The following is a 70,347-nucleotide window of genomic DNA, read 5'->3' on the forward strand; positions in this document are numbered from 1 at the left end:
CCCCCACCCCCCCCCCCCCCCACCCCCCCCCCCCCCCACCCCCCCCCCCCCCCACCCCCCCCCCCCCCCACCCCCCCCCCCCCCCACCCCCCCCCCCCCCCACCCCCCCCCCCCCCCACCCCCCCCCCCCCCCACCCCCCCCCCCCCCCACCCCCCCCCCCCCCCACCCCCCCCCCCCCCCACCCCCCCCCCCCCCCACCCCCCCCCCCCCCCACCCCCCCCCCCCCCCACCCCCCCCCCCCCCCACCCCCCCCCCCCCCCACCCCCCCCCCCCCCCACCCCCCCCCCCCCCCACCCCCCCCCCCCCCCACCCCCCCCCCCCCCCACCCCCCCCCCCCCCCACCCCCCCCCCCCCCCACCCCCCCCCCCCCCCACCCCCCCCCCCCCCCACCCCCCCCCCCCCCCACCCCCCCCCCCCCCCACCCCCCCCCCCCCCCACCCCCCCCCCCCCCCACCCCCCCCCCCCCCCACCCCCCCCCCCCCCCACCCCCCCCCCCCCCCACCCCCCCCCCCCCCCACCCCCCCCCCCCCCCACCCCCCCCCCCCCCCACCCCCCCCCCCCCCCACCCCCCCCCCCCCCCACCCCCCCCCCCCCCCACCCCCCCCCCCCCCCACCCCCCCCCCCCCCCACCCCCCCCCCCCCCCACCCCCCCCCCCCCCCACCCCCCCCCCCCCCCACCCCCCCCCCCCCCCACCCCCCCCCCCCCCCACCCCCCCCCCCCCCCACCCCCCCCCCCCCCCACCCCCCCCCCCCCCCACCCCCCCCCCCCCCCACCCCCCCCCCCCCCCACCCCCCCCCCCCCCCACCCCCCCCCCCCCCCACCCCCCCCCCCCCCCACCCCCCCCCCCCCCCACCCCCCCCCCCCCCCACCCCCCCCCCCCCCCACCCCCCCCCCCCCCCACCCCCCCCCCCCCCCACCCCCCCCCCCCCCCACCCCCCCCCCCCCCCACCCCCCCCCCCCCCCACCCCCCCCCCCCCCCACCCCCCCCCCCCCCCACCCCCCCCCCCCCCCACCCCCCCCCCCCCCCACCCCCCCCCCCCCCCACCCCCCCCCCCCCCCACCCCCCCCCCCCCCCACCCCCCCCCCCCCCCACCCCCCCCCCCCCCCACCCCCCCCCCCCCCCACCCCCCCCCCCCCCCACCCCCCCCCCCCCCCACCCCCCCCCCCCCCCACCCCCCCCCCCCCCCACCCCCCCCCCCCCCCACCCCCCCCCCCCCCCACCCCCCCCCCCCCCCACCCCCCCCCCCCCCCACCCCCCCCCCCCCCCACCCCCCCCCCCCCCCACCCCCCCCCCCCCCCACCCCCCCCCCCCCCCACCCCCCCCCCCCCCCACCCCCCCCCCCCCCCACCCCCCCCCCCCCCCACCCCCCCCCCCCCCCACCCCCCCCCCCCCCCACCCCCCCCCCCCCCCACCCCCCCCCCCCCCCACCCCCCCCCCCCCCCACCCCCCCCCCCCCCCACCCCCCCCCCCCCCCACCCCCCCCCCCCCCCACCCCCCCCCCCCCCCACCCCCCCCCCCCCCCACCCCCCCCCCCCCCCACCCCCCCCCCCCCCCACCCCCCCCCCCCCCCACCCCCCCCCCCCCCCACCCCCCCCCCCCCCCACCCCCCCCCCCCCCCACCCCCCCCCCCCCCCACCCCCCCCCCCCCCCACCCCCCCCCCCCCCCACCCCCCCCCCCCCCCACCCCCCCCCCCCCCCACCCCCCCCCCCCCCCACCCCCCCCCCCCCCCACCCCCCCCCCCCCCCACCCCCCCCCCCCCCCACCCCCCCCCCCCCCCACCCCCCCCCCCCCCCACCCCCCCCCCCCCCCACCCCCCCCCCCCCCCACCCCCCCCCCCCCCCACCCCCCCCCCCCCCCACCCCCCCCCCCCCCCACCCCCCCCCCCCCCCACCCCCCCCCCCCCCCACCCCCCCCCCCCCCCACCCCCCCCCCCCCCCACCCCCCCCCCCCCCCACCCCCCCCCCCCCCCACCCCCCCCCCCCCCCACCCCCCCCCCCCCCCACCCCCCCCCCCCCCCACCCCCCCCCCCCCCCACCCCCCCCCCCCCCCACCCCCCCCCCCCCCCACCCCCCCCCCCCCCCACCCCCCCCCCCCCCCACCCCCCCCCCCCCCCACCCCCCCCCCCCCCCACCCCCCCCCCCCCCCACCCCCCCCCCCCCCCACCCCCCCCCCCCCCCACCCCCCCCCCCCCCCACCCCCCCCCCCCCCCACCCCCCCCCCCCCCCACCCCCCCCCCCCCCCACCCCCCCCCCCCCCCACCCCCCCCCCCCCCCACCCCCCCCCCCCCCCACCCCCCCCCCCCCCCACCCCCCCCCCCCCCCACCCCCCCCCCCCCCCACCCCCCCCCCCCCCCACCCCCCCCCCCCCCCACCCCCCCCCCCCCCCACCCCCCCCCCCCCCCACCCCCCCCCCCCCCCACCCCCCCCCCCCCCCACCCCCCCCCCCCCCCACCCCCCCCCCCCCCCACCCCCCCCCCCCCCCACCCCCCCCCCCCCCCACCCCCCCCCCCCCCCACCCCCCCCCCCCCCCACCCCCCCCCCCCCCCACCCCCCCCCCCCCCCACCCCCCCCCCCCCCCACCCCCCCCCCCCCCCACCCCCCCCCCCCCCCACCCCCCCCCCCCCCCACCCCCCCCCCCCCCCACCCCCCCCCCCCCCCACCCCCCCCCCCCCCCACCCCCCCCCCCCCCCACCCCCCCCCCCCCCCACCCCCCCCCCCCCCCACCCCCCCCCCCCCCCACCCCCCCCCCCCCCCACCCCCCCCCCCCCCCACCCCCCCCCCCCCCCACCCCCCCCCCCCCCCACCCCCCCCCCCCCCCACCCCCCCCCCCCCCCACCCCCCCCCCCCCCCACCCCCCCCCCCCCCCACCCCCCCCCCCCCCCACCCCCCCCCCCCCCCACCCCCCCCCCCCCCCACCCCCCCCCCCCCCCACCCCCCCCCCCCCCCACCCCCCCCCCCCCCCACCCCCCCCCCCCCCCACCCCCCCCCCCCCCCACCCCCCCCCCCCCCCACCCCCCCCCCCCCCCACCCCCCCCCCCCCCCACCCCCCCCCCCCCCCACCCCCCCCCCCCCCCACCCCCCCCCCCCCCCACCCCCCCCCCCCCCCACCCCCCCCCCCCCCCACCCCCCCCCCCCCCCACCCCCCCCCCCCCCCACCCCCCCCCCCCCCCACCCCCCCCCCCCCCCACCCCCCCCCCCCCCCACCCCCCCCCCCCCCCACCCCCCCCCCCCCCCACCCCCCCCCCCCCCCACCCCCCCCCCCCCCCACCCCCCCCCCCCCCCACCCCCCCCCCCCCCCACCCCCCCCCCCCCCCACCCCCCCCCCCCCCCACCCCCCCCCCCCCCCACCCCCCCCCCCCCCCACCCCCCCCCCCCCCCACCCCCCCCCCCCCCCACCCCCCCCCCCCCCCACCCCCCCCCCCCCCCACCCCCCCCCCCCCCCACCCCCCCCCCCCCCCACCCCCCCCCCCCCCCACCCCCCCCCCCCCCCACCCCCCCCCCCCCCCACCCCCCCCCCCCCCCACCCCCCCCCCCCCCCACCCCCCCCCCCCCCCACCCCCCCCCCCCCCCACCCCCCCCCCCCCCCACCCCCCCCCCCCCCCACCCCCCCCCCCCCCCACCCCCCCCCCCCCCCACCCCCCCCCCCCCCCACCCCCCCCCCCCCCCACCCCCCCCCCCCCCCACCCCCCCCCCCCCCCACCCCCCCCCCCCCCCACCCCCCCCCCCCCCCACCCCCCCCCCCCCCCACCCCCCCCCCCCCCCACCCCCCCCCCCCCCCACCCCCCCCCCCCCCCACCCCCCCCCCCCCCCACCCCCCCCCCCCCCCACCCCCCCCCCCCCCCACCCCCCCCCCCCCCCACCCCCCCCCCCCCCCACCCCCCCCCCCCCCCACCCCCCCCCCCCCCCACCCCCCCCCCCCCCCACCCCCCCCCCCCCCCACCCCCCCCCCCCCCCACCCCCCCCCCCCCCCACCCCCCCCCCCCCCCACCCCCCCCCCCCCCCACCCCCCCCCCCCCCCACCCCCCCCCCCCCCCACCCCCCCCCCCCCCCACCCCCCCCCCCCCCCACCCCCCCCCCCCCCCACCCCCCCCCCCCCCCACCCCCCCCCCCCCCCACCCCCCCCCCCCCCCACCCCCCCCCCCCCCCACCCCCCCCCCCCCCCACCCCCCCCCCCCCCCACCCCCCCCCCCCCCCACCCCCCCCCCCCCCCACCCCCCCCCCCCCCCACCCCCCCCCCCCCCCACCCCCCCCCCCCCCCACCCCCCCCCCCCCCCACCCCCCCCCCCCCCCACCCCCCCCCCCCCCCACCCCCCCCCCCCCCCACCCCCCCCCCCCCCCACCCCCCCCCCCCCCCACCCCCCCCCCCCCCCACCCCCCCCCCCCCCCACCCCCCCCCCCCCCCACCCCCCCCCCCCCCCACCCCCCCCCCCCCCCACCCCCCCCCCCCCCCACCCCCCCCCCCCCCCACCCCCCCCCCCCCCCACCCCCCCCCCCCCCCACCCCCCCCCCCCCCCACCCCCCCCCCCCCCCACCCCCCCCCCCCCCCACCCCCCCCCCCCCCCACCCCCCCCCCCCCCCACCCCCCCCCCCCCCCACCCCCCCCCCCCCCCACCCCCCCCCCCCCCCACCCCCCCCCCCCCCCACCCCCCCCCCCCCCCACCCCCCCCCCCCCCCACCCCCCCCCCCCCCCACCCCCCCCCCCCCCCACCCCCCCCCCCCCCCACCCCCCCCCCCCCCCACCCCCCCCCCCCCCCACCCCCCCCCCCCCCCACCCCCCCCCCCCCCCACCCCCCCCCCCCCCCACCCCCCCCCCCCCCCACCCCCCCCCCCCCCCACCCCCCCCCCCCCCCACCCCCCCCCCCCCCCACCCCCCCCCCCCCCCACCCCCCCCCCCCCCCACCCCCCCCCCCCCCCACCCCCCCCCCCCCCCACCCCCCCCCCCCCCCACCCCCCCCCCCCCCCACCCCCCCCCCCCCCCACCCCCCCCCCCCCCCACCCCCCCCCCCCCCCACCCCCCCCCCCCCCCACCCCCCCCCCCCCCCACCCCCCCCCCCCCCCACCCCCCCCCCCCCCCACCCCCCCCCCCCCCCACCCCCCCCCCCCCCCACCCCCCCCCCCCCCCACCCCCCCCCCCCCCCACCCCCCCCCCCCCCCACCCCCCCCCCCCCCCACCCCCCCCCCCCCCCACCCCCCCCCCCCCCCACCCCCCCCCCCCCCCACCCCCCCCCCCCCCCACCCCCCCCCCCCCCCACCCCCCCCCCCCCCCACCCCCCCCCCCCCCCACCCCCCCCCCCCCCCACCCCCCCCCCCCCCCACCCCCCCCCCCCCCCACCCCCCCCCCCCCCCACCCCCCCCCCCCCCCACCCCCCCCCCCCCCCACCCCCCCCCCCCCCCACCCCCCCCCCCCCCCACCCCCCCCCCCCCCCACCCCCCCCCCCCCCCACCCCCCCCCCCCCCCACCCCCCCCCCCCCCCACCCCCCCCCCCCCCCACCCCCCCCCCCCCCCACCCCCCCCCCCCCCCACCCCCCCCCCCCCCCACCCCCCCCCCCCCCCACCCCCCCCCCCCCCCACCCCCCCCCCCCCCCACCCCCCCCCCCCCCCACCCCCCCCCCCCCCCACCCCCCCCCCCCCCCACCCCCCCCCCCCCCCACCCCCCCCCCCCCCCACCCCCCCCCCCCCCCACCCCCCCCCCCCCCCACCCCCCCCCCCCCCCACCCCCCCCCCCCCCCACCCCCCCCCCCCCCCACCCCCCCCCCCCCCCACCCCCCCCCCCCCCCACCCCCCCCCCCCCCCACCCCCCCCCCCCCCCACCCCCCCCCCCCCCCACCCCCCCCCCCCCCCACCCCCCCCCCCCCCCACCCCCCCCCCCCCCCACCCCCCCCCCCCCCCACCCCCCCCCCCCCCCACCCCCCCCCCCCCCCACCCCCCCCCCCCCCCACCCCCCCCCCCCCCCACCCCCCCCCCCCCCCACCCCCCCCCCCCCCCACCCCCCCCCCCCCCCACCCCCCCCCCCCCCCACCCCCCCCCCCCCCCACCCCCCCCCCCCCCCACCCCCCCCCCCCCCCACCCCCCCCCCCCCCCACCCCCCCCCCCCCCCACCCCCCCCCCCCCCCACCCCCCCCCCCCCCCACCCCCCCCCCCCCCCACCCCCCCCCCCCCCCACCCCCCCCCCCCCCCACCCCCCCCCCCCCCCACCCCCCCCCCCCCCCACCCCCCCCCCCCCCCACCCCCCCCCCCCCCCACCCCCCCCCCCCCCCACCCCCCCCCCCCCCCACCCCCCCCCCCCCCCACCCCCCCCCCCCCCCACCCCCCCCCCCCCCCACCCCCCCCCCCCCCCACCCCCCCCCCCCCCCACCCCCCCCCCCCCCCACCCCCCCCCCCCCCCACCCCCCCCCCCCCCCACCCCCCCCCCCCCCCACCCCCCCCCCCCCCCACCCCCCCCCCCCCCCACCCCCCCCCCCCCCCACCCCCCCCCCCCCCCACCCCCCCCCCCCCCCACCCCCCCCCCCCCCCACCCCCCCCCCCCCCCACCCCCCCCCCCCCCCACCCCCCCCCCCCCCCACCCCCCCCCCCCCCCACCCCCCCCCCCCCCCACCCCCCCCCCCCCCCACCCCCCCCCCCCCCCACCCCCCCCCCCCCCCACCCCCCCCCCCCCCCACCCCCCCCCCCCCCCACCCCCCCCCCCCCCCACCCCCCCCCCCCCCCACCCCCCCCCCCCCCCACCCCCCCCCCCCCCCACCCCCCCCCCCCCCCACCCCCCCCCCCCCCCACCCCCCCCCCCCCCCACCCCCCCCCCCCCCCACCCCCCCCCCCCCCCACCCCCCCCCCCCCCCACCCCCCCCCCCCCCCACCCCCCCCCCCCCCCACCCCCCCCCCCCCCCACCCCCCCCCCCCCCCACCCCCCCCCCCCCCCACCCCCCCCCCCCCCCACCCCCCCCCCCCCCCACCCCCCCCCCCCCCCACCCCCCCCCCCCCCCACCCCCCCCCCCCCCCACCCCCCCCCCCCCCCACCCCCCCCCCCCCCCACCCCCCCCCCCCCCCACCCCCCCCCCCCCCCACCCCCCCCCCCCCCCACCCCCCCCCCCCCCCACCCCCCCCCCCCCCCACCCCCCCCCCCCCCCACCCCCCCCCCCCCCCACCCCCCCCCCCCCCCACCCCCCCCCCCCCCCACCCCCCCCCCCCCCCACCCCCCCCCCCCCCCACCCCCCCCCCCCCCCACCCCCCCCCCCCCCCACCCCCCCCCCCCCCCACCCCCCCCCCCCCCCACCCCCCCCCCCCCCCACCCCCCCCCCCCCCCACCCCCCCCCCCCCCCACCCCCCCCCCCCCCCACCCCCCCCCCCCCCCACCCCCCCCCCCCCCCACCCCCCCCCCCCCCCACCCCCCCCCCCCCCCACCCCCCCCCCCCCCCACCCCCCCCCCCCCCCACCCCCCCCCCCCCCCACCCCCCCCCCCCCCCACCCCCCCCCCCCCCCACCCCCCCCCCCCCCCACCCCCCCCCCCCCCCACCCCCCCCCCCCCCCACCCCCCCCCCCCCCCACCCCCCCCCCCCCCCACCCCCCCCCCCCCCCACCCCCCCCCCCCCCCACCCCCCCCCCCCCCCACCCCCCCCCCCCCCCACCCCCCCCCCCCCCCACCCCCCCCCCCCCCCACCCCCCCCCCCCCCCACCCCCCCCCCCCCCCACCCCCCCCCCCCCCCACCCCCCCCCCCCCCCACCCCCCCCCCCCCCCACCCCCCCCCCCCCCCACCCCCCCCCCCCCCCACCCCCCCCCCCCCCCACCCCCCCCCCCCCCCACCCCCCCCCCCCCCCACCCCCCCCCCCCCCCACCCCCCCCCCCCCCCACCCCCCCCCCCCCCCACCCCCCCCCCCCCCCACCCCCCCCCCCCCCCACCCCCCCCCCCCCCCACCCCCCCCCCCCCCCACCCCCCCCCCCCCCCACCCCCCCCCCCCCCCACCCCCCCCCCCCCCCACCCCCCCCCCCCCCCACCCCCCCCCCCCCCCACCCCCCCCCCCCCCCACCCCCCCCCCCCCCCACCCCCCCCCCCCCCCACCCCCCCCCCCCCCCACCCCCCCCCCCCCCCACCCCCCCCCCCCCCCACCCCCCCCCCCCCCCACCCCCCCCCCCCCCCACCCCCCCCCCCCCCCACCCCCCCCCCCCCCCACCCCCCCCCCCCCCCACCCCCCCCCCCCCCCACCCCCCCCCCCCCCCACCCCCCCCCCCCCCCACCCCCCCCCCCCCCCACCCCCCCCCCCCCCCACCCCCCCCCCCCCCCACCCCCCCCCCCCCCCACCCCCCCCCCCCCCCACCCCCCCCCCCCCCCACCCCCCCCCCCCCCCACCCCCCCCCCCCCCCACCCCCCCCCCCCCCCACCCCCCCCCCCCCCCACCCCCCCCCCCCCCCACCCCCCCCCCCCCCCACCCCCCCCCCCCCCCACCCCCCCCCCCCCCCACCCCCCCCCCCCCCCACCCCCCCCCCCCCCCACCCCCCCCCCCCCCCACCCCCCCCCCCCCCCACCCCCCCCCCCCCCCACCCCCCCCCCCCCCCACCCCCCCCCCCCCCCACCCCCCCCCCCCCCCACCCCCCCCCCCCCCCACCCCCCCCCCCCCCCACCCCCCCCCCCCCCCACCCCCCCCCCCCCCCACCCCCCCCCCCCCCCACCCCCCCCCCCCCCCACCCCCCCCCCCCCCCACCCCCCCCCCCCCCCACCCCCCCCCCCCCCCACCCCCCCCCCCCCCCACCCCCCCCCCCCCCCACCCCCCCCCCCCCCCACCCCCCCCCCCCCCCACCCCCCCCCCCCCCCACCCCCCCCCCCCCCCACCCCCCCCCCCCCCCACCCCCCCCCCCCCCCACCCCCCCCCCCCCCCACCCCCCCCCCCCCCCACCCCCCCCCCCCCCCACCCCCCCCCCCCCCCACCCCCCCCCCCCCCCACCCCCCCCCCCCCCCACCCCCCCCCCCCCCCACCCCCCCCCCCCCCCACCCCCCCCCCCCCCCACCCCCCCCCCCCCCCACCCCCCCCCCCCCCCACCCCCCCCCCCCCCCACCCCCCCCCCCCCCCACCCCCCCCCCCCCCCACCCCCCCCCCCCCCCACCCCCCCCCCCCCCCACCCCCCCCCCCCCCCACCCCCCCCCCCCCCCACCCCCCCCCCCCCCCACCCCCCCCCCCCCCCACCCCCCCCCCCCCCCACCCCCCCCCCCCCCCACCCCCCCCCCCCCCCACCCCCCCCCCCCCCCACCCCCCCCCCCCCCCACCCCCCCCCCCCCCCACCCCCCCCCCCCCCCACCCCCCCCCCCCCCCACCCCCCCCCCCCCCCACCCCCCCCCCCCCCCACCCCCCCCCCCCCCCACCCCCCCCCCCCCCCACCCCCCCCCCCCCCCACCCCCCCCCCCCCCCACCCCCCCCCCCCCCCACCCCCCCCCCCCCCCACCCCCCCCCCCCCCCACCCCCCCCCCCCCCCACCCCCCCCCCCCCCCACCCCCCCCCCCCCCCACCCCCCCCCCCCCCCACCCCCCCCCCCCCCCACCCCCCCCCCCCCCCACCCCCCCCCCCCCCCACCCCCCCCCCCCCCCACCCCCCCCCCCCCCCACCCCCCCCCCCCCCCACCCCCCCCCCCCCCCACCCCCCCCCCCCCCCACCCCCCCCCCCCCCCACCCCCCCCCCCCCCCACCCCCCCCCCCCCCCACCCCCCCCCCCCCCCACCCCCCCCCCCCCCCACCCCCCCCCCCCCCCACCCCCCCCCCCCCCCACCCCCCCCCCCCCCCACCCCCCCCCCCCCCCACCCCCCCCCCCCCCCACCCCCCCCCCCCCCCACCCCCCCCCCCCCCCACCCCCCCCCCCCCCCACCCCCCCCCCCCCCCACCCCCCCCCCCCCCCACCCCCCCCCCCCCCCACCCCCCCCCCCCCCCACCCCCCCCCCCCCCCACCCCCCCCCCCCCCCACCCCCCCCCCCCCCCACCCCCCCCCCCCCCCACCCCCCCCCCCCCCCACCCCCCCCCCCCCCCACCCCCCCCCCCCCCCACCCCCCCCCCCCCCCACCCCCCCCCCCCCCCACCCCCCCCCCCCCCCACCCCCCCCCCCCCCCACCCCCCCCCCCCCCCACCCCCCCCCCCCCCCACCCCCCCCCCCCCCCACCCCCCCCCCCCCCCACCCCCCCCCCCCCCCACCCCCCCCCCCCCCCACCCCCCCCCCCCCCCACCCCCCCCCCCCCCCACCCCCCCCCCCCCCCACCCCCCCCCCCCCCCACCCCCCCCCCCCCCCACCCCCCCCCCCCCCCACCCCCCCCCCCCCCCACCCCCCCCCCCCCCCACCCCCCCCCCCCCCCACCCCCCCCCCCCCCCACCCCCCCCCCCCCCCACCCCCCCCCCCCCCCACCCCCCCCCCCCCCCACCCCCCCCCCCCCCCACCCCCCCCCCCCCCCACCCCCCCCCCCCCCCACCCCCCCCCCCCCCCACCCCCCCCCCCCCCCACCCCCCCCCCCCCCCACCCCCCCCCCCCCCCACCCCCCCCCCCCCCCACCCCCCCCCCCCCCCACCCCCCCCCCCCCCCACCCCCCCCCCCCCCCACCCCCCCCCCCCCCCACCCCCCCCCCCCCCCACCCCCCCCCCCCCCCACCCCCCCCCCCCCCCACCCCCCCCCCCCCCCACCCCCCCCCCCCCCCACCCCCCCCCCCCCCCACCCCCCCCCCCCCCCACCCCCCCCCCCCCCCACCCCCCCCCCCCCCCACCCCCCCCCCCCCCCACCCCCCCCCCCCCCCACCCCCCCCCCCCCCCACCCCCCCCCCCCCCCACCCCCCCCCCCCCCCACCCCCCCCCCCCCCCACCCCCCCCCCCCCCCACCCCCCCCCCCCCCCACCCCCCCCCCCCCCCACCCCCCCCCCCCCCCACCCCCCCCCCCCCCCACCCCCCCCCCCCCCCACCCCCCCCCCCCCCCACCCCCCCCCCCCCCCACCCCCCCCCCCCCCCACCCCCCCCCCCCCCCACCCCCCCCCCCCCCCACCCCCCCCCCCCCCCACCCCCCCCCCCCCCCACCCCCCCCCCCCCCCACCCCCCCCCCCCCCCACCCCCCCCCCCCCCCACCCCCCCCCCCCCCCACCCCCCCCCCCCCCCACCCCCCCCCCCCCCCACCCCCCCCCCCCCCCACCCCCCCCCCCCCCCACCCCCCCCCCCCCCCACCCCCCCCCCCCCCCACCCCCCCCCCCCCCCACCCCCCCCCCCCCCCACCCCCCCCCCCCCCCACCCCCCCCCCCCCCCACCCCCCCCCCCCCCCACCCCCCCCCCCCCCCACCCCCCCCCCCCCCCACCCCCCCCCCCCCCCACCCCCCCCCCCCCCCACCCCCCCCCCCCCCCACCCCCCCCCCCCCCCACCCCCCCCCCCCCCCACCCCCCCCCCCCCCCACCCCCCCCCCCCCCCACCCCCCCCCCCCCCCACCCCCCCCCCCCCCCACCCCCCCCCCCCCCCACCCCCCCCCCCCCCCACCCCCCCCCCCCCCCACCCCCCCCCCCCCCCACCCCCCCCCCCCCCCACCCCCCCCCCCCCCCACCCCCCCCCCCCCCCACCCCCCCCCCCCCCCACCCCCCCCCCCCCCCACCCCCCCCCCCCCCCACCCCCCCCCCCCCCCACCCCCCCCCCCCCCCACCCCCCCCCCCCCCCACCCCCCCCCCCCCCCACCCCCCCCCCCCCCCACCCCCCCCCCCCCCCACCCCCCCCCCCCCCCACCCCCCCCCCCCCCCACCCCCCCCCCCCCCCACCCCCCCCCCCCCCCACCCCCCCCCCCCCCCACCCCCCCCCCCCCCCACCCCCCCCCCCCCCCACCCCCCCCCCCCCCCACCCCCCCCCCCCCCCACCCCCCCCCCCCCCCACCCCCCCCCCCCCCCACCCCCCCCCCCCCCCACCCCCCCCCCCCCCCACCCCCCCCCCCCCCCACCCCCCCCCCCCCCCACCCCCCCCCCCCCCCACCCCCCCCCCCCCCCACCCCCCCCCCCCCCCACCCCCCCCCCCCCCCACCCCCCCCCCCCCCCACCCCCCCCCCCCCCCACCCCCCCCCCCCCCCACCCCCCCCCCCCCCCACCCCCCCCCCCCCCCACCCCCCCCCCCCCCCACCCCCCCCCCCCCCCACCCCCCCCCCCCCCCACCCCCCCCCCCCCCCACCCCCCCCCCCCCCCACCCCCCCCCCCCCCCACCCCCCCCCCCCCCCACCCCCCCCCCCCCCCACCCCCCCCCCCCCCCACCCCCCCCCCCCCCCACCCCCCCCCCCCCCCACCCCCCCCCCCCCCCACCCCCCCCCCCCCCCACCCCCCCCCCCCCCCACCCCCCCCCCCCCCCACCCCCCCCCCCCCCCACCCCCCCCCCCCCCCACCCCCCCCCCCCCCCACCCCCCCCCCCCCCCACCCCCCCCCCCCCCCACCCCCCCCCCCCCCCACCCCCCCCCCCCCCCACCCCCCCCCCCCCCCACCCCCCCCCCCCCCCACCCCCCCCCCCCCCCACCCCCCCCCCCCCCCACCCCCCCCCCCCCCCACCCCCCCCCCCCCCCACCCCCCCCCCCCCCCACCCCCCCCCCCCCCCACCCCCCCCCCCCCCCACCCCCCCCCCCCCCCACCCCCCCCCCCCCCCACCCCCCCCCCCCCCCACCCCCCCCCCCCCCCACCCCCCCCCCCCCCCACCCCCCCCCCCCCCCACCCCCCCCCCCCCCCACCCCCCCCCCCCCCCACCCCCCCCCCCCCCCACCCCCCCCCCCCCCCACCCCCCCCCCCCCCCACCCCCCCCCCCCCCCACCCCCCCCCCCCCCCACCCCCCCCCCCCCCCACCCCCCCCCCCCCCCACCCCCCCCCCCCCCCACCCCCCCCCCCCCCCACCCCCCCCCCCCCCCACCCCCCCCCCCCCCCACCCCCCCCCCCCCCCACCCCCCCCCCCCCCCACCCCCCCCCCCCCCCACCCCCCCCCCCCCCCACCCCCCCCCCCCCCCACCCCCCCCCCCCCCCACCCCCCCCCCCCCCCACCCCCCCCCCCCCCCACCCCCCCCCCCCCCCACCCCCCCCCCCCCCCACCCCCCCCCCCCCCCACCCCCCCCCCCCCCCACCCCCCCCCCCCCCCACCCCCCCCCCCCCCCACCCCCCCCCCCCCCCACCCCCCCCCCCCCCCACCCCCCCCCCCCCCCACCCCCCCCCCCCCCCACCCCCCCCCCCCCCCACCCCCCCCCCCCCCCACCCCCCCCCCCCCCCACCCCCCCCCCCCCCCACCCCCCCCCCCCCCCACCCCCCCCCCCCCCCACCCCCCCCCCCCCCCACCCCCCCCCCCCCCCACCCCCCCCCCCCCCCACCCCCCCCCCCCCCCACCCCCCCCCCCCCCCACCCCCCCCCCCCCCCACCCCCCCCCCCCCCCACCCCCCCCCCCCCCCACCCCCCCCCCCCCCCACCCCCCCCCCCCCCCACCCCCCCCCCCCCCCACCCCCCCCCCCCCCCACCCCCCCCCCCCCCCACCCCCCCCCCCCCCCACCCCCCCCCCCCCCCACCCCCCCCCCCCCCCACCCCCCCCCCCCCCCACCCCCCCCCCCCCCCACCCCCCCCCCCCCCCACCCCCCCCCCCCCCCACCCCCCCCCCCCCCCACCCCCCCCCCCCCCCACCCCCCCCCCCCCCCACCCCCCCCCCCCCCCACCCCCCCCCCCCCCCACCCCCCCCCCCCCCCACCCCCCCCCCCCCCCACCCCCCCCCCCCCCCACCCCCCCCCCCCCCCACCCCCCCCCCCCCCCACCCCCCCCCCCCCCCACCCCCCCCCCCCCCCACCCCCCCCCCCCCCCACCCCCCCCCCCCCCCACCCCCCCCCCCCCCCACCCCCCCCCCCCCCCACCCCCCCCCCCCCCCACCCCCCCCCCCCCCCACCCCCCCCCCCCCCCACCCCCCCCCCCCCCCACCCCCCCCCCCCCCCACCCCCCCCCCCCCCCACCCCCCCCCCCCCCCACCCCCCCCCCCCCCCACCCCCCCCCCCCCCCACCCCCCCCCCCCCCCACCCCCCCCCCCCCCCACCCCCCCCCCCCCCCACCCCCCCCCCCCCCCACCCCCCCCCCCCCCCACCCCCCCCCCCCCCCACCCCCCCCCCCCCCCACCCCCCCCCCCCCCCACCCCCCCCCCCCCCCACCCCCCCCCCCCCCCACCCCCCCCCCCCCCCACCCCCCCCCCCCCCCACCCCCCCCCCCCCCCACCCCCCCCCCCCCCCACCCCCCCCCCCCCCCACCCCCCCCCCCCCCCACCCCCCCCCCCCCCCACCCCCCCCCCCCCCCACCCCCCCCCCCCCCCACCCCCCCCCCCCCCCACCCCCCCCCCCCCCCACCCCCCCCCCCCCCCACCCCCCCCCCCCCCCACCCCCCCCCCCCCCCACCCCCCCCCCCCCCCACCCCCCCCCCCCCCCACCCCCCCCCCCCCCCACCCCCCCCCCCCCCCACCCCCCCCCCCCCCCACCCCCCCCCCCCCCCACCCCCCCCCCCCCCCACCCCCCCCCCCCCCCACCCCCCCCCCCCCCCACCCCCCCCCCCCCCCACCCCCCCCCCCCCCCACCCCCCCCCCCCCCCACCCCCCCCCCCCCCCACCCCCCCCCCCCCCCACCCCCCCCCCCCCCCACCCCCCCCCCCCCCCACCCCCCCCCCCCCCCACCCCCCCCCCCCCCCACCCCCCCCCCCCCCCACCCCCCCCCCCCCCCACCCCCCCCCCCCCCCACCCCCCCCCCCCCCCACCCCCCCCCCCCCCCACCCCCCCCCCCCCCCACCCCCCCCCCCCCCCACCCCCCCCCCCCCCCACCCCCCCCCCCCCCCACCCCCCCCCCCCCCCACCCCCCCCCCCCCCCACCCCCCCCCCCCCCCACCCCCCCCCCCCCCCACCCCCCCCCCCCCCCACCCCCCCCCCCCCCCACCCCCCCCCCCCCCCACCCCCCCCCCCCCCCACCCCCCCCCCCCCCCACCCCCCCCCCCCCCCACCCCCCCCCCCCCCCACCCCCCCCCCCCCCCACCCCCCCCCCCCCCCACCCCCCCCCCCCCCCACCCCCCCCCCCCCCCACCCCCCCCCCCCCCCACCCCCCCCCCCCCCCACCCCCCCCCCCCCCCACCCCCCCCCCCCCCCACCCCCCCCCCCCCCCACCCCCCCCCCCCCCCACCCCCCCCCCCCCCCACCCCCCCCCCCCCCCACCCCCCCCCCCCCCCACCCCCCCCCCCCCCCACCCCCCCCCCCCCCCACCCCCCCCCCCCCCCACCCCCCCCCCCCCCCACCCCCCCCCCCCCCCACCCCCCCCCCCCCCCACCCCCCCCCCCCCCCACCCCCCCCCCCCCCCACCCCCCCCCCCCCCCACCCCCCCCCCCCCCCACCCCCCCCCCCCCCCACCCCCCCCCCCCCCCACCCCCCCCCCCCCCCACCCCCCCCCCCCCCCACCCCCCCCCCCCCCCACCCCCCCCCCCCCCCACCCCCCCCCCCCCCCACCCCCCCCCCCCCCCACCCCCCCCCCCCCCCACCCCCCCCCCCCCCCACCCCCCCCCCCCCCCACCCCCCCCCCCCCCCACCCCCCCCCCCCCCCACCCCCCCCCCCCCCCACCCCCCCCCCCCCCCACCCCCCCCCCCCCCCACCCCCCCCCCCCCCCACCCCCCCCCCCCCCCACCCCCCCCCCCCCCCACCCCCCCCCCCCCCCACCCCCCCCCCCCCCCACCCCCCCCCCCCCCCACCCCCCCCCCCCCCCACCCCCCCCCCCCCCCACCCCCCCCCCCCCCCACCCCCCCCCCCCCCCACCCCCCCCCCCCCCCACCCCCCCCCCCCCCCACCCCCCCCCCCCCCCACCCCCCCCCCCCCCCACCCCCCCCCCCCCCCACCCCCCCCCCCCCCCACCCCCCCCCCCCCCCACCCCCCCCCCCCCCCACCCCCCCCCCCCCCCACCCCCCCCCCCCCCCACCCCCCCCCCCCCCCACCCCCCCCCCCCCCCACCCCCCCCCCCCCCCACCCCCCCCCCCCCCCACCCCCCCCCCCCCCCACCCCCCCCCCCCCCCACCCCCCCCCCCCCCCACCCCCCCCCCCCCCCACCCCCCCCCCCCCCCACCCCCCCCCCCCCCCACCCCCCCCCCCCCCCACCCCCCCCCCCCCCCACCCCCCCCCCCCCCCACCCCCCCCCCCCCCCACCCCCCCCCCCCCCCACCCCCCCCCCCCCCCACCCCCCCCCCCCCCCACCCCCCCCCCCCCCCACCCCCCCCCCCCCCCACCCCCCCCCCCCCCCACCCCCCCCCCCCCCCACCCCCCCCCCCCCCCACCCCCCCCCCCCCCCACCCCCCCCCCCCCCCACCCCCCCCCCCCCCCACCCCCCCCCCCCCCCACCCCCCCCCCCCCCCACCCCCCCCCCCCCCCACCCCCCCCCCCCCCCACCCCCCCCCCCCCCCACCCCCCCCCCCCCCCACCCCCCCCCCCCCCCACCCCCCCCCCCCCCCACCCCCCCCCCCCCCCACCCCCCCCCCCCCCCACCCCCCCCCCCCCCCACCCCCCCCCCCCCCCACCCCCCCCCCCCCCCACCCCCCCCCCCCCCCACCCCCCCCCCCCCCCACCCCCCCCCCCCCCCACCCCCCCCCCCCCCCACCCCCCCCCCCCCCCACCCCCCCCCCCCCCCACCCCCCCCCCCCCCCACCCCCCCCCCCCCCCACCCCCCCCCCCCCCCACCCCCCCCCCCCCCCACCCCCCCCCCCCCCCACCCCCCCCCCCCCCCACCCCCCCCCCCCCCCACCCCCCCCCCCCCCCACCCCCCCCCCCCCCCACCCCCCCCCCCCCCCACCCCCCCCCCCCCCCACCCCCCCCCCCCCCCACCCCCCCCCCCCCCCACCCCCCCCCCCCCCCACCCCCCCCCCCCCCCACCCCCCCCCCCCCCCACCCCCCCCCCCCCCCACCCCCCCCCCCCCCCACCCCCCCCCCCCCCCACCCCCCCCCCCCCCCACCCCCCCCCCCCCCCACCCCCCCCCCCCCCCACCCCCCCCCCCCCCCACCCCCCCCCCCCCCCACCCCCCCCCCCCCCCACCCCCCCCCCCCCCCACCCCCCCCCCCCCCCACCCCCCCCCCCCCCCACCCCCCCCCCCCCCCACCCCCCCCCCCCCCCACCCCCCCCCCCCCCCACCCCCCCCCCCCCCCACCCCCCCCCCCCCCCACCCCCCCCCCCCCCCACCCCCCCCCCCCCCCACCCCCCCCCCCCCCCACCCCCCCCCCCCCCCACCCCCCCCCCCCCCCACCCCCCCCCCCCCCCACCCCCCCCCCCCCCCACCCCCCCCCCCCCCCACCCCCCCCCCCCCCCACCCCCCCCCCCCCCCACCCCCCCCCCCCCCCACCCCCCCCCCCCCCCACCCCCCCCCCCCCCCACCCCCCCCCCCCCCCACCCCCCCCCCCCCCCACCCCCCCCCCCCCCCACCCCCCCCCCCCCCCACCCCCCCCCCCCCCCACCCCCCCCCCCCCCCACCCCCCCCCCCCCCCACCCCCCCCCCCCCCCACCCCCCCCCCCCCCCACCCCCCCCCCCCCCCACCCCCCCCCCCCCCCACCCCCCCCCCCCCCCACCCCCCCCCCCCCCCACCCCCCCCCCCCCCCACCCCCCCCCCCCCCCACCCCCCCCCCCCCCCACCCCCCCCCCCCCCCACCCCCCCCCCCCCCCACCCCCCCCCCCCCCCACCCCCCCCCCCCCCCACCCCCCCCCCCCCCCACCCCCCCCCCCCCCCACCCCCCCCCCCCCCCACCCCCCCCCCCCCCCACCCCCCCCCCCCCCCACCCCCCCCCCCCCCCACCCCCCCCCCCCCCCACCCCCCCCCCCCCCCACCCCCCCCCCCCCCCACCCCCCCCCCCCCCCACCCCCCCCCCCCCCCACCCCCCCCCCCCCCCACCCCCCCCCCCCCCCACCCCCCCCCCCCCCCACCCCCCCCCCCCCCCACCCCCCCCCCCCCCCACCCCCCCCCCCCCCCACCCCCCCCCCCCCCCACCCCCCCCCCCCCCCACCCCCCCCCCCCCCCACCCCCCCCCCCCCCCACCCCCCCCCCCCCCCACCCCCCCCCCCCCCCACCCCCCCCCCCCCCCACCCCCCCCCCCCCCCACCCCCCCCCCCCCCCACCCCCCCCCCCCCCCACCCCCCCCCCCCCCCACCCCCCCCCCCCCCCACCCCCCCCCCCCCCCACCCCCCCCCCCCCCCACCCCCCCCCCCCCCCACCCCCCCCCCCCCCCACCCCCCCCCCCCCCCACCCCCCCCCCCCCCCACCCCCCCCCCCCCCCACCCCCCCCCCCCCCCACCCCCCCCCCCCCCCACCCCCCCCCCCCCCCACCCCCCCCCCCCCCCACCCCCCCCCCCCCCCACCCCCCCCCCCCCCCACCCCCCCCCCCCCCCACCCCCCCCCCCCCCCACCCCCCCCCCCCCCCACCCCCCCCCCCCCCCACCCCCCCCCCCCCCCACCCCCCCCCCCCCCCACCCCCCCCCCCCCCCACCCCCCCCCCCCCCCACCCCCCCCCCCCCCCACCCCCCCCCCCCCCCACCCCCCCCCCCCCCCACCCCCCCCCCCCCCCACCCCCCCCCCCCCCCACCCCCCCCCCCCCCCACCCCCCCCCCCCCCCACCCCCCCCCCCCCCCACCCCCCCCCCCCCCCACCCCCCCCCCCCCCCACCCCCCCCCCCCCCCACCCCCCCCCCCCCCCACCCCCCCCCCCCCCCACCCCCCCCCCCCCCCACCCCCCCCCCCCCCCACCCCCCCCCCCCCCCACCCCCCCCCCCCCCCACCCCCCCCCCCCCCCACCCCCCCCCCCCCCCACCCCCCCCCCCCCCCACCCCCCCCCCCCCCCACCCCCCCCCCCCCCCACCCCCCCCCCCCCCCACCCCCCCCCCCCCCCACCCCCCCCCCCCCCCACCCCCCCCCCCCCCCACCCCCCCCCCCCCCCACCCCCCCCCCCCCCCACCCCCCCCCCCCCCCACCCCCCCCCCCCCCCACCCCCCCCCCCCCCCACCCCCCCCCCCCCCCACCCCCCCCCCCCCCCACCCCCCCCCCCCCCCACCCCCCCCCCCCCCCACCCCCCCCCCCCCCCACCCCCCCCCCCCCCCACCCCCCCCCCCCCCCACCCCCCCCCCCCCCCACCCCCCCCCCCCCCCACCCCCCCCCCCCCCCACCCCCCCCCCCCCCCACCCCCCCCCCCCCCCACCCCCCCCCCCCCCCACCCCCCCCCCCCCCCACCCCCCCCCCCCCCCACCCCCCCCCCCCCCCACCCCCCCCCCCCCCCACCCCCCCCCCCCCCCACCCCCCCCCCCCCCCACCCCCCCCCCCCCCCACCCCCCCCCCCCCCCACCCCCCCCCCCCCCCACCCCCCCCCCCCCCCACCCCCCCCCCCCCCCACCCCCCCCCCCCCCCACCCCCCCCCCCCCCCACCCCCCCCCCCCCCCACCCCCCCCCCCCCCCACCCCCCCCCCCCCCCACCCCCCCCCCCCCCCACCCCCCCCCCCCCCCACCCCCCCCCCCCCCCACCCCCCCCCCCCCCCACCCCCCCCCCCCCCCACCCCCCCCCCCCCCCACCCCCCCCCCCCCCCACCCCCCCCCCCCCCCACCCCCCCCCCCCCCCACCCCCCCCCCCCCCCACCCCCCCCCCCCCCCACCCCCCCCCCCCCCCACCCCCCCCCCCCCCCACCCCCCCCCCCCCCCACCCCCCCCCCCCCCCACCCCCCCCCCCCCCCACCCCCCCCCCCCCCCACCCCCCCCCCCCCCCACCCCCCCCCCCCCCCACCCCCCCCCCCCCCCACCCCCCCCCCCCCCCACCCCCCCCCCCCCCCACCCCCCCCCCCCCCCACCCCCCCCCCCCCCCACCCCCCCCCCCCCCCACCCCCCCCCCCCCCCACCCCCCCCCCCCCCCACCCCCCCCCCCCCCCACCCCCCCCCCCCCCCACCCCCCCCCCCCCCCACCCCCCCCCCCCCCCACCCCCCCCCCCCCCCACCCCCCCCCCCCCCCACCCCCCCCCCCCCCCACCCCCCCCCCCCCCCACCCCCCCCCCCCCCCACCCCCCCCCCCCCCCACCCCCCCCCCCCCCCACCCCCCCCCCCCCCCACCCCCCCCCCCCCCCACCCCCCCCCCCCCCCACCCCCCCCCCCCCCCACCCCCCCCCCCCCCCACCCCCCCCCCCCCCCACCCCCCCCCCCCCCCACCCCCCCCCCCCCCCACCCCCCCCCCCCCCCACCCCCCCCCCCCCCCACCCCCCCCCCCCCCCACCCCCCCCCCCCCCCACCCCCCCCCCCCCCCACCCCCCCCCCCCCCCACCCCCCCCCCCCCCCACCCCCCCCCCCCCCCACCCCCCCCCCCCCCCACCCCCCCCCCCCCCCACCCCCCCCCCCCCCCACCCCCCCCCCCCCCCACCCCCCCCCCCCCCCACCCCCCCCCCCCCCCACCCCCCCCCCCCCCCACCCCCCCCCCCCCCCACCCCCCCCCCCCCCCACCCCCCCCCCCCCCCACCCCCCCCCCCCCCCACCCCCCCCCCCCCCCACCCCCCCCCCCCCCCACCCCCCCCCCCCCCCACCCCCCCCCCCCCCCACCCCCCCCCCCCCCCACCCCCCCCCCCCCCCACCCCCCCCCCCCCCCACCCCCCCCCCCCCCCACCCCCCCCCCCCCCCACCCCCCCCCCCCCCCACCCCCCCCCCCCCCCACCCCCCCCCCCCCCCACCCCCCCCCCCCCCCACCCCCCCCCCCCCCCACCCCCCCCCCCCCCCACCCCCCCCCCCCCCCACCCCCCCCCCCCCCCACCCCCCCCCCCCCCCACCCCCCCCCCCCCCCACCCCCCCCCCCCCCCACCCCCCCCCCCCCCCACCCCCCCCCCCCCCCACCCCCCCCCCCCCCCACCCCCCCCCCCCCCCACCCCCCCCCCCCCCCACCCCCCCCCCCCCCCACCCCCCCCCCCCCCCACCCCCCCCCCCCCCCACCCCCCCCCCCCCCCACCCCCCCCCCCCCCCACCCCCCCCCCCCCCCACCCCCCCCCCCCCCCACCCCCCCCCCCCCCCACCCCCCCCCCCCCCCACCCCCCCCCCCCCCCACCCCCCCCCCCCCCCACCCCCCCCCCCCCCCACCCCCCCCCCCCCCCACCCCCCCCCCCCCCCACCCCCCCCCCCCCCCACCCCCCCCCCCCCCCACCCCCCCCCCCCCCCACCCCCCCCCCCCCCCACCCCCCCCCCCCCCCACCCCCCCCCCCCCCCACCCCCCCCCCCCCCCACCCCCCCCCCCCCCCACCCCCCCCCCCCCCCACCCCCCCCCCCCCCCACCCCCCCCCCCCCCCACCCCCCCCCCCCCCCACCCCCCCCCCCCCCCACCCCCCCCCCCCCCCACCCCCCCCCCCCCCCACCCCCCCCCCCCCCCACCCCCCCCCCCCCCCACCCCCCCCCCCCCCCACCCCCCCCCCCCCCCACCCCCCCCCCCCCCCACCCCCCCCCCCCCCCACCCCCCCCCCCCCCCACCCCCCCCCCCCCCCACCCCCCCCCCCCCCCACCCCCCCCCCCCCCCACCCCCCCCCCCCCCCACCCCCCCCCCCCCCCACCCCCCCCCCCCCCCACCCCCCCCCCCCCCCACCCCCCCCCCCCCCCACCCCCCCCCCCCCCCACCCCCCCCCCCCCCCACCCCCCCCCCCCCCCACCCCCCCCCCCCCCCACCCCCCCCCCCCCCCACCCCCCCCCCCCCCCACCCCCCCCCCCCCCCACCCCCCCCCCCCCCCACCCCCCCCCCCCCCCACCCCCCCCCCCCCCCACCCCCCCCCCCCCCCACCCCCCCCCCCCCCCACCCCCCCCCCCCCCCACCCCCCCCCCCCCCCACCCCCCCCCCCCCCCACCCCCCCCCCCCCCCACCCCCCCCCCCCCCCACCCCCCCCCCCCCCCACCCCCCCCCCCCCCCACCCCCCCCCCCCCCCACCCCCCCCCCCCCCCACCCCCCCCCCCCCCCACCCCCCCCCCCCCCCACCCCCCCCCCCCCCCACCCCCCCCCCCCCCCACCCCCCCCCCCCCCCACCCCCCCCCCCCCCCACCCCCCCCCCCCCCCACCCCCCCCCCCCCCCACCCCCCCCCCCCCCCACCCCCCCCCCCCCCCACCCCCCCCCCCCCCCACCCCCCCCCCCCCCCACCCCCCCCCCCCCCCACCCCCCCCCCCCCCCACCCCCCCCCCCCCCCACCCCCCCCCCCCCCCACCCCCCCCCCCCCCCACCCCCCCCCCCCCCCACCCCCCCCCCCCCCCACCCCCCCCCCCCCCCACCCCCCCCCCCCCCCACCCCCCCCCCCCCCCACCCCCCCCCCCCCCCACCCCCCCCCCCCCCCACCCCCCCCCCCCCCCACCCCCCCCCCCCCCCACCCCCCCCCCCCCCCACCCCCCCCCCCCCCCACCCCCCCCCCCCCCCACCCCCCCCCCCCCCCACCCCCCCCCCCCCCCACCCCCCCCCCCCCCCACCCCCCCCCCCCCCCACCCCCCCCCCCCCCCACCCCCCCCCCCCCCCACCCCCCCCCCCCCCCACCCCCCCCCCCCCCCACCCCCCCCCCCCCCCACCCCCCCCCCCCCCCACCCCCCCCCCCCCCCACCCCCCCCCCCCCCCACCCCCCCCCCCCCCCACCCCCCCCCCCCCCCACCCCCCCCCCCCCCCACCCCCCCCCCCCCCCACCCCCCCCCCCCCCCACCCCCCCCCCCCCCCACCCCCCCCCCCCCCCACCCCCCCCCCCCCCCACCCCCCCCCCCCCCCACCCCCCCCCCCCCCCACCCCCCCCCCCCCCCACCCCCCCCCCCCCCCACCCCCCCCCCCCCCCACCCCCCCCCCCCCCCACCCCCCCCCCCCCCCACCCCCCCCCCCCCCCACCCCCCCCCCCCCCCACCCCCCCCCCCCCCCACCCCCCCCCCCCCCCACCCCCCCCCCCCCCCACCCCCCCCCCCCCCCACCCCCCCCCCCCCCCACCCCCCCCCCCCCCCACCCCCCCCCCCCCCCACCCCCCCCCCCCCCCACCCCCCCCCCCCCCCACCCCCCCCCCCCCCCACCCCCCCCCCCCCCCACCCCCCCCCCCCCCCACCCCCCCCCCCCCCCACCCCCCCCCCCCCCCACCCCCCCCCCCCCCCACCCCCCCCCCCCCCCACCCCCCCCCCCCCCCACCCCCCCCCCCCCCCACCCCCCCCCCCCCCCACCCCCCCCCCCCCCCACCCCCCCCCCCCCCCACCCCCCCCCCCCCCCACCCCCCCCCCCCCCCACCCCCCCCCCCCCCCACCCCCCCCCCCCCCCACCCCCCCCCCCCCCCACCCCCCCCCCCCCCCACCCCCCCCCCCCCCCACCCCCCCCCCCCCCCACCCCCCCCCCCCCCCACCCCCCCCCCCCCCCACCCCCCCCCCCCCCCACCCCCCCCCCCCCCCACCCCCCCCCCCCCCCACCCCCCCCCCCCCCCACCCCCCCCCCCCCCCACCCCCCCCCCCCCCCACCCCCCCCCCCCCCCACCCCCCCCCCCCCCCACCCCCCCCCCCCCCCACCCCCCCCCCCCCCCACCCCCCCCCCCCCCCACCCCCCCCCCCCCCCACCCCCCCCCCCCCCCACCCCCCCCCCCCCCCACCCCCCCCCCCCCCCACCCCCCCCCCCCCCCACCCCCCCCCCCCCCCACCCCCCCCCCCCCCCACCCCCCCCCCCCCCCACCCCCCCCCCCCCCCACCCCCCCCCCCCCCCACCCCCCCCCCCCCCCACCCCCCCCCCCCCCCACCCCCCCCCCCCCCCACCCCCCCCCCCCCCCACCCCCCCCCCCCCCCACCCCCCCCCCCCCCCACCCCCCCCCCCCCCCACCCCCCCCCCCCCCCACCCCCCCCCCCCCCCACCCCCCCCCCCCCCCACCCCCCCCCCCCCCCACCCCCCCCCCCCCCCACCCCCCCCCCCCCCCACCCCCCCCCCCCCCCACCCCCCCCCCCCCCCACCCCCCCCCCCCCCCACCCCCCCCCCCCCCCACCCCCCCCCCCCCCCACCCCCCCCCCCCCCCACCCCCCCCCCCCCCCACCCCCCCCCCCCCCCACCCCCCCCCCCCCCCACCCCCCCCCCCCCCCACCCCCCCCCCCCCCCACCCCCCCCCCCCCCCACCCCCCCCCCCCCCCACCCCCCCCCCCCCCCACCCCCCCCCCCCCCCACCCCCCCCCCCCCCCACCCCCCCCCCCCCCCACCCCCCCCCCCCCCCACCCCCCCCCCCCCCCACCCCCCCCCCCCCCCACCCCCCCCCCCCCCCACCCCCCCCCCCCCCCACCCCCCCCCCCCCCCACCCCCCCCCCCCCCCACCCCCCCCCCCCCCCACCCCCCCCCCCCCCCACCCCCCCCCCCCCCCACCCCCCCCCCCCCCCACCCCCCCCCCCCCCCACCCCCCCCCCCCCCCACCCCCCCCCCCCCCCACCCCCCCCCCCCCCCACCCCCCCCCCCCCCCACCCCCCCCCCCCCCCACCCCCCCCCCCCCCCACCCCCCCCCCCCCCCACCCCCCCCCCCCCCCACCCCCCCCCCCCCCCACCCCCCCCCCCCCCCACCCCCCCCCCCCCCCACCCCCCCCCCCCCCCACCCCCCCCCCCCCCCACCCCCCCCCCCCCCCACCCCCCCCCCCCCCCACCCCCCCCCCCCCCCACCCCCCCCCCCCCCCACCCCCCCCCCCCCCCACCCCCCCCCCCCCCCACCCCCCCCCCCCCCCACCCCCCCCCCCCCCCACCCCCCCCCCCCCCCACCCCCCCCCCCCCCCACCCCCCCCCCCCCCCACCCCCCCCCCCCCCCACCCCCCCCCCCCCCCACCCCCCCCCCCCCCCACCCCCCCCCCCCCCCACCCCCCCCCCCCCCCACCCCCCCCCCCCCCCACCCCCCCCACCCCCCACCCCCCCCCCCCCCCACACCCCCCGCCCCCCACCCCCCCCCCCCCCCACCCCCCCCCCCCCCCGCCCCCCCCCCCCCCCCCCCCCCCCCCCCCCCACCCCCCCCCCAGCACGGCAGCGGCTTCCAGCCAGCATTTCCCCAACAAGAGCACTTTATTTATTTATTTATTTATTTATACTTTGGGCTTCTAGACCGCCCCATCCCCGAGGGAAATGCCGGCGTGGGGACGGGCGGGCGGCGCGAGGGCGGCGCGGCTGCGATGCAGCTGCGCCCCCTGTGCGAATGGCGGCCTGGGGACGGCGTTTTTGCCCTCCCCAGGGCGCCATATTCCGCCCGTGCGGAAATGGCCATAGTGTTGCCAGTCTCCAGACGGAGATCTCCCACTGTTACAGTAGCTGATCAGTTCACCCAAAGAAAATGGCTGCTTTGGAGGGAGGCATTACACCCCAATAAGCTCCTCCCATCCCCAAATGCCACCCTCCCCAGACCCTCCTCCACAAATCTCCAAGTATTTTCTAACCCAGAGCCAGCAACCCTAATTTCACATCACTTACGATCTTCTTCCTGGAGTTGCTAAGGACTGGACGTGGGACTGTCTGCACGCAAAGAACCATTCGGGAATAGGGCGGGATACAAGCCCAACATTAATTAAAGAAGTAAATAAAAGCAGGTGCTTTGCCCCAGACTCACAAACCACCCCTCACAGGTCCGACACGTATGTCTTTTGTTTCTGAGAACAAACACACATTTCTAACCATACAGTTGAAAAATGAGGTAGGAGATTTTCTTTGAGGCAAACAAGTGGAATTATGAAGCTGGGTGTGATTGAAAAGAGTACTGGAAGTGATTGTTGCATGCAACTCTGGACACCGCCCAGAGCCCCTGGAGGAGGGGGCGGTATAAAAGTTTAATAAAAGTTTAATAAAAGTTTAATTAATAAATAAATAAATAAATAAAAAACTAAGGGACTGCTGCAGTAATACGTGTGCATTTTTTTGCAGATCAAATGTAGGTGAGAAATATGGCTCTTATTATACGAATGCTGGTTTCAGTCCACAAATGACAAACGTTGAAGGGTGGGGAAACAATGACTCAGAGTTTCAAGGTGCACAACCTGCTGCATTCAAGGAGCCCTAGGGCAGTGATGGCGAACCTATGGCACGGGGTGCCAGAGGTGGCACTCAGAGCCCTCTCTGTGGGCATCCTTGGTTGTATAAGCCCTTAACACCTTGTTAAGGTAACTGCAATATTGTTGGGAACTACTGGGAAGGTAGTTGTTTATTTTTGCTATGTTGTAAATGTTGGAGTTTATTGTTTCAGGTTTTTTTTAATGTTTGTAATGGGTGAGAGTTCTCCTGGAAACCTTCATCATGGGGGTAGGTTTTAAATTGGGGTCTGTAATGGGTGAGAGTTCTCCTGGAAACCTTCACCATGGGGGTAGGTTTTAAATTGGGGTCAGACGCCTTTTATTATGTATTATGGTTTTTTGCTGTTTTATGAGTTTTAAGCTATTTTATGGGATGGAGCCTATGTGTTTATATTTGTACGACCGCTCCTGTTGATGTTGTAGTGAATGTTGTTCACCGCCCGGAGCCCTTCGGGGATCGGGCGGTATACAAATTAAATAAATAATAATAATAATAATAATAATACGCAAACAGAGTGGCCCCCCCCCCACACACACACACACATACATCTAAGCTGACCTGGGCTGCTGGGCTCGATTATTAGTATTAAACCTAAGACCTAGTTATGGGGAAGCAGTGTAGGTCACCCTGTTAAGTGCTGTTAGACCCCGCTGATTTTCATGTGAAGAACTAAAGCGCGATCCTTTACTTGGGAGTAAGCTCGGTTGCTGGCAATGGGGCTTGCTTCTGAGTAAACCCTCCTAGGGTTGTGATTCACTCGTTGGAGGAGTTGCACGGTTGCTTCAAAGCAAAGCCACCGACTACCACCAAGCTTATTCCTGAGTAACGCACGCCTCGGAGCCAACCAATTTTTCTAAACTAAAAGCTCAGTATTCAGGTTAAATTGCCGTGTTGGCACTTTGTGATAAATAACTGGGTTTGGGGTGGCAATTTGGGCACTCGGTCTTGAAAAGGTTCGCCATCACTGCCCTAGGGGAACAAATGATTGAGGAACCCTGAAGTGTATCCTACCTTTGGCTGGAGGGTGTTCTGGAGAAATCAATATTTAAAGATATTCTATTGTCAAAAGTAGTGCTCTGCACTTTGGGTCGGTTTTGTGGTGAGGGCAACACTTGCCTTCCACCCCTGATCAGTACTGGATGGTTGTCTAATTCACATGACACAAAGTCTTTGTGACCTAAGATGGAGGCAGGCAGGAATAGCACTGCACAATATCACAACACCATTTCTGACTACGTAAATGCCCATGATGTCACTGTATTATACAGTGTTCTATGGTTTCCCCAAAACTCTATGGTAAAAAACCATAGAGATCAGGAAAATTCCTTCAGCATCAAGTAACATTAGTGACATCATTCCTGGCTTTTTCGCTGGTAGCGACATTAGGGCATTGCTGTATGCTATTTTCTCCCCCATTTTTTCACCCATCACTCTATTGAACACCAGTGGGGGACAGAATGCACTGGCAGGGGTTCCCCCATTGCCATGAGGAACTTGGCAATCCTACTGTGGCCACAACAGTGCCTTTGTATCAGGAGTGTGATAAGAGTTGCCAACCATATTGGGGCTGGAGATCTCCCGCTATTACAACTGATCTCTGGGCGATAAAGATCGGTTCGCCTGAAGAAAATTTTATTTATTTTATTTTATTAAACTTTTATACCGCCCCATCCCCGAAGGGCTCTGGGCGGTGCACAACATATAAAATACAATATCAAATGATAACATATAAAAGCAGCGATAAAAATTTCCAAGTCTTAGTCCAATTTTAAAAATTTAAAAATTTGAATTTAAATTTGAGTGTGAGGTGGCGTCCAGCAATCCAATAATATAAAGTCCCTCCCTCCCCACAACAAAAAAAAGGGGAGTGCATGGCGAAGTCCTCATCAGATGGTTAATGGCCCAGGTGTTGAGGGCCGGGGGCACTCATTAGCTGGCTGGTTCCTCCAAAGGTCCAGCAAGGAATAACAGCTCCGTCTTACAGGCCCCCCAAGGAACTCCCCAAGGTCCCGCGAGGAGTCCTGGACAGCTGCGGGGGAGAGTCGCTCCATTGCAGGCCGGGGCCAAAAGGCCCAGTCAGAAGGTCCTGGCCCGTGTGGAGGCCAACCGCATCACCGAGGGGCCAGGACCCGCCAGTAAGTTGGCCTCCGAAAATGGCTGCTTTGGAAGGTGGGCTGTATGGCATGATACAGCATTGAAGTCCCTCCCCTCCCCAAATCCTGCCCTTCTCAGGTTCCTCCCCCAAAATCTCCAGTTATTTCCCAACCCAAAGTTGGCAGCCTTATGTGGGATGAAGAGTTCTGGGCTTCCCTGGCAGGCCCAGTTCTGATGACTCGCGTGAAGAATAAGGTTCAACCTTCTGCCGGCGCTTGTTTTGAATCCTGAAATGGCCTTTATGAGCTCTATTGGAAAAAAATTAGTTTCCATGACTACATTGTAAGTTTTCACAGTTGGGCAAGTGGCTGCTCCACGGAACCATCTCATGATGTAAAAATGGAATGTGCGCAGGGGTGGCCGAACCCTCTTCTCCGCAGTGTGATCAGAATTGCGCTCACGTGCTTTTGGGAACACAGAACCCCCCCCCCCCACTGCATGCTTGAGCAGAGGCGGAACTTCCACGGGGCCACCCGGGGACAAATGCCCTGGGCGGCCACTGTTCGTGTCATGTGGGGGGTGGAAAATCGCCCCCACACCCCTTCTCCTTCCCCCCTTGGCCCTGCCATGCCAGGCTGCCCGGGACCACTGCCACCCAAGGTAAGTGGAGCGTGGGGTGGGGGGACGCCCGGAGCAGGTTTTCCCCCAGGCGCCATTTTCTCTCCCTACACCCCTGGGCTTGAGCCAACACTTTCATGCAGCACATATCACGTAGATTGCCCTTCAGTCTGCTGCAGCCCCAAGAAATCCTTTCTTTCTTTCTTTCTTTCTTTCTTTCTTTCTTTCTTTCTTTCTTTCTTTCTTTCTTTCTTTCTTTCTTTCTTTCTTTCTCCTTTCTTTTTCCTTTCTTTCTTTCTTTCTTTCTTTCTTTCTTTATTTATTTATTTATTTATTTATTTATTTATTTATTTATTTATTTATTTATATTATTTCAATTTCTATACCGCCCGATCCCCGAAGGGCTCCGGGCGGTGAACAACATAATATAAAACATGAAGCATTAAACAGGAGCGAATCCAGTACACAATACATAGGCTCCATCAATAAAAAGTCTTAAAATACTTAAAACCAGTGGTTAATAATTAACATTTAAACAAGGCGTCCCGGCTTCTCAATTTCAAATCCCACCCCAAAAGAGAGGGGACGGCAAGGTCCCTCAATATGAGGGCTGTCTCTGATGTACCAGTGCCAGAGGTAGGAGCAAGGAGGGGGGCACCAGTATCAGCGGCTAGGCACTCCAAAGGCCCGGTGGAACAACACAGTCTTACAGGCCCTGCGGAACTCGCCAAGGTCCCGCAGGGCCTGGACAGCTGGAGGAAGGGTGTTCCACCAGGCCGGGGCCAGTGCTGTAAAAGTCCTGGCCCGTGTGGAGGCCAGCCGCATCATTGAGGGGCCGGGGACCACCAGCAAATTGGCCTCTGCTGACCGCAGAGGCTGAGTGGGGACATATGGGGTAATGACATGGAGCCTCATATTCTGCAATCCCTGCCCATCAAACTGAGCCCCTGGAGAAAGCAACCTTCAACATGAAGCAAAATGGACTTGGCTCCAGTGTGAAGCAGTTTCATGCGTTCACAATGACTGGCATTCTGACAGGCCTCATCACCAACCCAGCTGCCATTTAATCGAACCCTCCTGTCATTTGAATTTCAGCCCTTGGCTGAGGAAATGTCTTTTCCTTCAGAAACCCGAAAGTCAGATGTGATGGGGGATTTATTTTTTCATTCCCTGAAAGAAATACTGATATGTAATATGTCGCAATCTTGGGCGTGGACGTTACTGAACTGTGTATGTCAGCAGGTTCCCTTGGAACCCTCTGAAAAGAACCGTCTGCCATCAGGCTCTTTAAAAAAGGGAGGGATGGAGGGATGGTAGCCAGGGGATTATTTTTGCCTCAGGGCAAAAGAATGTCAAGGTAACTAACTTCATGCTGTGTTGTACAGGTATGGCTCATAGGGAACCGAGTGTCAGTTGATGGAAGGGCGACACAGGTACGCTGAGGTTGTCAAGAGTTCACAGTCATGTTGTGGATACTTTAGCTCTCTGGGGTGTGTTTCAGGGAAGGTCAGTTTTTTGGCATGGAGTGAGAGGGAGGGTGCCAAGCACACCTAAGCTTAGGAATACAATAAAATGAGCATTTTATTTTCCACTCCCCTGTCACCCATCCAGCTCCCTGAACAGATAAAAAAGCTACATTTCGGCTCTTGCTGTCAGAAGGCCTCAGCTTCGCTCAGGATCGGGAACTCTTGCTTGGAATCCTCCCCGCCAAGATCACCTCTCCACTATCCAACATGTCTCGCCAGTCTTGTGCCCGAAGTGTCGGAGGAGGCAACAAAGGCTTCAGCTCCAGCTCTGCTTGCTTTGGGGGTGGAAATAAAGTCAGCTTCAACACCATTTCCACAACCCGTGGCTGTTCTGTCCGTGGCAGCAGCAGCGTAGCCGGAGGCGGTTTTGGCAGCAGGAGCCTGTATAATCTAGGGGGGAGCAGAAAAATCTCTTATGGTGGATTTGGTGGTGGTGCTTGTGGCCAAGGAGGTGGAGGGTATGGCATTGGTGGCGGCTTCGGTGGTGGCAGTGGCTTTGGGGGAGGTTTTAATGGCTGCTTTGATGGTACTGGTGGCCCTGGATTTCCCGTATGCCCACCTGGAGGCATCAAAGAGGTGACCATCAATCAGAGTCTCCTGCAACCCCTCCACTTGGAGATAGATCCAGAAATCCAAAAAGTGAGGACACAGGAGAGGGAGCAGATCAAAACCCTTAACAACAAATTTGCCTCCTTCATTGACAAGGTGAGATGCTTATGAAAGTGCCAGTGTCTGTCTGAGGAATGTATTTTGTTCTTTCCTTCTGCCCTTTCTTTCCACATAGAAACTATTCTCTCTAAGTTCTGGCCTGATTTTTACCGAGCATTTCAAGGCTGAAAAGTTGTGAAATAATTTGAAAGCATTGGTTTCCAATGGAGGTTATGCTAAATAATCTTTGGCCCCTTCCGCACACGCAAAATAATGTGTTTTCAAACCACTTTCGCAACTGTTTGCCAGTGGATTTTGCGATTCCACACAGCTTCAAAGAGCACTGAAAGCAGTTTGAAAGTGCATTATTCTGCATGTGCGGAATGAGCCTCTGTTACAGGTTAATCTCAAATCAGGAGAAAAAATCCGGAGTTAGTATAAAGTTTGTATTTGTACTTTGTAGCAAGGAAGGGTTCCCAAGAAGATCATTTGTAGTTCCTCAGAAATAGGAACAAATTGAAAAAGAACCTTAAGGACGTGTTTAGACTACAAACAGTGATAACAATTTTCTGGTATGCTGGGAGCCACCATTTAGTGAAATTGCTGAGAAGTCTCAGAACTTTTCCCTTGGGGAGAGAGGATGATTGGCCCCTTCCATACCTGCAGAGTAATGCACTTTCAATCCACTTTCACAATTGTTTGCAAGTGGATGTTGCTATTCCGCACAGTAAAATCCAGCTGCAAACTGCATTGGAAGTGGATTGAAAGTGCATTATTCTGCATGTGGGGAAGGGGCCGTTATTTAAACTAGTTTAAATCTGTGCTACTGGTAAGTTCTCAGTTTGCATCCTCATGCTACTTGGCATGCATACAGCATTTAACAGCAAACAATGTGAGAGATCCTAGTGTCTTCCTTCCCCTAGAAGACCATTGTGTACTGATATATAGAAACCAGCCATGCTGGCCTCAAAATAGTGATGTTGCACATTCACCTGAATTGTGGGTGCTGGATGTGTGTTGGTTGCCTCCCTCCTTCCAGGGGTGCAACACAGATGTTCCATAAGACCATGTTTGCATCGATAGTGCAACAGATCTTGCACTTTCCAATTTTTTTGTTGCTTCTATCAGAAGTTACCTTTGCAAGGTGCCCTGCTATGTGGGCAGGGAGAAGGGAGGGGCAGACTGAGTGGCGGAATCTGGACACAGGTTATAAGTAGTGGAGGAGGCACTTGTGGGTGTAGTCTTGCAGCAAATAGAGAAATAATATCAATTTCTAGGACTGGGAGTTGTTGTGGTGCCCATGAGGAGTCCATCACATTTAGTTTGTTCCAAGGTGCTTTAATATTTAGGTAAGAACATAAGAACAAGCCAGCTGGATCAGACCAGAGTCCATCTAGTCCAGCTCTCTGCTACTCGCAGTGGCCCATCAGGTGCCTTTGGGAGCTCACGTGCAGGTTGTGAAAGCAATGGCCTTCTGCGGCTGTTGCTCCCGAGCAGCTAGACTGTTAAGGCATTTGCAATCTCAGATCAAAGAGGATCAAGATTCGTAGACATAGATCGACTTCTCCTCCATAAATCTGTCCAAGCCCCTTTTAAAGCTATCCAGGTGAGTGGCCATCACCACCTCCCGTGGCAGCATATTCCAAACACCAATCACACGTTGCGTGAAGAAGTGTTTCCTTTTATTAGTCCTAATTCTTCCCCCCAGCATTTTCAATGAATGCCCCCTGGTTCTAGTATTGTGAGAAGGAGAGAAAAATTTCTTTCTGTCAACATTTTCTACCCCATGCATAATTTTGTAGACTTCAATCCTTATCCCCCCCCCTCAGCCATCTCCTCTCCAAACTAAAGAGTCCCAAACGCTGCAGCCTCTCCTCATAAGGAAGGTGCTCCAGTCCCTCAATCATCCTTGTTGCCCTTCTCTGCACTTTTTCTATCTCTTCGATATCCTTTTTTAGATGTGGCGACCAGAACTGAACACAGTACTCCAAGTGCGGTCACACCACTGCTTTATATAAGGGCATGACAATCCTTGCAGTTTTATTCTCAACTCCTTTCCTAATTATCCGCAGGTACAGGCATTTACAGGAGATTGCCTTGTATTCAATTTGACCATTGGTCTATTGAGACCTGTATGGTTTATCCTGATAAACAGTGGCTCACCAGGGTCTGGAATAAAGTTCTTCCACATTACCCGCTGTAGCTGACACTGTTAACCACAGGTTGCAATCCTCACTCTGCCATGGAATCTTTCTGGTTGACCTTGGGCCTCGCCCACACTTTCACCCTCTCACAGGACTGGCCCTTTCTGCACAAATCCCCTAAAACATTTCTAAAACATTTTCAATCCCTGCCCTTTACAGCAATGTATGTCTGTAGTCACCCCCTCAAAATGATTCCTGGCCACCATTATGTGATAAACCCCCCCCCCCACACACACACATTTTTTTAGTTGTGTTGAATCAATGCTTCAATGCTTCACAGCCTTATGCTGCATTCTCCTCATATACTCAATGCTTCAAAGAGCCCCTCCCAAATAAAAGAACAAACAGAGAAATGCTGCAAAATAAGTAGGCGAGGCGGGACCACGCGAGCTCAGAAAATGACACCCGGGAGGAAGTTCAGGGAAGCAGAGAATTATGGAAAACGTAGTCAACAGATCGCACAGCGACTGAAGATGTTTTCAAAACATTTCAGACAGAGAATCATTTTAAAAGAGGATTCATTTCAATGTTTTGAGGCTGGATGTAAAATGTTTCGGGGTGAAAAACAAGGTGGAACTCCTTGGAGGAAGTGTTTTCTTTCCTGCCTCAAAACTTTTCAAAAAGATTTGCTCAGAAAGGGCCATTGTGGGGCCAATAAAATGGAGGAGGGGGAGTGATGTAAGTGGCTCTTACCCTGTTTCCCCTAATATAAGACATCCCCGAAAAATAAGACATAGTAGAGGTTTTGCTGAAGTGCGAAATATAAGGCATCCCCCGAAAGTAAGACATAGCAAACTTTATGTTTGGAAGCATGCCCGACAAACAGAACACAGGAAAAATAAGACATCCCCTGAAAATAAGACATAGCACATCTTTGGGAGCAAAAATTAATATAAGACAAGCATGCCCGACAAACAGAACACAGGAAAAATAAGACATCCCCTGAAAATAAGACATAGCACATCTTTGGGAGCAAAAATTAATATAAGACACTGTCTGACAACATAATTAAAAAGACAATTCAAGGCAAAATAAGGACCAAACCGGAACAACAGTTCAACAGGGACAGGTCATCGAAAATCCGAACTGCCCTTTCATCAAGGACTTCTGTATCACGTGTCAAATCACCCTTTCTATCTCTTCACTCCCCTCCCTCTGTTTTTTCTTCTTGGTTCAGGTCCGTTTTCTAGAACAGCAGAATAAAGTTCTGGAGACCAAGTGGAAACTCTTGCAAGAACAGGGTCAAGGGACTACTGTTGGTCACAGGAGCCTTGACCAGTTTTTTGAAGTATATATCAGTGGTCTGAGGAAACAGCATGATTCACTTCTGAATGAGAGGAGAGGCCTGGAGTCAGAACTTAAGAACTTCCAAGACCTGGTGGAGGATTTCAAGAACAAGTAAGGGGCTATTGCTGCAAAACAAATGACTATGAAACACTTCCCCTCCACTGCTGGGCTTTTCGTGAAGTTTACTCTGCAGTTATCTTTTAGGGGGAGCTGGTTTATTTGGGTATTCATTTGGCTTGTTCTTAATCAGGGGTCCCCAACATGGTGCCCCCCCCCACAACTTTCCGGGTGCCCGCTAAGAGTTTTACTGTGAACTAGAAATCTGGGGATTCTACCAACCAAAGGCCCCTTCCGCACACGCAAAATAATGCGTTTTCAAACCACTTTCACAACTGTTTGCAAGTGGATTTTGCCATTCCGCACAGCTTCAAAGAGCATTGAAAGCAGTTTGAAAGTGCATTATTCTGCATGTGTGGAATGAGCCAAAGAGATCCATTTGGCAAATAGGAACGCCAGCGTGTTGTAGTGGTTAAAAGCAGATGGACACTAATCTGGAGAACCGGGTTTGATTCCCCACTCCTCCACATGAGCTGTGGACTCTAATCTGAGGATTTGTTTCTCCGCTCCTATGCATGAAGTCTGCTGGGTGACCTTGGGCTAGTCACAGTCCTCTTCACACACTCTCTGCCCCACCTACCTCACCAGGTGTCTATTGTGGGGAGAGGAAGGTAAAGGAGTTTGTAAGCTGCCTTGAGTCTCCTTACAGGAGATAAAAGCAGGGTATTAGTCCACACTCTCTGACCCCTTCTGCACACGCAAAATAATGCGTTTTCAAACCACTTTCACAACTGTTTGCAAGTGGATTTTGCCATTCCGCACAGCTTCAAAGAGCACTGAAAGCAGTTTGAAAGTGCATTATTCTGCATGTGCGGAATGAGCCTCTGTCTTCTTCTTCAAATATGCTAGCATTCAAATTTGATAAGCACCAGAAATTGGCATGCAACATTCAAATAGAGGTGCTGCTATTTTAAAAATAGGTTCACTTGGAGCCTATATTGTTATTAGTCTATTCAGCTAATTCCTTGTGCTGCTGGTACCAAAACCTATGAAATGCAGGTTGGCAGTGATGTGAATTCAAGGAATGAAGAACAGGGCGTGAGTCATATACTTGCAATGTCAAATACCTACAACATATTTCTGAGGATTAGTTTCTACTCTCACTCTCTTGTACTTGCATGCCTGGTTAAATCAGAAGGGCTTTTATTGTTAATACAATTTAGAAAAAGGAAAAGCTAGGCTGAGTATCTCCTCCCTTCCTTCCTCCTCTCTGGTCACAATCAAAATACAAGCCATTTTATATTCTGTAATCAGAACAGATGACAGAAAGAATAACTTTGCGTACATAGAATTTTTTTTAAAAAAACTCAATTATTCTGCTTTCATGTCCAGAAGTTTGGAAGATTATTTTGACTAGAAATGTCTTTCTTTAATTATTTAAATATTTATATCCCAGTTTTCCTCGAAAATCAAGGCAGTTTGCAATTTGCAGTGAAAACATTACATTTTTAAATTGGTAAAATAAAATCTCCGATGACCCCACCTCTCCACAAAAAAGACACCTGCCGTTTACACCCCATTATGGGTAGAAGAGAAACAAAATGGTACCCAAGTAGGATAAATATGCAACTGACAGAAGAAAATTGTCAGGGGGAAACAAGTAATTGAACTTAAAGCTCTGTTCTATTGTTCTTGTTGCGTTGACCAGATATGAAGATGAAATTAATAAGCGTACAACAGCAGAGAACGACTTTGTGCTTTTGAAAAAGGTAAGAACTAAAGGTGTTTGCTTTTCTTAAAGAAAGGAAACTTGGCATATGATGGGTTAGAATATACAGATTACTTCACTTACTTCAATTACTAGTCAGTTCAACATGGGAAGAGTGTAAGGTCGATTCCCTGTTCATCACTCCAAATATCCAGGTTTCCTGCAGAACTCCCCACTACACCAGCGCCGAACGAGCATTCATCCCGTTTCTGTCGCTCCCTCCCGTATCAGGGTTATTTTAGAACCTGGAAGGAAGTAGACCTTTTCAAAAACGTGGAGTGGTGGGGAAGTGAGGGGGGGGGTGAATCCGGATTTGAACTGCCCACCCTTGCGAGTGACATGGAGCCTCCCATCCAATCAGGATGCAGTGGGCTGTGCACAATGCGCGCGCAGCCCTTTTAAAAAATTTTGCGGATGGGAAATCCACATGGATACGAAGTTACATGGGGCCGGCTTTGACTGATTGACTGAGTAGAAGAAAATACAAAGCAGTGCTACACGTTGTGTCCACATGGATACAACATTCAAGGAGGCGTGCAGAAACATGGAGGGGTGCAGAAACAGGACTTTGTTTTAACCACCCGTTTCTTCGTCTCTGCATAGAGTCGTTCTGCGCATGCTCACGCAGACGTGGATCCGTCAGTTTGAAAATGTAAAAAAAAATCCTGCCCCAGCACAATGCAGCAGCCAATCAGGATAGCCCCTGAGCGAATCGCCTGTTCGATTCGCCGACAGTGTGGAATCCTGCATGGCTGCTGCGTTTCTGGGAACAAGGGGGCGGAAGCTGCAGTGGGGGCCATGAAACCGTGTTCAAAAGGTCCCAAATCTTACCAAACCGGTTTGTATCTACTTTCATTTTTGAAGTGGGGAATCGACCCAAGTGCAGGTCCACCCATTGCTTGCTTGTGAACTAATGAATCATGGGATGCATGATGGTTGTTGGTTGACACTGGATCTCATAAAAGTGACCATTTGCTGTACAAGAACAGATACTTGGAAATACTGTTGCTTAGTCTGGAACTGCTGGATCATTGCATTATATGGCAAAGCCAACCTGGTCCTGGGAAACAAAGAAACATCAGCCTATTCTCTCTGTTGTCTTTCTGGCATTACCATTTGACCCTGCTAGAGAGTTAAAGGGGAGATCTTTCTGGTGAAATGTCTGGGGGAGAGATGCAGTAGAAGCAGAGTCACAACACCTTTCCTGGTTGCTGCCATTCCACCCTGCTCCATTATGTCCGATCCCAACATGATATCCTGCACCTTCCTCCGTGTTCTTCTCCTTTTGGGGGGAGGGAAATAAGAAAACCCCCAGATTTTTAATGTTTCCCCTCATGTGAAAATACCTATAACTTTTAAAAAGTGGTAAAAAAAATTTTACACTTACGTATGCTTTGCTGTTTTCTGCTTATTGTTATTGAAGTACAACAGAGACCAACACATTTCACTGTGGCACACTGCCATCTCATTACGACCTCACTCTCCTACATGCATAGGTCTAAAACAAAAGCCCAGGAAAGACAACCCCCTCCCCCATGTATACTAATCACATGGGGACAGAGTGTGGCTGTAAGCTCTGTGGCCCCGCCCACTGCTTCCATGTAATCTCCAAGTGATCTGGAAGTGCTTTCATGCTCCTGCTCCTCCTGTGATTGGCAGTGTACTGAAAATGGTGTCCCTTATCATGGAGAGGGACATATGTGGAGGACCTTCCTCAGTGCATTCATCTCACGCAGACAACTCAGAGATTGGGGGGGGGGGGCAGGACCAGTGCACTCATACTTGCTCTCCCTCCCTGCGCAGTGGAGGGTAGAAGAAGAACAGTTTTGATTTATACCCCACCTTTCTCTTCTGTAAGGGGTTCTCTGTAATGGGCTGGAATCAGGCCCCTACAGTATTCTGTTTGATGGTGTTGCCCTGGAGAATCTGGTCTCTCTAGGGCCCCTTCCGCACGGAGGCGGAAGGGGTTGGGTCGGCGTAATCCACGCCGACCTGACGACGCTGGGACCATCTGCATGGACGGTCCCAGAACTGGCTGGGACGACGGGCGCCGCAGAGGACGCTGTCGCCCTCGGCCGCATTCGGCGTTATCCCTGGCCATTCAGTACCGCCGGTAGTCTGGAGACATGCCCTCCCCGCCCAAGGCGCCAGCCTGCTTCGAGCCGGTTTACGCGAGGGTAATGGGGCGTGTCCCCTGAAGGCCCGGCGACGCACCGAGGGCCGGGGACCAGCGTAAGTGACAGTGGTGTGGGGAGTGGGGAGAGGGTTTTGGAGCCGCAGCCGTTCCCACGACAGCGGCTCCAAGCCGGTGATATTTTCAACAACCTCGCTCCCCGGGCGAAGTTGGGAAATGCCGGGTTCGTCAAGGCCATTTAATTCTAAAGCGAATAATGGTTCCCTGGGGACAGCGTTTTATGTCACTCCAGGGCCATAAAACGCCTCGCGGCGAAAGGCCCATAGGATTCCAGTGCCATTTTGGTGATGGAAAGTGTTTTCAAGTTGCTGTTGACTTACAATGACTCCGTGAGGTTTTCAAGATGAGCAGAGGCATTTTGCCAGTCCCTGCCTCTACTTACCTATACGTCCTTGGTGGCCTGAGTATTAACCTGAGCCGACCCTACTTAACTTCCAAGATCTGATGAGATCAGGCCAACCTGAGACACCCAGTTCAGGGCAGGGCCATTTCAGAGGGCCTGTGTGTGGTGTTGGAGAAGAAAAGACAAATCAGTGGGTTCAAGATCAAATCAAGCCTGAACTGTCCCTAGAAGCTAAGATGACCAAGCTGGTGCTGTTGTACTTTGGTCACATTATGAAAAGATAAGACTCACCAGAAAAGACAATAATGCTAGGTAAAGTTGAAGGCAGCAAGAAAAGAGGAAGACCCAACATGAGATGGATTGACTCCATGAAGGAAGTCATGGCCCTCAGTTTGTGAGACCTGAACAAGGCTGTTAATGATGTTTTAGAGGATATTAGGGTTGCCATGAGTCAGAAGCTACTTGACGGCACTTAATATACATGCATGTGATGGTGCCATCAAAGAGAAAGTGGTTGTCCTAGGAAGCCAGCAGCACTATAGAGACTCTTCCGCAACCACTGAATGAAGAGAAGAGATGGTGGTACAGGGAGGCATTTGCAGGCTGGTAGAAGGGAATGGGTTGTTGGCTTTTCGCTGAGATTGAGTGCTAGATGTGTGTGTGTGTGTGTGTGTGTGTGTGTGTGTGTGTGTGTGTATGGAGGGATAGTAGTCAGATCTTTGGGCTACCTTCTCTCCTAATCTGTCTGTGAAATTCCACAGCTATTGTGTGACAGATAAGCATTCTTGGTACCTTTGTTGTGGTTTGAAGGTTCAAAATGCTGGGAGAGTAGGCATTTAGAAGACTCGAAGACTTCTATTTATTGTCATTGTTGCTCTTATTTTCTTCTTACCTACAGGATGTGGATGCTGCTTACATGAACAAAGTAGAATTGCAGGCCAGACAGGATGCTTTGCAAGATGAAGTCAACTTCTTGAGATGTCTGTATGATGCTGTAAGTAGTTTTGTTGTTTCTTGCAGGCACCGGGGAGAATAGAGAAGCTGCAAACAAATGGTTTTGGGAAGGGAGGAATGTTCACAACAAATTTGAATTTGCTTGCACAAATCAATGGAATATGCTGCCACAGGAGGTGGTGGCGGCCACTAACCTGGATAGCTTTAAAAGGGGCTTGGACAGATTTATGGAGGAGAAGTCGATCTGTGGCTACCAATCTTGATCCTCCTTGATCTGAGATTGCAAATGCCTTAGCAGACCAGGTACTCGGGAGCAGCGGTGGCAGCAGAAGGCTTTCACATCCTGCAGGTGAACTCCCAAAGGCACCTGATGGGCCACTGCAAGTAGCAGAGTGCTGGACTAGACAGACTCTGGTCTGATCCAGCAGGCTCTTTCTTATGTTCTTATGTTCTAATGGTGCCACTGTAATCTTGTGGATATGTACTTTTCAGTAAACGTTGGGATGAAAAGTCTATAAAAGCTTTGTACGTGTTTCAACAAAATGAAATGGCAACGAATAATATTGGAATGTTTGTACTGATAACAGCTACCTTGTTGCTATTCTTTTTCAATTTGCTCTGTGTGCTAGCTATGCAACAATTCTTGGCAAGACACTCTCAGATTCAAAACAGCTGCTCGTGTGTGTTTCATCACACTCCTGAATAACCAAAAACTATAACCCAGAATGGGTTTATGCTGATGACGAAATGGGGTTATGCAGACAAGAACGGATTTGATTCTCTCTTGTTGGGAATGTTGGGCTGTTTCTGCACGGGTGGAATACAGCATCCCAGGGACTCAAAAAACAGCGTCCCTGGGGAGGGGTTCACATGGCTGCTGCTGCTGTGATCCTTGCAACCCCCAAGCGGTGCAAAGCCACTTTTTCCGAACCTCGCTCCCTGAGCGAGATTTTTAAAAAACAGCGGCTTCCAACCGCTGCCGTGCGAATGGCAGCAGCTGGAAGGCGCCATTCCCCCCTTTCCTGAATGCCTTATTGTCCCTCCGACCTTCTGGCGCATCGCCCAGGCCAGGGGACACACACACCCTGCCCTGCAACTCCAGAGCTGTCGTGCAGGACAGGGGGGGGGAGGCTGCGCCGTCTTCCCCGCCCCTACTGGGCGTGTAAACAGTGCCAGGGTGGTGCGTCGGTTTATATACCGCCGACGCACCTCGAAAAGGGCTCATGGAAACGGCCTCCTAAAGCAGGAAGCAGCTTTACATGAGTGGTGTCCCAGCATGCACTTTGTACTTTTCTACGTATCAATGTATCAATGCTATTCCTATAGTGAGAGCAAAGCACAATCAATCCATTTACTGAATAGAGCAATGCCCCCATTCTGCAATATGGACAGCAAAACAGTGTCCTCCACATATGATGCTGGGTGACTTAGCTCTCACTGACAGGTATCCTGCAGATGGTACAAAATGGGTTATATCCCCTGACATATCTACTCTGTTGAAACCCATGTATACCCTACCCAGTATTATAATGGGCATAAGGGTAGTGTATAATGATGGCAGTTAATGTTTTATTCATTTTGGGGTGTCAGAAAGCCCATTAAGAATAATAATACAGTGTGAAACAGACTTTTCTCTGTGATACACCTCTGAAGATGCCAGCCACAGATGCCGGCGAAACGTTAGGAACAAGATCTACCAGACCATGGCCACACAGCCCGTGAAACCCACCACAACCAGTTGAATCCGGCTGTGAAAGCCTTCGACAATACAATAACATGACTCTTTAGGGCTAAATACGTTCCGATCTTGCCTTGATGTGCCTCCTCTCTTCTCTCGGTGCACGCCAGATCACTAGTGGGTAATTGACCTAGGCATGCCAACTTCAGTTCCCACTGCCATTAGTCGCTTCTGAACATTCAGGAAAATTAGGCAAATAGAAGAAGAGTTTGGATGTATACCCCATGTTTGTTTCCTGTAAGGAGTCTCAAAGCGGCTTACAAACTCTTCCCCTCCCCCTCCCTATAACAGACAACTTATGAGGTCAGTGAGGCTGAGAAAGTTCTCAGAGAAATGTGACTAGCGCAAGGACACCCAGATGGCGACGTGTGTACGAGTGTGAAATCAAACCTGGTGCCCCAGATTAGAGTCCACCTGCTCTTAACAACTATACCATGCTGGTGCAACAAACTAAAAGATGAGTTCAGATACTTCTAAAAGAATGTGCCGGTGCTAATGTCTGCATGGTTTTTGCAGGAACTCAGCCAGGTGCAGCAGACTGTTTCCGACACCTCCGTTGTCCTTCAAATGGACAACAACCGGAACCTGGACTTGGACAGCATCATCGCAGAGGTCAAAGCTCAATATGAAGAGATTGCTCAGAAGAGCCGTTTAGAAGCGGAGTCTTGGTACCAAACGAAGGTCAGAATTCAGTCATTAATTTATCTTTCCAGTCTAAAACAGGTCACCTAACTGGTCATTAGTCTGTCTAGTATTGCCGCTTGCCTTTCTTTTATGGAGGCTACCTCTGCCAAGATTTTGGAGAAACCTCCATCAATTAGCAAATGGGCCTTGTGGTATAATATTATCTTGGTAGCAACGACAAACCTTTTCTTCTTTCTGAATGCCAGTATGAAGAGCTGCAGGTAAATGCTGGGAGACATGGTGACAGTCTACGAGATACCAAGTCCGAGATCTCTGAGCTCAACCGGACAATTCAGAGACTACGAGCTGAAATTGAAAATGTGAAGAAGCAGGTAAAGCTGAGAAGTGTTTACAGGATTAACGTGGGGGCAGGTGGGAGGCGGGGGGAGAAACTGTTCCCTGGGATAGGTCAATATTTGCAGAATTTCTTCTGGTCAGCCCCTGGGCCTGATGTTGTTGTTGTATCTTAACTGCAGCTGTGCAATCAGAAAAAAAGCGAAAACATTTTAAGACAGTCAAACAAAACCAAGAAAGCCTCTTGCATTCCTATATTTCTGCAGGACTCTTAGGCCGTTTCCGCATGGGCCAAAAACGGCGGCCTGGGGGCGGTAAAAACGCCGCCCCCGTGGCTGTTGCTTCAGCACAGGCGGCGCCTTGCTGAAACGCTTCGAAAGCAGCCTGACCTGGCATGGAAACCTGGTCCCTCCCTCGGGGGGGCGGGCGTCCAGGTCAGCCTCTAAAAAACAACCCTCTTAAAGGTGGTAGTTTTGAGGGAACAGCGCCTTCCCGGCGGAGCCTTGATGCGTAACAGCACCGCCCGGGGGGAACACGCCAGTTTCCTTCCTCTCTCCCATCTTTTCTCTCGGCTAAACAGCCAGTCCATTGAGCACTGGCCTCCTAAGTCCCTCCCTCGCTTGGTCCCTCCGACCCCTGGAGGTCGGAGGGCAGTGTGGGCGGGACTTAGGAGGCTCAGGCAGGGACGACGTCAGCGACGAGGTAAGTGGGAGAGGGAAGGGGGAAGAGGCGGCTCCGTGTGGAGCCGCCTCTCCTGCAGCGGCCTCTGCTGGGCCCGCTCGCACACTTGCGTGCGAACGGGCCTCCACCCCCACGCCAGCAGAATTCTTGCTGGCGTGGGGGCGCATAGAGGCCATGCGGAAACGGCCAGAGTGAAAGTTTTGCATACAGCATTGCCTACTCTGGTTGAGAAATTCTGGGAGATTTGGGGTTGAAGAGCGGGATGCTGGGGTTTGGGGAGGGATGTCCTCAAAGGGGCAAGGGTCATTACTGCTTGGGGAATAGCCAGGATTGGGGTGGTCATTGGGATCCCTTTTGCTATCAAGGACTTCACATTTTTACAGAGTGCTCTGACTAAAGTGCTGGTGGGGTGGGAGGAGGGTTTGACTGTGAATGGCATGACTGAGAACCAGCGTGGTGAAGTGGTTAAGAGCGGGGGGACTCTAATCTGGAGAACTGGGTTTGAGTCTCCACTCCTCCACATGAGTGGCAGACTCTTATCTGGTGAACTGGATGTGTTTCCCTGCTCCTACACATGAAACCTGCTGGGTGACCTTAGGCAAGTCACGGTTCTTTCAGAACTCTCACTACCTCACAAGGTGTGTGTTGTGGAGAGAGGAAGGGAACAGGAGTTTGTAAGCTGCCTTGGGACTCCTTACAGTAGAGCAAGACAGGGTATAGATCCAAACTCTTGTTTTCTTGAGTTACCATTGTTGATGGCTTGACTAATGGCTGGCATCAATGGGTCAGGAAATGAGGTCATCCTGCCTGTGTCTTTGATTGGCTTTCCTGGAGAGTCTGTATCCCAATGGACATTCCTGAATTGCCTGAGAGGTTTGTTTATTATCCTACAAGATCATAAATTATGGTCAGAGTATTGAGGAGCATCAGAGAGTCACAGGAAAGAGCTTTGACTGGTGGTTGCCAGAGTTCCTATGGGAAAGAGGCTACTCCCTTGTTCATTGACCTCTAAACTCCTCTACACCTGAGACAGCTAGGGTTGCCAGCTCTGAATTGGAAAATACCTGGAGATTTTGGGGGTGGAATATGGGGAAGGGAGGGACCCCACTATGGTATAAGATCATAGAGTCTGCCCTCCAACCCAGCCATTTTCTCCTGGGAAATTGATCTTGATTGTCTGGAGATTAACTGTAATAGTGGGAGATCTCCAGGGGTCACCTGGAGATTGGCAACCCCAGAGACAGCACAAGGCCTGAGACGCTGGAGGGGTCTCAAAAACATACTTCTTAGTATGGGGAAGAGAGTATCCTGGCCAGTGGTGGGATTCAAATACTTTAACAACTGGTTGTTTACGAGCACCATTTTAACAACTGGTTCTGCCGAAGTGGTGCGAACCTGCTGAATCCCACCACTGATCCTGGGGTGAAAAGTATAACAGGGCAAGTGATCGCATCCGCCCCAGGAGCCTAGCATAATGTTTTAGGGCTTCTATGTAGAAGAAGAAGAAGAAGAAGAAGAAGAAGAAGAAGAAGAAGAAGAAGAAGAAGAAGAAGAAGAAGAAGAAGAAGAAGAAGAAGAAGAAGAAGAAGAAGAAGAAGAAGAAGAAGAAGAAGAAGAAGAAGAAGAAGAAGAAGAGTTTGATTCTATATCCCCTTTCTCTCCTGCAGGAGACTCAAAGGGGCTTACAATCTCCTTGCCCTTCCCCCCTCACAACAAACACCCTGTGAGGTGGGTGGGGCTGAGAGAGCTCCGAGGAGCTGTGACTAGCCCAAGGTCACCCAGCTGGCGTGTGTGGGAGTGCACAGGCTAATCTGAATTCCCCAGATAAGCCTCCACAGCTCAGGCGGCAGAGCTGGGAATCAAACCCGGTTCCTCCAGATTAGATACACGAGCTCTTAACCTCCTACGCCACTGCTGTATCAGGCCTGATCCAGACAGAACCAGTGGCAACTACATAAGCACTATGTGGAAAGTTCAGGCTGGAATATTTGTGCCAAGCAAGCAGTTGTGGGGCCTTCCAGAAGGTCAGCCATCATCTTGACAGTTGGGATAGTCCTTTTCGGAATGGCTGCGATGATGTCAGATGTGAAGGGAGGAGGAGTCTGGCCAGAGCTGTAGCAAGGGGGTACTATGCCCTGCGCCCCACCACACCCCTGCCTGCCCCCACCATGCCCCAGAATGCCCTAGAATGCCCCCGTCATGCCCTTGCATTGGCACCCCCCCCCGCCCCGGTGCTACGCCACTGAGTCTGGATGACTTTTGAGTTCTTGTTGACTTTTGAGTTTTGATTTGGGAGAGGCAGCCAGACATAGGTTGCCCACTTTGTGATGGGAAAAGGTGCAATTGCAGGACTGTATACATTTCTGAATATGTTGTTTGGCCCATGTTCTGGTTGCAGTTGGCGTGGTGAGGGGGAATGAGTCCATATTTTGATAACTGTAAGCAGGGGCGTAACGAGGCAGCCCTGGGCAAACTGTAGCCCTGGGCAAAACCTGAGTTGGATGCCCCGCCCCCCCCATGGGCGGCCACTCCACCACGACCAAAAAATTCTTTGCACCAGGACATTGGTGCCTACAGGGGGTGAAGTTTTTAGACATATCAGCACCAAAATTTCAGCATATCATCAGGAGACTGTCCTTATGCTACTCCCCACGTTTGGTGAGGTTTGGTTCGAGGAGTCCAAAGTTATGGACTCCCAAAGGGGGTGCCCCATCCCCCAGTGTTTCCCATTGGAGCTAATAGGAGATGGGGGCTACAGTTTGAGGGTCCATAACTTTGGCCCCCCTGAACCAAACTGCACCAAACCTGGGGGGTATCATCAGGGCAGTTTCCTGATGAGACCCTGAAATTTTGGTGCTGATACGTCCAAGAATGCCCTCCCTGCAAGAACATCCCGAAATTTGCCCAAGAATCTTTGTTCTGCATTGAGTTTTCTGCATTGCTGTCAATGGGGGTTGCAGGCTGGGGGGGGGGGGCACATTTTTGAAGGCACAGTCTCAAAACTTTCAGGGTCTCACCAGGAGACTGCCCTAATTATACCCCCCAAGGCCATAAAGGAAAACCACTAAAAATACCCAAAAACGAACCCAGCATTTTGATGCCCCCCACAAGGTGATGCCCTGGGCAGCTGCCCACCTTGCCCAATGGGCATTACGCCAGTGACTGTAAGTCCTATTCAGCTGAGCTCTTGCCAGCTATGACAAAAACTAACCCCTTCTTCTTTCTTGAATGCCAGTAGGAAGAGCTGCAGGCATTGCCCATACTTTTCAAGCTGATCTTTGCTCCCTTAAGGGCTAGTAAATTTTATTAAAATAGAAAGCTGTGATACTCAGGGAACAAAATTCCCGGCCAATTTTTGATATTCTTCACTTTTATGGAATCATGATATATTCACCATCCTCATTATGCCTTCTCATTTGACCAAATATGGGAACTTCATACAAAAGGTAGTAGAATGGCATAGTACAGCCTGTTTGTACAAACGTTCTTCTTTGATGAGGAGGCATTGCCTCTTGATGTCCAGATTCTAAGTATAGGGAATCTCTAATGGAATGTCCATCTTGCCTGGCAGTGTGAAAAGCTGCAGAGCTCCATCACGGAAGCGGAAGAGCGGGGCGAGCTGGCACTCAAGGATGCAAGGGACAAGCTTGTCGAAATGGAGGCAGCTCTGCAGAAGGCCAAGGAGGAGATGACTCGCCTCTTGCGAGAATACCAAGACCTGATGAACGTCAAGATCGCCCTCGATATTGAGATTGCCACCTACAGGAAACTGCTGGAAGGAGAGGAGAGCAGGTGGGCAAGACATGCACGAAGGAGAAGTACAGGTTACTGCTGAAAACAAAATGGGACAGGGGGTTAGGGAGGAGCAGCTGCCTTGAGATAACATTGAGGGCAACATTTATTAGAAACAAGGGCATGGGTTGTAACTTTTAAGTTTTGGCTGCGTCTTTGTTTCTGCACTGACCCTAACAGTTTGTCCCAGTTAGAAATGAGAGAGCTTCAGCTTTCGAAATGGTGGCTACATATTGAAAAAAAGATCTTTTCCTTGGGCTTCTCTTGGGAGGCCCTACAAATGCTCACCGCTCCGGAGATTGACGATCGCTTAAAGACTAGATTATTTGATCAAGAGTACCAATTTCTCCTGAGCAAAGCGCAAAGCTCTTGCTCTCCAATATTCTTTGGGATTATCCCTCAGCAATCTAGCCCTGCTATATACCTGCAACAACTTATTAATTACAATTGCAGATGGGTCATGACTAGAGCAAGGTGTAACTCTTTTCCGTCAGCACATCTTCAAGCTGCCTTGAGATAAAGTTGATGGTGCTACATTTTTAAAAAGGGAGACGTTGAGGACTCGAAGCCATCTCAGATGCCCTGACCAGCATTCCAGGAGCATTAGGTTGTGGGAAAGGTTGTTCAGTCTGTCTTATCCCCAAATGAAACCTCTCGGTTATTAGGCTGTGAGTTTGTCCTGGTCCTAATTGGGTGCTGTAGTCCCCGAGCATGAAGGTGGGAAGGAAAGGCATCTTTCTCGGATCAACTGTACGTTTGTTCTTGGGGTGTGATTGTATCATTATGTTGCGATTACCAAAAGTCACTGTGGACCAGTGTCAGCAAAAAAAGTATGCACATCTGGACTTCAACAACTGGACAGGGTGAAATAATAATCCTTAGGATTATTTGAGAATACCCTCAGAACTATCCTGCAAAAGCTAACTTCGTTGCCAAAAAACGGAACTCAGGCTAGGTCTCCCTGCATCCAACCTTATCTGTTCTCTCCGTGAACCAATAAATCCCTGACAGTAAACATCATAAATCTTCATGGAACCGGCCATTGTTGACTACGTTGCTGGCATCAGCATAGGAATTCCTGATTGGATCGACAACCTAAATCCTCGTTTCTTTCTTTCCTAGGATGTCTGGAGATTGCCAGAGTAACGTGAGCATCTGTAAGTAGCCATTGTGAATTCAACTCCTTTAAAATGTGGTCCCGTCTTAAAAGTTGTTGTGCTTCCAACTTGGGGTGTGTGCACAGCTGTGTCGGTACAACATTGCATCTTTAGCCACAAAGCATGCACCCGAACTGCAGCATGTGCCGATGCGGCTTCACTGACAACAACCACCACTATGTTTAAAAAAAATATTTTTATTGTATAGTTTCAAACAATCATTCTATTTACATCTTTCTGATATAATTTCCAAACAATACATTTTCCCTTTTTTTCCTCCCACCCTCCCTCAGCTATTAATGTTTTCCACTCTTTCTAACCAAACAGCAGTAGGGTCTTTATTCAAGTTTATTTGTCTTCTTTATCCCATGTATATAAAAGGAACACTTAAGAACAAAGCCAGCTGGACTGTGACCAAAGTCCATCTTAGTCCAGCTCTCTTTGCTACTTTCCTCAAGAGTGTAGCCCACCTCAGGTGCTCCTCTCGTGGAGCTCACATGTAGGGATGTGAGAACGAATTTCCGGCCTTCTGCTTCCTGTTGTCTCCCGATCACCTTGGTCTGCTGCAAGGTACTTTGCAATCCTTCAGATCAAGGGAGGACTGGCAAGATTGGTGGCAGCCATAGATCGACTTCTCCTCCATAAATCTGTCCAAGCCCCTTTTAAAGCTATCCAGGTTAGTGGCCATCACCACCTCCTGTGGCAGCATATTCCAAACACCAATCACACGTTGCGTGAAGAAGTGTTTCCTTTTATTAGTTCTAATTCTTCCCCCCAGCATTTTCAATGAATGCCCCCTGGTTCTATGCCCCCTGGTTCATATGTCTTCTTTGACTCCCGTCTCCTTCATCCAATTCTCATAACGTGTCCATATCTTCATTATTTCATTCTGTTTTTCTTGCCATGTTTTGTTCTTTGATAATATTTCAAAAATGTCTCATGTCACTTGTTCCCATATATGTTCCAACCATTTCTGAATCGTCCATTTTTTTCTTATCTTTCCATCCAAACGCTATCCCTGCATGTCTTGCTCTAATCAACGTTTTCTACAGATTTCTATATTGTGTATCTATTTTTTTCATCATCAATTATTCCCATAAATAATAGATCCTTTCTTAATTCCACTTTATTTTTCACCCATTTCTCGATCCATAGCAATGCCTTTTCCCAGAATCTTTTTACTTCTTTGCATTCAATCCACATATGACAGCCATCGATAGGGGCAAGGCTGAAGCATCACCTTTACGGCTCTGGCCCCTGCCTGGTGGAATGCTCTACCTCCAGCTGTCCGGGCCCTCCGTGACCTTGGTGAATTCCGCAGGGCCTGTAAGACGGAGCTATTCCACCGGGCTTTTGGAGGGGCCGGCCCCGGTTCTATTGCCCCCCACTGAAACCGGAACTAAGCTGCCTTTTCCATCCTGGTAGGGCCCTGATTCCATCCTGGGCCCTGCCTCCTCCCTCCCTTTGGCCTCTTTTGGCCTCCTTAGACCCGGCGCCTGTGTGTGTGTGTGTGTTTCTACACAACCCTTGTTGTTTTAATCTGTATTTATTTGTCTTAATTTGCAATTAAGGGCTGAATTTTAAATGAAAGTTAGATTTTTATGTTATATTGATTTTACTGTTCTCAAACAGTCCCGTATGTTGTGAGTCAGCCTGAGCTCCTTCGGGGATGAGGCGGCCTATCAATTTAATTAATAAATAATAAATAAATAAATTGAGTATAGACCAGGGGTAGGGAACCTGCGGCTCTCCAGATGTTCAGGAACTACAATTCCCATCAGCCTCTGTCAGCATGGCCAATTGGCCATGCTGGCAGGGGCTGATGGGGATTGTAGTTCCTGAACATCTGGAGAGCCGCAGGTTCCCTACCCCTGGTATAGACGGAGCATAGCAGAGGCAGGATGGAAATGGTCCACACAGATTTCCCTGTGCACAACGGTATCGACTTTTAGGAGACCAGAAAGCCAGCTGCTTTGGGGCAGCCCTAATATGCCGTTGTAATGTGCCATGAGAACTTTTGAGGAGCTAGTCTACGTGCTCCAAGTGCCGTATGGAGACTTCCCAAAGTCAGCTTGGGTTGGCGGTGACAGTTGTGGTTTGCTAAACGATTTGCCCGTGACTCAGCCACCCGTCCGACCTACCTTTCCTCCAACAATGCTGTGAGGCAACATCTGGCCAAGTGAGGATGATTTGCCAGAACAATCCAGTCAGCTTGGGGACTGAGCAGGAGTTTTAATTAATCCATTCATTAATTGTATTACATTTACACCCCGCCTTTTTCAGGAAGACTCCATTCTCCCTGGTCAGTGCCCAGCACTCGAAATGCTACAAGTTCTTATCACAACAATTGGACAGATTTATGGAGGAGAAGTCGATTTATGGCTACCAATCTTGATCCTCCTTGATCTGAGGTTGCAAATGCCTTAGCAGACCAGGTGATCGGGAGCAGCAATTATAGCAGGCGCCACATGCTCATTCATCCTACATGTGAGCTCTGTGTTGCACCTCCAAGGGCCAGCCAAGCAGTAGTAGAGGTGCTGGACTAGATGGACTCTGGTCTGATCCAGCAGGTTCTTCCTTATGTTCTTAAGGCCATTACTTTCTTCCCCTGCACGTGAGCTCCCTAAGGCACCTGGTGGGCCACCTCTGCAGTGCAGAGAGCTGTGGACTAGATGGACTCCTGGTCTGATCCAGCCAGGCTCTTTCTTATGATTCTTAAGGCCATTGCTTACACATCCTGCCATGTGAGGCTCCCAAAGAAAGGCACCTGTGTGGCCACCTGGCAGTGTGAGGCTGAATAGGGCAGAACCTGGTCACAGTCAGCAGGCTCTTTCTTATGTTCTGCAAGGCCATTGCTTTCACATCCTGCATGCTTGAACTCCCAAGGCACCTGGTGGGCCACTGCGGTAGCAGAGGCTGGACTAGATGGACTCTGGTCCCAGTCCAGCGGGCTCTTTCTTGCTTCTTGGGCCATTGCTGCATCCTGCATGGCAGGCCCAAAGGCACCTGGTGGGCCCTTTCTGAAACAGAGAGCTGGGACTAGATGGACTCTTGGTCTGATCCAGCAGGCTCTTCCCTTATGTCTCTTAAGGCCATTGCTTTCTACATCCTGCATGTGCTTGAGCTCCCCATGAAAGAGAGCACCTGTGGTGGGGCCACTGCACAGTGCAAAGCAGAGAGAGCGCTGGGACTAGATGGACTCTGGTCTGATCCAGCAGGCTCTTCCTTATGTCTCTTAAGTGGGCCATTGCTTCTCTCCCACATCCTGCATGTGAGCTCCCCAAAGGAGCACCTGGTGGGCCACCATGCCAGTAGCAGAGTGCTGGACTAGATGGACTCCTGGTCTGATCCAGTATATTCTTCCTTATATGTTCTTTTAAGGCCATTGCTTCTCACATCCCGTGCATGTGAGCTCCCCAAAGGCACCTGGTGGGCCACTGCGGTAGCAGAGAGCTGGACTAGATGAGCTCTGGTCACAGTCCAGCAGGCTCTTCCTTATGTTCTTAAGGCCAAAACATACATCCTGCATGTAGGCCCAAAGAGCACCTGGTGGGCCACTAGGAGTAGCAGAGTGCTGGACTAGATGTGGACTCTGGTCACAGTCCAGCAGGCTCTTCCTTATGTTCTTAAGGCCATTGCTTTCCTCCCATGTGGCAGGCTCCCAAGAGAGCACCTGGTGCAGGCCACACGGTAGCAGAGAGCTGGACCTTAGATGGACTCTTGGTCTGATCCAGCAGGCTCTTCCCTTATGTTCTTTAAGGCCATTGCTTTCTACATCCCTGCATGTGAGCTCCCAAAGGCACTCCTGGTGGGCCACCTCACTGCAGTAGCAGAGTGCTGGTTCACCTCAGATGGACTCTTGGTCTGGAGTCCAGTGCAGGGTCTTCTTTCATGCTTCTTAAGGCCAGTGCTTTCTACATCCTGCACATGTGAGCTCCCTAAAGGCAGCTGTGGTGGGCCACTGCAGGTAGAAAGAATGCTGGACTAGATGAGGATGGTCACAGTCCAGCAGGCTCTTTCTTATGTTTTTTTAAGGCCAGTGCTTTCACATCCCTGCATGTGAGGCTCCCCAATGAGCACCCTGGTTGGGGCCCACTGCAGTAGCTTGAGAGCTGGACTAGATGGACTCCTGAAGGGTCACAGTCAGCAGGCTCTTCCTTATGTTCTGGGTCATTTAGCATCCTACATGTGAGCTCCCAATGGCACCCTGGTGGGCCACACTGCAGTAGCAGGGTGAACAAGCTGGACTAGGATGGACTCTGGTCTGGATCAAGCAGGCTCTTCCTTATGATTTCTTAAGGCCATTTGCTTTCACATCCTGCATGTGGAGCTCCCAAAGGCACCTGGTGGGGCCCACTCAGTAGTGGTGCAGAGGTGCTGGACTAGATGATTCCCTGGTCTGATCCAGCAGGCTCTTTTCCTATGTTCTTAAGTGCCATTGCTTCTCACATCCTGCATGTATTCCTGCAAGGCACCTCCTGGTGGCCACCGCGAAAAGTGCAGAGCTGGACTAGATGGACTCTGGTCTCGATCCAGCAGGCTTTCTTTCCTTATGTTCTTAAGGCTCATTGCTTTCCACATCCTGCATGTGAGTCCCCAAAGGCACCCTTCCAGGTGGCCACTGAGTAGTAGCAGAGATGCACTGGACTAGGATGGACTCTTGGTCTGATCCAGCAGGCTCTTCCCCATGTTCTTAAGGCCATTAAGCTTTCACATCCTGCATGTGAGCTCCCAAAGGCAGCTGGTGGAGCCCACTGCATGGAGTAGCAGAATGCTGGACTAGATGTGACTCTGGTCTGATCCAGCAGGCTCTTCCCTTATGTTCTTAAGGCTATTTGCTTTCACATTCCTGCATGTGAGCTCCCCAATGGCAACCCTGGTGGAGCCACTTTCTCATGCAGTAAGCAGAGAGCTCGGGACTAGGATGGACTCCTGGTCTGATCCAGACAGGCTCTTTCCCTATGTTCTTAAGGCCACATATCCCAGCTGTGAGCTCCTAATGGCACCTGGCGGGCCACCGCGTAGCAGTAGAGAGCTGGACCTCAGATGGACTCTGGTCTGATCCAGCACCTTTCTCATGCCTTAAGGCCATTGCTTTCACATCCTGCATGTGAGTCTCAAAGGCAATCGGTGGGCTACCGCAGTAGCAGAGTGCTGGACTAGATGGACTCTGGTCTGATCCAGCAGGCTCTTTCTGTTTTTAAGGCCAGTGCTTCACATCCTTGCATGTGAGCTCCCAATGGCACCTGGTGGGCCACCATGGTGCAGAATGTTGGACTAGATGGACTTGGTCTGATCCCAGCAGGCTCTTCCCCATGTTCCTAAGGCCATTGCTTTCACATTCCCTTGAGCTCCCAAAAGGCACCTGGTGGGCTACACTGGCGAAAGTAGCAAAGGGAATGCTGGACTAGATGGACTCTGGTCTGATCCAGCAGGCTCTTCCGTATGTTCTTAAGGCCATTGCTTTCACATCCTGCATGTGAGCTCCCAATGGCACCTTGCTAAGTGGCCACCGCGTAGTAGCAGAGAGTTGACCAGATGGGATCCCCCACCTGATCCAGCAGGTTCCTTTCCCCATGTTCTTAAGGCCATTGCTTTCCACATCCTGCATGTGAGCTCCCAAAGGCACCCTGGTGGGCCACTACAAGTAGCAGTAGAATGCTGGGACTAGATGGACTCCTTGGTCTGATCCAGCAGGCTCTTTCCTATGTTCTACACAGTGCCATTAAGCTACATCCTGCACGTGAGCTCCCAAAGGCACCTGGTGGGCCACTGCGAGTAGCAGAGAGCTGGACTAGATGGACTCTGGTCTGATCCAGCTGGCTTGTTCTTATGTTCTTATGTTCTTAACAATTCTAATGTCACTGGCCTCCTCCACATGGGCCAATAAGCATGGGTGTAGGACAATTAAAAAAAACCCTGTGTTTTTTTTGGGGGGGGGGACTTTCCAAGATCTTGCCCCTAAAACGAGTCTGCCCATGTTGTTTCCCCCAGACTGATTTTTTAATCACTCTATTCCTGAGGCTTTTCAACAATCCTGGGCTGTAGCCGCTCGCAAGCAAACAGCTGGGCAGGAGGCATATTATTTGCCTCTGTTTTCCTTTTTAAAAAATTTCACGGCTTACATCTGCATCGCTACGCAGGTACAGATGGTCGTATCATGGGACATCAGCATGGCTTGGGGGGTTAATCTGTGCACACCTGCGTAGGTACTCACGGGTGGGAGGTGAATAAAAAAATAGTCACGTTTCCGGGCGAAGGCATGACAGCAACCCGGATTGTTTCCGTGGGCTTCAACCGCTGCCTACATGGATGCATGTGAACACAAAAACAGGAGAATGGGTTCCTTCATCCCAACTGCAACCCGTTATACGTTTGTTGTGTGGGAAGGGCCGGTGTCATGAAACAAAATTGCTTTTGGGTTGCTTTGTCACAAAGCATTAGTCACCAACCAGGGCTGAGTCCCAGCATTAAAGACAATTTACTTCATCATGGTCAGTATTGCCTACTCCAGGGGCCACGGCTCTCCAGGGTTTCAAGCAGAGGCTTTTTCATTCACAAACTATCTGATCATTTTAACTGGAGTTACCAGGGATTGAACCTTGGACCAAGCAGACGCTCCACCACTGAGCCACGGCCCCTCCTCAAAGAGACGTTGTGAGTTCTAGTAGCTTCAGAGAGGCCCTGGCTGAAATTAAGCCCTGGGTAGTAGGTAATTCAATGGTGAAGTGGATTTCAACACATACACTTTACCTGTACATGGCAACATGATGATGGTTAGTGCATGATATGATCCAATAGATAGGTGTTTGTGGGAATCCTGTTGTGGAAGATCTCCCACATGAGGGCCCTTTCTGCACAAATCTTCTAAAATGTTTGCAAAACATTTGTGAAACATTTGCAATCCCCACTTTTTCTTCAAACTCACCCCCTTGAAATGATTCCTGGCTGGGATTCCCTTTTTGGGGGGGAGTTCTGTGTTGAATCAATGGCCCTTTCCGCACGGGCCAATAACAGCGCCCTAGGGACGGCAAAAACCCCGTCCCTAGGGAGCTGTTCGCATGGGGGGCGCAGCTGCATCGCAGCCGCACTGCCCTCGCTCCCCCCCCCATGGCGTGAAGCCACTGTTTCCCAACCTCGCTCCCCGAGCAAGGTTTTTGGGAAACAGCGGCTTCCAACCACTGCCGTGTGAAGGGGGCGCCATCCCCCCCTTCCCAGGCTGCCTGCTACCTCAGCTCATGGCCTTTGGTGCACGCCGCGATAAGGCTGGGGATATGCCCCCTCTGCCGCGGCGACTGGGAGCTGTCGCGCAGGGCAGGGGGGGCGTGTCCCCTGGTCTGTGCGATGCACCGGAGGCCGGAGGACACGGTAAGGTGTTTGGGGGACGGTGCAGCCTGCGCGGAGGCTGCGCTGTCTTCCCCACCGCAACCGGGACCGTTCGTGCGAACCCCCAGCGTGGCCGTGCGGAAACGGCCAATGCTTCACAGCCTCGTGCTGCATTCTCTATTCCTCATATACTCAATGCTTCAAAGAATGCACCCCCTCCCAAAATAAAAGAAAAAGCAGAGAAATGCTGCAAATAAATCGGCAAGGGGGAACGGAGTGAGCTCAGAAAATGGCGCCGAGGAGGAAGTTCAGGGAAGCAGAGAAGCCTGAGATCACACAGCCGCGGAAAACATTTTAATGAGTTTTCAGCCAGAGAATCGCTTTAAAAGGGGGTTCATTTAAATCATTTGATGCTGGAAATAAAATGTTTTGGGATAAAAACAATGCAGAACCCCATGGAGGAAATGTTTTATTTTCCTGCCTCAAAACGTTTTAAATGAATTGTGCGGAAAAGCCCTATGTTCTAAATGGCCCATTATATGCAGAACCCAGGAATAAATTTGTTGAAATGATAATCTTAAGGATCCCCAATTTATCCATTAACTGATGTAGATCCTTATGAGTTGTGCAGAGTGACTCTTTCTGCCCTTGCGCACCAGGAAGATAAGAGTCAAAGGGCTTGGGGACATTTCAGTGTTGAGCCGCTGACCGATTTATTTTTGTAGTAGACTGTATGCTATTGTGAGCATTTTATCTTTGGTTTGGTTTTGTGTTGTGATGGGCTTTGGCTGAATACAGTGAATTTGACGACTTTCAATTTCACTAGTGCATGATATGATGGCCATTTTAATTCTTTCCAAGAATAAGCTCCATGGGACTCTTCACTGCAAAGTTATAGCAGCAAGTTTATTGCTAGGAGAAAGCCACAGAAGGTCACTCATAAAGATGAAATTCACAGTAGACATGGGGTATATGGAAATATTTGATTGAGGACCAAACTGAGAGAGTTTAGTCCGTGACATTTGCTGGCAATAGTAGTCCAAAATGACTTTGTTGTCTCCTTGATTTTCTTCCTTTCCAGCTGTAGTTGGTTCTAGCAGCTCTGGTGGTGGATATGGAGGAGGTTATGGAGGTGGATTTGGAGGAGGATGCTACGGGGGATCTGGTGGCCTTAACAGCTTCAGCACCGGCAGTGGAAGAGGCATGTGCAGCATAGGAGGAGGAGGTGTTTCCAGTGGAGGCACCATTTTGAAAAAAACCACTATGTCATCCACCACCGTCAGGTCTTCAACCAAGAAACTGTAAGAAACGGAAGCGATGACAGCACAACTCCCGGATGAAAGATGCATCTTCTGCCATCTGATGTGGTGATCCAAGCCACTCCCCTCAACCTTTCTGGCATTTCTCAGAGAAATGGACTTCATTTCTAATGACCACTTTGCCTGTTCTTCCAAAATAACGCGGCCTTGCATTCCCTGTCATTTATCCTTCACTCACTGTTGATGCATTTCATTCCCTCATACCAACGGACAGAACTGCTTTCAGTTAACAGGGGATAAACCTACTAAAGTTGTGTTTGGATGGTGAAAGGCAAACAGCCCTGGGTAGTTCTGCTAGGGATTATTTAGGACACTGCTGGACTCCCGAACCATGCTCACATTGTTTGGGTATACCCTTCCCACGTGACCACTTGAGAACTACACTTATCCCAGAAATGTCAAATGAAGAGATTGTTCTTCTCTCTTTGAGCTTTTCTGGGAAAGAATGACTCTTAGAAGGTTCATGTGAAAGAACCAAATCCAGAAGTAGAGGCACACAGTTATCTTCACACTTGAAAGTGTATTTCACATACTGTTAAGTCCACATTGTTAGTCTTTTGTCACTGAGAACTGAACAGGAAAAAATGTGAATTGAATTAAAACTGTCCCTGTGAACATGGTCTTTTCATGCAAATAAGTATCCTACCTGGTACTGTTCTGTGACTACTCACTTACAGTGGATTTTCAAAGGAATATGTAATATATCTGCAGCCCAAACCCGTAGGGATAGAACTCAACCAATGCTAAAGCCCAGTGATTTTAATGTGAGAGTTCAAGAACGTGCATAAGTCTCTCCTGTTGAAATCGGTGGCAAGTGCTTAAATGTGGCTGGATTGTGTTACAAATGTTCTCTTTTTGTAATCGCCCTTTCCTAGCTAATGTCACTTGTGGTGGGGATTTCTTTTCTCTGGTATATGACAAACTGCATCTCATTAAACTCTTATGTGAAGATGAGGTTGGTATCTCCTGGATTTTTGTCAACAACTTTCCTGTGGGGTAGTGGTATAATAGTGTGAAATCTCCTTTGCTCACCTGAAAGAACTCTGGAAATTCTAGTCTGAAAAAGGGACAGAGATCTCTAACCTTTTCCTCACTAATCACTAAAAACATTTCTAAAATGTTTCAACCTATATGTATGAAGGTGCAGATTCAGATCAACACTTGGAAAAAAGGGGGGGGAGGAAGACTCTTAAATGGACAGGGTTGTGTTTTTTTAATTTACAAACAAAAATAAACCAAATAAATCTATGCATTCCTGTCGAATGGGAATGCAAATTACAGAATGGAAACACAATATGGGGAAATACCACATAAAATATAAAACCTTACCCTAGAGTGGCTGGCTGCTTACAGAAAAATAAGAGCAAACAATATAAACAAGGGAGTTGTCTCGCCTCATCTTCCATGATGAAGAAGCAGTGTTGGGAGCCAAAACTGACTGACTGTAAGGCGGAACACACTCAAAACAGTCGACTTTATATTAAAGGAACGAACTTTATTGATTTGTGTAGCCCTAGGTACAAGGTGCTGAAACTGAGGGTTCTTGCCCTCAGTTCCAGTATATATAGGGTGTGCAGTAGGCGGTCCTTAGTGGTGGCAGGAACGGGTGTTGCTAGGGAAAAGTCCACAATGGCAGCGAGTCCACAATGGCGAGATCCTGGTGGATCTCGCCATTGACCACAAGTACTTCCAGTGGGGGGGCGTCCGGGTGCCAGTTGTCGCAGGGGGCAGCCTTCTTCAGGAGGCTGATGTGGAACACTGGGTGGACATGGGCAAGGGTTTTCGGGAGCTCAAGTTCAACCGCGACCGGGTTGATAACTTGGGTGACGTGGAAGGGTCCGATGAACTGAGCCCCGAGTTTGCGGGTCCCCGGCAGGCCCCACAGGTTCCTTGTAGATAGGTATGCGCGGTCACCCACCTTGTAATCCACTGGGCGATGCTTGCGGTCCGGGAAGCGCTTGTAATCTGCCTTGGCTTTATTCAAAGAGTCCAGTGCAGTATTCCAAGTCTCGTGCAGGGAAGTGACCCAGTCTTGTAGGTCCGGCGGCCCATCCGTAGGCTCCCCCTCCAGGGGAAAAGGGAAATTGTCATGTCCATAGATTACCTTGAAAGGGCTTTGGCCCGTGCTCGAGTGAACCGCACTGTTGTAGGCGTATTCCGCAAATGGGAGTAGGGAAGCCCAGTCATCGTTATATTGATTCATGTAGCAGTGGAGGTACTGCTCCAAAATTCCGACAGTTGCCACGTGGTACGCCGATGAAAGCCCTAATTCTACCCCCAAAAGTTTCATGAACGCTTGCCAGAATCGGGAGATAAACTGTGGGCCCCAGTTGGAGATGATTTTGCGGGGGGCCCTGTGGAGGCGGTAGATGTGGGTGAGGAACATGCGGGCCATCTTCTGAACTGATGGGGTCCCATGGCAGGGGACGAAGTGAGCCTGTTTAGAGAAAAGATCCACTACTACCCAGATGCACGACTTCTCACCACTGACTGGGAGATTCGTAATAAAGTCCATCGAGATGTGCCGCCACGGGGCCTTGGGGCTGGGAAGCAGCTGCTTCCCCGTTACATTCTTTGCAGCAGCACAGATCAGGCACCCTGCCATGTAGTCAGCCACATCCTTGCGGAGGGACAGCCACCAGAACTGTCTCCTGGTCAGGTGGAGTGTTTTCACGAATCCACCATGCCCAGCCGACTTGGCATCATGGCAGCCTGCCAGGACCCTCCCGCGGAGTTCTCCTGGGATGTAGACTTTGTCCCTCCTTCACCAAAACCTCCCCGCTCGGTGAGGACACCAGCTGCCCGATCCCCATCGGGAACGTGGACCAAGTGTGTGCGGAGGTCTGATTTGAGAGCCAGGGGGAAGGCCGAGGAGGCGCCAGTAGTCGTACCTTGTGCCCGAGTGCTAGACCTGGTGACTGCTTGCAAGCCCAGCTGGGAAGGGGAAAACACAGTCCCTACGGGTTGCTCCTCAGCTGGAGAGGAGTCAGGGCGGCGGGAGAGTGCGTCCACCAGCGGGTTGCTTTTCCCCGGGAAGAAGTTTAGTGTAAAATTGAACCTGGCGAAGAAATCGGCCCACTGTAGTTGCTTGGAGGAGAACCGGCTGGGGGATTTAAGGAAGGCAAGGTTCTTGTGATCCATCCAGATCTCGAAAGGAAGGAGGGCTCCCTCTAACCAATGCCGCCAGGTGGTCAGTGCGAATGGCACTTGTTTCCTTATCCCCCACCGTCCAATTCAGCTTGCCCCCTGTGAACTTGTGGGATAAGAAGGCGCAGGCATGGAGTTTCCCGTCCTCCCCCCTCTGGAGCAGGGCAGCCCCCAGGGCCAAGTCCGAGGCGTTGACGTGCACAATGAACTGCTTGTTGGGGTCTGCATGGGCCAGAATTGGTTCGGAGATAAAAAGCGGCCTTCAAGGTCTGGAATGTGGTCTGGCAGGCAGGAGACCAAACGATGGGAGCCCCTGGGCGACCCCCGCCCAGCCCTGACCCTTTCGTGCGGAGGAGGTCAGTGAGAGGGAGTGTGATGGATGCAAAGTCCGGAATGAAATCTCTGTAAAAGTTGGCAAAGCCGAGGAACGATTGTACTTGTTTGCGGATGCGGGGGACAGGCCAGTCCACTACTGCTTGGACCTTGCCTGGGTCCATCTCCACCCCCTGCCCCAAGATCCGGTATCCCAGGAAATCCACCTGTTCCTTATGGAACTCGCACTTGGAAAGTTTGCCGTAAAGTTCATTGTCAATGAGGCAGCAGAGTACTCCCAAAAGAAATGGTTCTGATTTATGTGTGGCTAGCTGGCCCCCCAAAAGGGAGCCGTCCATCTGCTCAAACCGGATGGTGTTTTAAAATTCGATCAGTTTGAGGCCCAGTGCCACGACAAGGTTGGGGTGGATTAGGCACCGTGAACACCCAGAGTCAATCAAAGCGTCTGAGAGGGAGGTCGTGGGAGATCCCGGGATAGAGAGGGTGACGGAGACTACCACTGGCTTAGTGGCAAGGGTACTCACCTGAGGTTTTGTGCCAGGCAATGCGACCTGGTTATTGGCGCTCCTTACACCAGGTCGTCGTCGTTTCCCATTGGCTCACAGTCTTGGGACACCAAGGCCTCTGACTCTCTGGAGAACACCTCCCAGGTGGCTTGGGCAGAGGCTTCTGGTGCTGTGACGGCACATGGGCATGGGGCACTTTTCAGAGCTGGTGCTGGGTTCCTCGCACATGGGCAGCTCTTGCCTTCCCAGTCTGATGCTTGGGCATGGCATTCTGGGCACGACGTGGCGGAGTGACCCTCTCCCCCGCAAAGGAGGCAGAGGCTTGGGGAAGCGGCGTCAGGTAACTTGCCTGTCGGGTGGGAGAGCTGGAAGCCATCGTCTGGTCCTCAGTTACGTAGCCCGCCAGCGGGCTCATGGTCTGTAGGGATCGTTCTTGATCGCGTTCGGCCATTAGCGAGGCCACTTGGCACTGCAGGGTCAAGAGATCAGCTCACAGTTGGTCCCACTCTTTGCTCAACTCAGAGGACCGTAGTTGCAGTGCTGCATAGGCCCGACGTTGCTTGTCCATTTCTCGGGTTGCTCCTCGCTCCAGTTCCTGGGACTCTGCAAGGAACGTCATCAGGAGGAATCGCTCTACCGTTCCAATTCCGCGTAGGGTGCCGACTCCTGTCCATGATTCTCGTCTGGGGGGAGCTTCCCCTCCTTCGATGGACGAAAGTTCTATTGGAATGGAGCACTCTCCCTGCCCAGCCATGCTGTGAAGATCTGGGTGTGGTAGAGTGTGAGAAAGAGTTCCAGCACAATGTAAGGCGGAACACACTCAAACCAGTCGTTCCTTTAATATAAAGGAACGAACTTTATTGATTTGTGTAGCCCTAGGTACAGGGTGCTGGAGCTGAGGGTTCTTGCCCTCAGTTCCAGTATATATAGGGTGTGCAGTAGGCGGTCCTTAGTGGTGGCGGGAACGGGTGTTGCTAGGGAAAAGGAAACTGAAACTTACTGGAAAGGCTTTGGCCCTGATACTGACTGAGGTTGGTGGTTTGTGTGTGGAGTGCAGTGCCAGGTTCATGGAGTAGATACTTGGGATCAGAGATATGAGGGGCCAACCATGAGTCTGGCATAACAGGATAATTTGCTTCTGATTATTTTTATTTATTTTATTTATTATTTGATTTAGTATACCGCCCTATCCCCAAAGGGCTCAGGGCGGTGAACAGTATAAAAACATATATAAACATAAACATATAAAAGGTTTAAAATTTACATTCTAAAACAGTATCCCACGAACCCATATGCAACCCTCCCAAGAAGAATGATGGGTCCCGATGATGTTAGGGACCCTATACAGCAGGGGGGAGGATGAAAGCAGGGCACCCTCAGCGGCTGGTCTCTCTGAAGGCCCGGTGGAACAATTCGGTCTTGCAGGCCCTACGGAACTCTCCAAGGTCCCGCAGGGCCCGGACAGCTGGTGGTAGAGTGTTCCACCAGGCAGGGGCCAGAGCCGTAAAGGCCAATAATGGCTTATGTATGTATAATTCCAGATCAGCTACAAAGTTGGGCCTGAGGGTGACTTTTCTACCTTTTTGCCCAGAATGAGGAGGGGAAGGGTGTTGGCATTGGGATGTGGGAATCATAAAAATGTGATAATTTTGGGGGTGGGGGTATGCTTGAAATATCCTTGTCTTTATTGCAAAGTGGAGTTTTCCACCTTTTGCATTTAGAGTGTTGAAAATGTGCCCTTGGGGAGATCTGGAACTCAGATACGTTTGCATCTAATGGGCTGAATATTTCCCAGAATTAGGGAAGCACTAGAATCTTCCTGTCTGGTCATTTCGAAAAGAAGGAAATCGTTGGAGTTGACCCATTGCTTTTTGTTTTGAAAATGTGGGTCCTAGATTTTGAATTTCAAAATGTTCCACTTTTGTCTGTAAAATATGTGAGCAATACTTTTAAAATATGTGAAATAAGTGAGCAATGCTTTTTTAAAAATATATAATTTAATGGCTTAGGTTGCAACACCTTGATCCAGGTGGAGGCAGGTGCCTGAGAAAAGAAAGCTACCTCAACTTCCCTGTAATAGGATGGGAATACTGCTGTTTTCACACTGATTCACCTTCTGCTGAGACTGCTAAATGAAGGACTTGAGTCACCCTCCTTCCTTTTGTAACTTTATGCGCACAAGAGCTTAACCACCCACAAGGAGAAATAAAAGATGTGCTTCCCTCAAGGAATTCCTCCCACTCTACTGACTTTGCAATTCCAGATTTTAGTTCCTTTGCATCAGTTACTCAACATAGGAAAGCTGGTGTAAAAGTAGTAGTACAATTTTCTTGTATTTGGCCAGCGGCCTCCAAAATATAGGGGGGAAAGAAGGAAAAAAGAAAAGGAAGGGGGAAACTCCCCCAAGATTTAAAATTGAAACAGAGTGGTGTAGGAGGTTAAGAGCATCATAAAACTATCACCTGAAAAAACAGTAACAAGGGTTGATGGTTTTGGTGTGGACAAGGTTTTCTGGGCTGCTGTTCTCAGTTGTGGAGTCAGCATCAAGATTTGGGCACGTTTCTCCATTGAGCAGTTTGTTCTTTCATTTCTACAACACCATCTGCATTTGTTGCACTTTACAGAGTGATCGTAGGAAGGGGACACAGCTCTTAGTACATAAGCCAGGTATGCCATGACATTGTTGTCAACATGGTAATATCACTTTTGATTGAGCTCTATGGTTTAACCGCAGAGTTTTGGGCAAATGCCAGAATAACACCCAACATAACATCATTCCTAGGTTGCGCTCAGGATTGCTTGGCAACTGGCAGGAGGGTTGTGTGTGTGTTATCTGGCCCCAGTTTCTGCTCTCTGACCAGATGAACATAGGTGGACAAGGGCCACAATTATCTGTAGATCCCCTACCTTATTTGGTCCCAGTTTCTATCCACTGACCAGATGAATAAAGGTGGACAAAGGCCATAATTATCTGCCAGTTTCCTACCATAAGTGGGCAAATGGGAACCCTAGTTGCACTGGAAGTGATGTCATTGCATGCCACTGATGCTGATGCCCCTCCCATTTCCCCTTTTACACCCAGCTAAGCAGTAGTGGAGAGAGCTGATAGGGAGCAGGGGGCCTCCCACCAAACAGACATTTAATTCAGTACCACCATGCAATACTTTTACAATTGTCCCTTGAAGTATGTGGGCATAGCTTATGCTATGAGATACTGATGTTTTAAAATCTTTTATGCTTATATACGCCCAGAGTTCCTGGGTGGTGTATCAGTTATGGAAACAAATACACAGGCAGATTCTACATGTAAGCGAAGCATTCTAGATCACTGGGACATTTGTATTTTGGAATTAACATTTCACAAACCTTTCACAACACATACCAGTAGACCGTGTGGACTACCCTTGTTTTCCCTTGTTTACTAAATTTAACAAAAAATATGTCTGATTTTATCATCAGCACTGGCTGATTATCTAATATAAAGGGGGGTGGGGAAGAGTTTGAATTTCTACCCCACTTTTTTCTCCTGTAAGGAGACTCGAGGTGGCTTGCAAACTCAATCCCTTCCCCTCACAATGGGCACCTTGTGAGGCAGGTGGGGCTGACAGAGCTCTAAACAAACCGTGACTACCCCAAGATCATCTAGGAGGCCTCATGTGTAGAAGAAGGGAAACAGTTAACTAGATGAGAGCCCACCGCTCATGTGGAGGAGCAGGGAATCAAACCCAATTCTCCAGATCAGAGTCTATCACTCTTAGCTGCTATACCACGCATCACCCCTAATGATCTACAGTCCTAAGACTGCTTTCCTGGGAGTAAGGCCCATGGAATAGAATGTGCCTTACTTCTGAGTGAACCTGTTTAGGATTGTTGTGTTGTGTGATTTCCAGGCTATATGGCCGTGTTCTAGTAGCATTTTCTCCTGACATTTTGCCTGCATCTGTGGCTGGCATCTTCAGAAGCAATCCTGTTTAGGATTGCTTCTCCTATTTAGTTACTCTGGAAGTAAAGCCCTTATCACAGGACAAAGTCATGTGTACCTTTATACAGTTTAGTTAAGGTATTGGCTGCATTTCTATCTGTAAGTTATACATGTATGTGACAGGGGCCCTTATTGTGGGACCCTAGTTCACCCTGAGTTGAACTAACTTTTTTGTGGTGTTGGTGGCCCTTCTTCACACACACCCTTTTTGTAGCCAGGGTAATTCTTTTGGTGGTGGTAGTGCCCTTCTTTCACTTTCTGTGGCGCCCCCTTTCCCCTTGGTGGTCTAAGCACATGCCGATTATGCTTAATGGTTAATTCAGGGCTGCATAAGAACATAAGAACTAGCCTGCTGGATCAGACCAGAGTCCATCTAGTCCAGCACTCTGCTACTCGCAGTGGCCCACCAGGTGCCTTTGGGAGCTCACCTGCGGGATGTGAAAGCAAGGGCCTTCCCTTCTGCTGCTGCTGCTCCCGAGCACCTGGTCTGCTGAGGCATTTGCAATCTCAGATCAAGAAGGATCAAGATTGGGAGCCATAGATCGACTTCTTAAATCCCATTGATTTGAAAGGAACTGAGTCAGAGCTACACGGGCACATGGTAATGGATCTGCAACCAGCTTTCCCGATGCATTTGACAAATAAAATGTCCAGCGATTCAAATGCTGCTTCAGTTATTTGCACTGTACCTCTGCCTCCAGATTCCAGCCTGCCTGTCTGCTTTTCTGTTTTACAGCTCCACATATGCATGAACTCAATTACATTCCCTTAGTGCATGTGTGTATTTAAAGAGCGTGATCAATGTGCAAGATGCTGAAAAGTTGCTCTGGCAAGGAGGGGAGTGTGATTTCATCAGTTCCCGTCAGCCAGTCATGTGAATAGCCATAGAGAACCATTTCTCAGCTCTGGAGGGGTGTATGATTTGAAACAACACACACTAACTGTGCTTCCATAGTAGCCCCACCATTCTAACTGTGTATCTCTAATATGTATAATATGTAATAACTGTGTATCTTCTAATATGTATTAGCAAACCAAAGCCCCACAAAGTGATAGAAGCAGCATCTGTAGAATGGCTTCAGTATCAGTTGCTAGGCAACCAGAACTCTATTGCTAGTATATTAATTTGCCATTTTGCTAGTATATTAATTTGCCATCGGTGGATTAATTTATTTAGGGCTGCTATGAAAACTTGTTCACCCTTACATCTTTCAATATCCCTATATCAAAACAGGATGGCTCCCTATTTGTATTTTTTGACTAATCCAATGCAGAGAAGAGCCCTCACACTTGCTCGCTTCAATGTTTTCCCCTCCGCTTTATTGCGTGGTAGATTTAACAACTTGGAAATGAGCGAAAGGGTATGCTCTTGTGGTGAACAACAAATTGAAACATTGGCACATCAACTGCTTTGCTGCCCTAAATCTGCTAATATCAGATCAAAATATTCCAATATTCTTTCTAGGATACCTAGTGAAATGGGAGAATCAGGTAGACTTCCTTTCCTTCTGGACAATTCTGACAATGAAACTTGTGAATTGGTAGCACAATTTTTACTGGAGATGATGCACAATCAATAATTTATATTCTATCTTAAACCTTTGTATTTGTATACCTTTTATCTCAGGTTTTTTATTGTGTTATGATTATTGTTATGCCAAATAAAGGCTTATTATTATTATTATTATTTGCCATTTTCCTGCAAATTTGCAGCTTTCCTCAGGTTTACAGAAAGATCCTTCTTATCTGTCCATAGCTCTGATCTCCAGGTTTAAGTATCTGCAATAGGGCCATGTTGAGAATTAGATATATTAATGTGTGTTGAAATGGGCAGGTGGAAGTTTATATAAGATGGAGGGAACACCACCGGATAAATAACATTCCACTAAGCCTTCATGATCCCTGACCAGGATGACCCAGATCTCAGAAGCTAAGCAGGACTGGCCCTGATTTTAGCACTTGGGTGGAAGACCAGCTAGGAAACCAGGGCTTCTATGCAGGGGAAGGCAATGGCAAACCATGATAGTTAGCCTTGAAAACCCCATGGCTGTTTCCGCACGGAGGGCCCGAGGAAAGCGGCTAGGAATCGGGCGCCATTTCTCGCCGACCCGATTGATGACGCTCGGGACCGGGTCCGCGACAGGCGGTCCTGGCAACTGTAGCCGGGCAGCTGGCGCCACAGGCGCATGAAGCCGGCTGACCCGACATGTCCCCGGGCACTCCGGTGGCTGATGCGCCGAAAGGAGCCTGGGGACCACGCCCTGGCTACTGTGCGCCTGCTCCAGCCCGGCGCCAGGGGGGCAGAGGGGCGTGTCCCCAGGCCTCGGCGACGCCGCATTGCTTAGGCCCAGGGACAAGGTAGTACCGGAGTGGGGAGGCATCCCGAAGCGTACGGGCTGCCGTTGCATTTCGGGCAGCGAAGCTTCAGGGCGGCGTTTCCCCAACAAGAGCACTTCCGAGCGCTCTGGGGAAACGCCAGCTTCGGGCCAGGCCGGCGGTGCAAGGGCGGCGCGGCTGCAATGCAGCTGCGCCCCCGTGTGAATGGCAGCTTGGAGACGGCGTTTTTGCCGTCTCCAGGCCGCCATTAAATGCCCGTGCAGAAACAGCCTATGGGATTACCATAAATTGGTTGCAATTTGTTGACACTTTACACACAGAGACAAGCCTTTGTTCAAGAAATGTTTTTCTGCAGGCCTGATTACAATTATAGAGTTTGCTTCCTAGTAACTGCCATTAGCCAGCAGTTATTGTTGCCGACAGGATAAAGGAGGCAACCTCTGAATCCTGTTTTGTGTAGTATTCAGGGGAATACATTTTTCTCACTTCAACTCAAACCCAACCAGGTTTATAGTTTCCTTGCCCTGAAGAATAGGAAGTGCTAGGAAGGAGACGTGTTTGTTTAATTAATTATTTGACATGGTTATTTAATTTACTGCAGGGCTTGTCAGGCTGTAATTCCCTTCTGCAGCAATGTCAGGCCCCGCTATTCTGGGCCTGCCAAAGCACCTGAGACATGCCTGGGCATGCCCTTTGGTGGCTGGTCTTACATCAGCCTTGCCCCAGGTCAGAGGTTCAGCTTTCCTGTTTTGCAGCAGGGTAGTGAATAGAGTTTATTGATTCCTCCTAATGTCTCCTCTTCCGGGAATGGCCAGGCCATTCCCAAAACAATGTGTCTACTGCAACTGTCTTCAACTGTCCTTTCTAATGCTGATATGGGGAATGCAAGGGTGGGGGCTATCTGATTGTAACTGTAAGGTTTATACTGGGAGCCAGGGAGCTGGGACCTCAGTCTCAGCTACCTGGCCATATGGGTCAGACACTGTTTCAATAAAGCTCTTGAAGCCATTCTTGAGTCTTGTTATTGACTGGGGTACTAGGCCCTTACATTTAGCTGAGACTCACAAACCCCCCAGACCTAACCGCAGTATGGCTGGGCAGAAAGGGAACGATCAAACCAGTTCATCCGACAGTGGGTCGGACAGCAACAATGGAGCATGTGGCGGGGTCCCACAGGGGCCCCTGCCGCAGGACATCTTCACCCCGGCCCCGGGCCGTGGGCTGGGACCCCCAGCTGAGATGTCCGGATGGGATTGACTGGGCTGCTCCCCGGGGCGCCGGGACTCATGGTTGGGACCAACGGGTCTGGTCCGGCACTGGGAGACGGAACGAGAATGCCTCGGGGCCAGCGATCAGTGGGGACTACAATTCGAATGTGGTTGGGACTGGGAGACAGTGAGATGGCTCCGGGAGGCCGAGGCCCTCCACCAGGAGAGGGATGCCCTGCAGCGAGAGTGGGATCAAATACATCGGGAGCTGAGAGCCATGCCTGGAAACCCGAGGAGCCACTTACTGCCAACTTGCTTGTGCAAATTGGGACTGATAAGTGTTCAAACGGCTGCATATTTACAGACTCCCAAGGTCTGCTTATCCAAATAGGGGTTAGCTCTCACCAATCATCTCCATCTGAGCAAATCGCCATAGCCCCTAGCTATGGCAATACTGCACTTGGAATACAGCTACCAAAAGCTAAATGACTAAATACAAGTGCAAAAACTCTCTTCATATCGTGGAACATAGGCTCATTCCGCACATGCAGAATAATGCACTTTCAAACTGCTTTCAGTGCTCTTAGAAGCTGTGCGGAATAGCAAAATCCACTTGCAAACAGTTGTGAAAGTGGTTTGAAAACGCATTATTTTGCGTGTGCAGAAGGGGCCATTTGCTGGTGGTCCCTGGCCCCTCAATGATGCGGCTGGCCTCCACACGGGCCAGGACTTTCACAGCGCTGGCCCCGGCCTGGTGGAACACCCTCCCACCAACTGTCCGGGCCCTGCGGGACCTTGGTGAGTTCCGCAGGGCCTGTAAGACTGTGTTGTTCCACCGGGCTGGACGAGTGTCCAGCCGCTGATATGGTGCCCCCCCACTGCTCCTGCTTTGGCACTGGTACAACAGAGCTCCTCCATGCCACTGAGGGGCTCTGTCCCGTCCCCCCCTTCTTGGGGGTGGGTTTTTAAATTGAGCCCTGGATGCCTCTTGTTGTTTTAATTTGCTAGTATTGTTGCTTAGCATGTTTTTTATGTATTTTAAGATGTTTTATTGACGGAGCCTATGTTTGTATTGTACCGGATTTGCTCCTGCTTATTGTTTATATATTATGTTGTTCACCGCCCGGAGCCCTTTGGGGATTGGGCGGTATAGAAATTGAATTAATAATAATAATAATAATAATAATAATAATAATAATAATAATAATAATAATAATAATAATAATAATAATAATAATAATAATAATAATAATAATAATAATAATAATAGCAGCTGGATGGGGGGAGCATCAAACTGTTACTTTTTAAAATATCTCAAAAGTGCATTGGTCATTGCTCTCCAAGAAACTTGGGCCTTAAAGGGTGTTGACATTCCCGGGTACTGTACATTTAACCTATTAGCAACTAAATCTAAGACCTTGGGTCGCCCGGGGGGGTGGGGTTGGCCATCGCTGTTTCTCCCAATATAGCTGTATCTAGTTTATTCAACCTTCCGCCATCGGCACAGGCTGTCCTGCTAACCTTTGCAAATAGGAAAATAGTGTTTGTCAACACCTATATCCCAGGCAGCCTGGGAAAAATGCAACAGCTGATCATTGGGATAAACTAACATCCTATATACTAGATCTTAAGGCCGAGTACCCCTCTTGTGATTTTATTTTAGCGGGTGACTTCGATGCTAGGGTAGGTACTAGCTTGACAAACTTGATGAGAGAAGAGGGTCTGGACAAAGACCCCTTCTATTCCTTATTGACACCAGAAGCCCGTCACTCCAAGGATCAAATATGCAACCAAGCTGGGAAATGCTTGATCAGGATGGCCACACAGCTTAATCTGTTCTGGCTAAATGGGCTCATTCAGTTTCCAAACTCCAGAGAATACACCTTCGCTTCCTCAAGGGGATCCAGCGTAATAGACTATATTTTGATCTCACCCCAAACAGCAAGCTGCATCAATTCATTTGTTGTAGACAATTACTTGCTGAGCGATCATCTACCCCTTCTCCTTACCCTGGATCTGGATAGAAGCAATACTTCTTCACTTGAACAAATTTACCCACAATACATTAGACTGAAGTGGGGTGCAAGGATGGAGGGGGTGTGTCTAGATATACTTGGTTCTCAAGAAGCTTTGACCTTGAAAGATAAGA

The 70,347-nt window shown here is 64.1% G+C and overlaps 1 protein-coding gene across 1 annotated transcript; it reads left to right on the forward strand.

Annotated features, from left to right (window-relative positions):
* Positions 1 to 30,324: 30,324 nt before the first annotated feature.
* Positions 30,325 to 57,639, forward strand: LOC125429329 (keratin, type II cytoskeletal 4-like). Its single transcript, XM_048490354.1, has 9 exons — positions 30,325 to 30,944; positions 34,269 to 34,489; positions 36,144 to 36,204; positions 39,639 to 39,734; positions 41,949 to 42,113; positions 42,323 to 42,448; positions 46,663 to 46,883; positions 48,006 to 48,040; positions 56,448 to 57,639. The coding sequence occupies exons 1-9, from the start codon at positions 30,447 to 30,449 to the stop codon at positions 56,669 to 56,671; spliced, it is 1,647 nt and encodes a 548-aa protein (XP_048346311.1). The 5' UTR covers positions 30,325 to 30,446; the 3' UTR covers positions 56,672 to 57,639.
* Positions 57,640 to 70,347: the final 12,708 nt, after the last annotated feature.

The sequence above is a fragment of the Sphaerodactylus townsendi genome, linkage group LG03 (genome assembly GCF_021028975.2).
Source record: "Sphaerodactylus townsendi isolate TG3544 linkage group LG03, MPM_Stown_v2.3, whole genome shotgun sequence".
NCBI lineage: Eukaryota > Metazoa > Chordata > Lepidosauria > Squamata > Sphaerodactylidae > Sphaerodactylus > Sphaerodactylus townsendi.

Coding starts and splice junctions, on each gene's coding strand:
- LOC125429329 (XM_048490354.1), top strand. CDS start 30,447: ATGTCTCGCCAGTCTTGTGCCCGAAGTGTCGGAGGAGGCAACAAAGGC. Junction 34,490..36,143: donor GTGGAGGATTTCAAGAACAA/GTAAGGGGCTAT, acceptor TGCGTTGACCAG/ATATGAAGATGAAATTAATA. Junction 48,041..56,447: donor CCAGAGTAACGTGAGCATCT/GTAAGTAGCCAT, acceptor CTTCCTTTCCAG/CTGTAGTTGGTTCTAGCAGC.